The 60948-nt window shown below is 36.6% G+C and overlaps 3 protein-coding genes across 3 annotated transcripts; all 3 read left to right on the top strand.

Moving 5' to 3' along the window:
* The first annotated feature begins 21859 nt into the window (after positions 1-21859).
* Positions 21860-23752, top strand: LOC142630604 (peroxidase 47-like). Its single transcript, XM_075804624.1, has 4 exons — positions 21860-22209; positions 22336-22524; positions 22902-23064; positions 23268-23752. The coding sequence occupies exons 1-4, from the start codon at positions 21997-21999 to the stop codon at positions 23645-23647; spliced, it is 945 nt and encodes a 314-aa protein (XP_075660739.1). The 5' UTR covers positions 21860-21996; the 3' UTR covers positions 23648-23752.
* Positions 23753-33937: 10185 nt separating this feature from the next.
* Positions 33938-43284, top strand: LOC142630348 (peroxidase 47-like). Its single transcript, XM_075804335.1, has 5 exons — positions 33938-34177; positions 34297-34482; positions 34587-34746; positions 35003-35266; positions 43154-43284. Exons 1-5 carry the CDS (start codon positions 33938-33940, stop codon positions 43282-43284), a joined length of 981 nt encoding a protein of 326 aa, XP_075660450.1.
* Positions 43285-53432: 10148 nt separating this feature from the next.
* Positions 53433-54999, top strand: LOC142630379 (peroxidase 47-like). Its single transcript, XM_075804366.1, has 4 exons — positions 53433-53717; positions 53843-54031; positions 54137-54299; positions 54617-54999. Exons 1-4 carry the CDS (start codon positions 53451-53453, stop codon positions 54997-54999), a joined length of 1002 nt encoding a protein of 333 aa, XP_075660481.1. The 5' UTR covers positions 53433-53450.
* The last annotated feature ends 5949 nt before the right edge of the window (positions 55000-60948 follow it).

Genomic DNA, 60948 nt, shown 5'->3' with positions numbered 1-60948 from the left:
GACCGGAAGGGTTTTCCAAGACCAGAAGGGTTGTCCAAAACCAGAAAGGTCATCTAAGACCGCAAGGGTCTTCTGAGACCAGAAAGGTCGTCTGAGACCAGGAAGGTCGTCCAAGACCGCAAGGGTCGTCCAAGACCTGAAGGGTTGTTCAAAACTAGAAAGGTCGTCCAAGACCAAGAAGGGTTGTCCAAGACCCGAAAGGTCGTCCAGGACTGATAAGGGTCGTCTAAGACCGGAAGGGTCGTCCAAGACCAGAAGGGTCGTCTAAGACCGGAAGGGACATCCAAGACTAGAGAGGTTATCCAAGACCAGAAGGGTCATCCTTGAGAGTCGTCCAAAGCAGAAAGGTCATCCTAACATAAGAAGGCCATCTATATTAAGATGGTCGTCCATGGACATGAAGGTTGTCCATACGGCAAAGCGCCTGGGCAACCCCCCAACACTTGGGAACTTGTAATTTAGACCACATGTTACCGAATCCTTGTTCAACGCTATTAAGCACTCACCTTCCAATGGCAGTTGTAAAGGATAAGATTGAACATTCTAACTTTCATAGCAGTTATGAAAGTTAAGTCTGAAACTTCTAACTTCCACAAATATTGGGGAAGTTACTAGACAAGTAACCGTTCCAAGAATTCACTATATAAGGACTCATCCACATCAAATAAAGGTAAGTTTTTACTGCTCCTAAAAAGTCGGTACTCTAGTATTTAAGAGAAAAAACTAACTTAAGCATCAGAGGGTTCTTGGCCGGTTCACCCTGGTCACCTTTGATCTTGTGTTTCTTTCTTTTCAGGCCTTCCAAGCAATCACTAGCCTATTGAAGCCCGGAGCATTCAGCCTACTGATTTCTGTGCATCATCAATTGGCATCGTCTATGGGGAAGATTAAATTTGCGTTTTGCAAATCATCTTTCTTTGACAAAAGGTTGCATGGTTTGGACAAGATCAATGGCTACTAGTCTAGGCCACCAGTAAAGTGGGAATGCTTCTAGTCATCCCAACTGTGATTGCTAGTCAGCACCTGTCATGCAACCGCCTTCCATCCAACAAATGCAGTCCATGGTAGTCGCCATGGTCGAGTTAGCCCGTCAGAACCAAGAGTTGACTAGGGAGATTAATCTAAGGAGGCAACGTCTTGAAGGATGTGTGGAAGGACAATCCCAGAATCAAGAAGATAGAGGAGACAAAACTAAGAGCGAGAATCACTCAAGGGGAACCGTTTCACGTGGGTTACCACGCTTAGAGAAGGAGATGGATCGAATGGGGAAAGCCATGGACGAGATGAGGGAGAACATGAGAAGGATGAGTCATGTAGATGATTTAGTTCATCGAACTAATTTCCCTTTCATAGCTTCCATTAATAGTCATCCCCTGCCTTCTAGGTTCAAGATGCCTTTCTTGGACTCATATGATGGAACGTGCGACCCGTGTGATCACATAGTAACTTTCAAGACCACAATGCACCTTCAAGGAGTTCTAGATGAGATAATGTGTAGGGCCTTTCCAACCACCCTTATGGGGCCAACATGAGTGTGGTTCAATAAAATACCTCTGAATATTGTTGGTTTTTTTGAGGAGTTGAGTAAGTTGTTCGTCAACAACTTTATTGGAGGACAAAGGCATAAATGCTCCTCATCTAGCTTGTTGACTATAGAACAAGGAGAAAATGATAGCTTATGGTCCTTCATTACTCGCTTTAACAGGGAATTTCTAACGGTAGACGAGATGGATGACAAGTTGCTATTGGCACCCATCCACAATGGAGTTAGTTCGAATTTATTCATCCATAAGCTTTATGATCAAGAATCATAAACCATGGCTAAACTCATCCATTTAGCCCAAAGTTTCATGAATGTAGAGGATGAGATCATTACCAAGAAAAGGAAAAGAGCAGAGCGAATGGAAGCTGATCTCCCACGCCATCCTGACTAACGCCCTTGCCCAAAGAAGGCCTGGACAGGAGAGAAGAAAAACAACAGGAAGACAAGTTCGTCTTCAAGAAGGAGTCAACATTACATGCCCTTGAATGTTTCACTTAATGAAGTGCTTATACAAATCAAGGATGACCCATCCTTGAAGTGGCTAGAGAAGATGAAGGGAGATCCTAATAAGCGCAATAAGAATAAGTATTGCCATTTCCACAGGGACCACGGGCATGACAAGGATGAGTGCTATGAACTTAAAGAATTTTAGCAGATAGAGAATCTTATCAAGTAGGGAAAGTTGAGGAATTTTCTTGGACGAGATCATAAAGACGAGAAGTTGAAAGGAAAGGTTGAAAAGCCATCACGGCCCCTACTTGGAGAAATAAGAGTTATTGTAAGAAAAACTTCACCAGGGCAATCTTCCAAGTCAAGAAAAACATACCTGAAGGTGGTGCAGAACGTCCAACTCTCTGGGCAACCACCTAGGACGAAAGGGGCAGACAAGGAGAATGAAGAGCAACTTCGTCTTAACCTCGATCTAATAGATGAGGTAAGGATGGATGCAAAGCAGAGGACAGTAAGATATAAAAATCTTATGGTTAGACAATATGATGCAATGGTGAAACCTAGGCGTTTCCACATTGGGGGCCTCGTCCTAAAAAGGTTCTCTTTGGCAACTAGAAACCCGGCTCATGGAAAATTGGGGCCTAATTGGGAAGGACCCTACAGGGTTATCAATTGCAAAAAACAAAGATCATACAACTTGGAAGCCCTGGATGGACGGAAGCTAGAGCACCCCTGGAATGTTGAACATCTAAGAAGATACTATTAGTGAAGTATCAACCTGGACGAGCATTATCATGGATGAAGTTGGAGCTATGTGTTACTTCCCTCATATTTATTGCTAGTACAACATGTTTTTAATATTTTAATTTCATAAAAAGTGCATTAGTTTCCAAATTTTGCGCTGTCTATGGACGAATTTGTGATGAACGAAGTCGTGGACTTGGTCTGTTTGTACATAAGTATTTTTAATTCCCTAAAGACACTAGCTTCTAAGCATGTGCCATGCTTGTGGACAATGTTTATGTTGTGTATATACAGTTTGGATTCCCAATGTATATAATGTTGTATGAATTCCTAATTTTCATGTTGTTTTCATTCAAACTAATCCACAAGAAGGCTAAAAGCCCAAGACGAGTAAAATCTTTAGACGCAAGGATGTAACGTATATAAGCTTTCCTTAAAATAAGGATAAAGCAAAGAAAAATAAACCTAAGGTATATTCGTCTAATCAATGGATGAGGTAAAACCTAAGGTATATTCGTCTAACCAATAGACGAGGAAAAATGTGCACATAAAAATATTCAAAATCCATGGATGAATTTGACCAGCCAAACAGTCCAATCTTTGGATGAGTAAATGCTAGCAATGTCTTGCCCAAAGACGAGTAAAGGACCGTCTAGCTATGGACGAGGGTAATGCAAGCTATAAGTCAAATCTATGGACGAATAAAGCTAGCAAAAGAAATACCATTCATAGACGAGTAATACTTGTAAAGTTTAAAGAATGGTAAAACTGTTGAACAAAAAAAATTATTCTAACATGAACGAGCTAAATGCCTTCATGAGTGGATGGACCACACTTAAAAACCATAAAGAACAACATGGACGATGTAAACAAAGGAAATTCGTTCATATAGTTAAGACGAGATCAAATGTCTTATAAGTGGATAGACCACACTTAAAAACCATAAAAAACAACATGGACGTGCGAGAGACCGCGCCCCTGGCCCGTTTTTTATAGAGTGTCGGGCCAAACCCACGTGAATGGGTGGAGTCGTGTTATTGCCTCTCAAAATGGAGATTCGACTAATTATATTTTCCCCTTTAGATTAAGAGTTTTACAATGAAGTCGCCACTTATTTAATTTTTGGAAAAATAAGAAAACCAAAATTCAAAAATTCCTCATTTTATTAATTTTCAATTGAATTTACATTGATCATAGGAAAATTATATGGCTTTGGTTCTAGATACAATCTAAGATAAAGTACATGGCTTTGTTTCCTAGTTACAATCTAAAAATTGAAAATTACATGTATAAACATTTGATCTACTAACCCTTGATCTAAGTTCGGGGGCTATGTTACAAGGTGGGAAGGTGTTAGGCACCCACCTTGCTCGGTGAAACCGGTCTTCTAGACTATGGTGGCCAACATTCATATCACATCATCCAATATGTTATCAATCAATTTGCATGTTGAATTTAAAATGTGTGCATGTGATAAACTCTAATTCAATTTATTAAGCATTTCGTTTGGATTGAAAAATAAAGTCTAGTGAATGTGCGTGGATGGTGATATCCTAGATTCAAGAATTTAAAAGAATTATGAAACAAACATGTTTTTCATATTTTTGATGTGTATTTAAGATCAAAACTAGTGTTTATGCATGAACATGTGATGAACAACCAAGAACATATGAAGAATGCATAAAAACATTTAAGAAAATTTAAACATATTCAAGAGAATTTAAATAATTACTATCATGCTTTAATCCTAAATTCTCATCATGGCAATACAAAAAACAAGTTAGGGAAATGGATTATACCTTCATGCAATATCCATATAATGGATGAGGAGACTCTTGAGGGAGGTCCTAAGGGTGGAGGAAAAGAAGAGTTAGGAGAGGAAAAGTCAGACTCACTCAATACCTTGAGTCTCAAGAAGACCAAGGTATGACAAGACTACTCAACTTCCTAGAACTCAAGAGAGGGGAAGAGAGAGGGTTTTTTGTGTTTCTTGGAATGAAGGAGGGGGGGTTTATATAGTAGTGGTGGAGGAAATATGAATGGAAGGCCATTAATGAGGGTTGACAAAGAATCATGAACTTAGACCTCATTTTAGCCTTGGGGGAAATTTGGAGCATTAAATGTAGAAATTGGTGGGAATGAGGAGCAAGCCAAAATTTGGTTTTCCCCGTAGCTGCTGTAACAGCCTGTAGAGCCAACTTCAAAAAGTCATATCTGACTCAATTCTAATCAGAGTTATCTCGTTCTTGTGCTCAAATTGAAGGCCTAGATGTCTAGTTTCTGGGAAAATTAACCTCGTTCACAGATTCAAAATATTCTGAGAGATATCAATGAAATGGTGAGCAGAGGTCATTTGTTAAAAAATGGTTTCAGCACAATTAACTTTAATAGGTCCCAACTTAGCTTCCAATTAACATTAAATGGCTCCAATCACTCTCATTTCAGACTTAATTGATTCCAAATTTACTCTAATTAAAAGATAATTGCACAAATTACTCATTGAATAATTAATGTTTAATTATCTAGTTAATTAGGTGTGTGCAACCCTACCATAAAATGTAGTCCTAACCAATCAAATTGTGACACATCATTGATCTCAAATTGATTATACATATAACCAATTGAAATCAATTGTTCATAATCACATATGGTCGAACTCAATTTGTGATAGTGCATCTTAGTCATTAAAACTTGATTTGATGATAACTTTCAATCTGGTGGTCTGATTAGGGCTTATGACTAGTCGATTTAATTGTTACAACATCAAACTCATTTTGGTGAAATGAGATTAAGGATCTAATGATTATAATCAAGATGTATATTTCCAAGGCAAAATTACCCTTTTACCCTCCAGGTGAGGTTAAATACGGATTGCAAAATAAAGTGTCAACAGAATGCCCCTCATTGACAGAGCTTGAAGAGCGAATGTAAATGTATGAAAAAGACACCTAACTTTGCAATCAATATTTAACTGTGGTGAATGCAGATAAGAATGCGGACCGGCATGTAGGAGATCAAAATGTGGACTGAATCTCCTGGGAGATTGCCTACATACCTCTTGGTGAGAGGATCAGGTCCTAATGTAGTTCATACATGCAGCCTTTTTTTTGTTTTTTTTTTTCTTGAAAAAAAAATGAGTACAAGAGATGCTTACTAATGGTCATGACAAAATGAGGATTTCAGTCGTGACCTTGAATTTTGGACATGCTTCCCAGAGGTCCGATGGAATTGAGGTTTTGGACGTGCTTCCTAGAGGTCCGATAGAATTGAATTTTAGACATGCTTCCCAGTGGTTCGATGGATTGAAGTTTGGACGTGCTTTCCAGAGGTCCGATGGAATTGAAATTTTGGACATGCTTCCCAGAGGTCCGATGGATTGAAGTTTGGAAGTGCTTCCCAGAGGTTCGATGGAATTGAATTTGGACGTGCTTCCTAGAGGTCCGATGGAATTGAATTTTGGACGTGCTTCCCAAAGGTCCGACGGATTGAAGTTTGGACGTGCTTCCCAGAGGTCCGATGAAATTGAATTTTGGACGTGCTTCCTAGAGGTCCGATGGATTGAATGGAATTGAATTTTGGACGTGCTTCCCAAAGGTCCAATGGATTGAATTTGGACGTGCTTCCCAGAGGTCCGATGGAATTGAATATTGGACATACTTCCCAGTGGTCCGATGGATTGAATTTGGACGTGATTCCCAGAGGTCCATTGAAATTGAATTTTGGGTTTCGGGAGAACTATGGTCAATCCCTTAAAGGTAGAAGAGCTATTGTCGATCCCACATTGTGTAGGAGAACTCAGGTCAATCCTATGGGTTTCGGGAGAACTAAGGTCGATCCCTTGAATGTAGGAGAGCTACTGTGGATCCTACAGGTTTTGGGAGAACTAAAGTCGATCCCTTAGAGGTAGGAAAGCTACTGTTGATCCTACAGTGTATAGGAGAGCTAAAGTTGATCCTATGGGTTTCAGGAGAACTAAGGTCGATCCCTTGAATGTAGGAGAGCTATTGTCGATCCTACAGTGTATAGGAGAGTTAAGATCGATCCTATGGGTTTTGGGAGAACTAAGGTCGATCCCTTGAATGTAGGAGAGCTACTGTCGATCCTACAATGCATAGGAGAACTAAGGTCGATCCTATGGGTTTTGGGAGAACTAAGGTCGATCCTTTAAATGTAGGAGAGCTACTGTCGATTCTATGGGTTTTGAGAGAACTAAGGTCAATCCCTTGAATGTAGGAGAGCTACTGTCGATCCTACAGTGCATAGGAGAACTAAGGTTGATCCTATAGGTTTTGGGAGAACTAAGGTCGATCCCTTAAATGTAGGAGAGCTACTATCGATCCTACAGTGCATAGGAGAACTAAGGTCGATCCTATGGATTTTGGGAGAACTAAGGTCGATCCCTTGAACGTAGGAGAGCTACTGTCGATCCTACAGTGCATAGGAGAACTAAGGTCGATCCTATGGGTTTTGGGAGAACTAAGGTCGATCCCTTGAACGTAGGAGAGCTACTGTCGACCCTATAGTGCATAGGAGAACTAAGGTCGATCCTATGGGTTTTGGGAGAACTAAGGTCGATCCCTTAAATGTAAGAGAGCTATTGTCGATCCTACAGTGCATAGGAGAACTAAGGTCGATCCTATGGGTTTTGGGAGAACTAAGGTCGATCCCTTGAAAGTAGGAGAGCTAGTGTCGATCCTATATTGTATAGGAGAACTAAGGTCGATCCTATGGGTTTCGGGAGAACTAAGGTCGATCCTTTAAAGGTAGGAGAGCTACTGTTGATTCTACAGTGTATAGGAGAACTACGGTCGATCCTATGGGTTTCGGGAGAACTAAGGTCGATCCCTTGAAGGTAGGAGAGCTATTGTCGATCCTACATGGTATAGGTCATGCTATTATCTGGCTATATGAGGGTGTGTATCTGAGATAACTTGTGTTGAATAAGATAAAGGATCCTTCACTTTGATTCTTGCAAAAAAGCAAGTTTCAATCAGTTGTGTTGGAAGCACTAAGTCAATGCCCCTAGTTTGGGGCATATTTCATGCTTGGATGAATGTTGAGGGCGGACAGTTGACTTGATGTTGCACCACTGAAGAACATGGAAGAGGATCATAGCTTTCTATTCCTGAAGAAGAATTTAATGTAGATTTTTTTTTGGGACTTTTGAATTTTTTTGAAGGAATTGAAAATCTTGATTGATGAATTTTTTATTTTATTTTAAAAGCAACCTAAGAAGTACGAGCCCAATGCCCCTAGTCCCATGGCTTTTTTTTTTTTTGAAAATTCCTTTTTTTTTTTGTTCTTTTTTTTTTTTGAAAGATTTAGAAATAATTGAATTCTTTTTTTTTTTTGAAAGATTTAGAAATAATTGAATTCTTTTTTTTTTTTTGGTTGAGAATTTTGTCTTTTTTTTTTTGAAATTCATTATCAAAAAGTGAAGAAGATGAAGATGAAGATGGCGTAAAAGTGATGAAGATTTGTTCATGATTTTTTTTTTTTTGAAAAACCTATCCTTTGAATGAGAATAACTTTGGCTGGAAGTTGATGCGGATTGCTGGATAAGTCCTTACTTAATTCCTGCAAAAAGATAATTCCAATTAGCTATTGATTTATTCATTGAAATGAATTGGAAGTACTTACCCAATGCCCCTAGTTTGAGGCATATTCCATGCTTAGATTGAAGCTGAATTCATTTGATGTTGTGACCATTGGGAAACATGAAAGAAGATCATGGTTCGCCATCCTTGGTTCCTACAAAAAGGCTTTCTTTCTCTAGCTTGTTAGAAACCAATTATCGTGAAAATATTTTCGGCCAATGCCCCTAGTGTGAACATGCTTGCAAAAAAAATGGATTGATGCCTCAAATGAAAACATGATTTCATGCAAAAAGGACATATCTGCACACAATATAAATAGACCAATGCCCCAAGTTTGAGCATGCTTGATGCAAAACAAATGAGCTTAGCCTAACATGCACCCAAACAATTTTGTCACATTGATTTGAATTTCTTCCCCAAGATTTTTGGGTGATTGGGATCGAGCCTTTGAAAGGCTGCCTACGTACCTCTCTTGTAGAGGATCAGGTTAAGACATAGTTCAAGAGAACTGGATTTTGAAAAAGATTGATTTTTTTTTTTTTTGTGTGGAAATGAGATTTCTCCTTCTTTCTTCTTCTCTTTTTTATTTATTTATGAACAAGAGGTGATCCTTTGAACAACCATTTTGGCAAATTAAAGTGTTTAAGAATCAAACAAATCTCTTTGATTAGGAAGGATCAAGATCATTGAACTCATGTAATCAAATTTGCTTCATCCTTTTGAACATCGTCAGATTAAGTCTCCAAAGGCAATCAAGAAATGAAATGTTATAATATTTATGAATCACATTGTTGGGTGCAAACAAGGAGAGTGCTCCAAGTTTGGAAGTTCTTTTGAGTCATTTTGAGGATTTGAGAAATTTTTTCCTCGGACATATCATCCTGTGGGGTTTGACAATTTTAAGCATTTTTTCTTTTTAATTACAGAAAAAATATTATTAGAGTTTAAGATGCGCCTACAATTAGCAAGACTTCAAGGAGGTCTTTACTCATGGGTTGTAATGTAGGCCGGGTTGAAGTTATGAAATGAAAGATATAAAAGGCTCAAAATTCCCTATGATGTTTCCCCCAAGTATGCATTACTCAAAAATCAAGTATTGGAGGAATTTTCTCATTTCTTCGTTGCCATCTTCTCACTATACTTCATTGGTCACTTGTATCAACATTTGTTTTTATGTTCATTCATCTTGAATCATACCTCTAGACTTTCATCTTGTAAAATTCTTCTCTTTTTAGGTTGCATCCTCAAGTTTCCAACTTGGTAGGATTTTCCAATTTTTCTTTTCTTCTTCTTCTTCTTCTTTTCTTTGGCCCTAACTTTTGCCTAGACCGCCCTTTTGGGTTTTCAGCCTAGTGGGCTTTTTCTTCTTCTTTTTTTTTTTTTTTTTTTTTTTTTGCTGTCTTTGATCTATTGATTGAATGAACTTTTTCTTTTGGATGAACCTTCTACTCTTCTTGGCATGATGAATTTTAGGTTCTTCAAACTTGACGCACATTTTGTTTTCTCTCACATTGATAGAATTTCATTTCTCTTTCCTTGATTGAGTGAAAGCTCATTTTTCTTTGATGATCTCTTATCTTTAGTTTACTGAATTCCCTACTTGTCTTCTAGGAGAGCTTTATCAATTAGTTTCAAATTTACAAGGTCAACTCCTCCTCAACATGAGATTTAAGTATGCATATCTTGATTTTTCCCACCCCAGGTTTAGATTTTAGTGGGTTCATGCAAAGAAAAGGCTAAATGTTCGAAGGCTCAAAGGGGCTAGCAATGGATAATGAACATTCTAGGTAATATGGAATAATCTTGTTTAACCAAAGATGGCCTCCTATCCCTACTAATGCTTGCTTGTAGGCACAGTTTAAGCTCTTTTAATAAATTCATCTTAAAAGAAAAAGTATGAATGCTCTAATGTTGTGAAACAAAAGATCTTTGAAAATTGGATCGAGTGCATGGATTCTTGGGATTTTCTGATGGATGGATTCTTTTTGATTGCCTTTTAAGGCCATTTCTTTTTATATTCTAAGCCAAGTAGCAAAAGTCTTTACTTGGATCAAATGAAATTAATCATTCCTTAGTACAAGTTAAATGCTCAAGCCTTTAAACATTAAGATTTAGAAAATGTTTTGTCCAAAGGATCCTCATGCACCATTTTGAAAAGGAGACTTCTTCTTCATTTTTTTTTAAATCTTGAAAGAGAAAAAATTGGGTCTTTTTGAAAAAGTCACTAGGAAGTTCAATTCCCCTAGATCAAATTTTATTTTATTTTTTTGAAAATGACTTAAGGGCCCAATGCCCCTAATCTGAAGACATTTGAAATTTTCTTTCTTTTTATTGGAAAGATTTGGAAATTTTTTTTTTTGGGTATATTCATTCAATAACAAAATGCAACAAGCATAGCATGGACTTTATTAATTAGGAAAACAACAAACAAACTCTAAATAAGCAACCACATTAAAAACAAAACTATGACTATCAAAGACTTATGGAGTTGAATTTAGACATATTCATGTGGATCCACTAATGAAGGTGGGATAACGACTTGTCGGTCGATAAGATCTTGAATGTCATGCCTTAGGTGAAAAAACTTATCTGTCATGTGGCCTACCCCTTGATGATATTTGCAGTGAGCATTGGGATTATAGCTTCTAGGCATAGGATGTGGTATGGGCTTAGGATCCAATGGTTTCAACAACCCCTTAGCTTGTAGCTTCTCCAAGGCCTCACTCAAGGTCATGTTTAATTCATCAAACTTCCTTCAAGGCTTAGGATTGATAGTTGAAGATGCTTGGAAATTCACAACATTAACCGCTTCCCCATTTGTGGTGTGGGTCACTGCTTTCTTGGAAGTGTAGCTTTCCTCATTCTTTAATATGCCATTATTGATAACATCTTCCACTTGAGTACCAGCTACGATCAAGGCTTTGAAGTTGGGAAAGTATTGTGCAAAGAGATGCTTATGGTATATGGGCAACAAATTCTTCATAACCATTTGGATTTGCTCTTCTTCATTGGGCCTATTTGTCATTTGGGCTACCTGTGACCTCCATCTTGTGATAAAGGTTGAGAAAGATTCCTTGGGCTGTTGTTTGGTGGTCTCCAAATCACGCCTAGTAATGTCTACTTCTATATTGTATTTGTATTGCTTGTAGAACTCATTGGCAATGTCCTCCCAAGTAAGGATTCAAGAGTCTTCAAGATTCAAAAACCAACGAAGAGCAGCCCCAGTAAGTGTGTTTTGGAACATTTGGGCCAAAAGTTCTTCAGTAGCTCCCAAGGGTTAGAGGGCCCTTGTGTACATCTTCAAATGGGCTTTGGGGCAGCCTGTTCTATCAAACTTGTCCAAGCTTGGCATCTTGAATTTGGGTGGAGCTCTTACTTGTAGGAAGAGGGAAAGAGAATGGAAGTTCATGGAATCTTCCTTCCACCGAAACTTTTGAAATAGTTGTTCCATTTGATCCAAACGCTCCTTCAAGTTTTTCTCACTTTCAGTCAATTGTGGGCCTTGAACTTCATCATTTTGGAAAGTGGTAGTATCTTTAGAAGTGTTGAACTCTTCACGAAGTTTGGCTTGGCTTGCCACCAAAGTATTGAACAATTCATGGAAGTTGTTCATGAGCTCATTCGATGTATTCTCTTCAACTATGGCTACAAGAAATGAGTTTGGGTTGGCAAATGAATTTGACGATGAGCTTGGTTGACTTGAGCTGGAACTTTAAAGGCATGCACCTTCAATTGATTGGGATTGCACTTGGAAAACTGCATACACACATGTTATATTATCTTTAGAAAAACAAATTAGGCCTCCATGGCGAGTAGGCTTCAATCACAAGCATTTGGGCTTAGGTTCATTCATAGCATATATGGTTCAAATGATTATGATAGGCTCAAGCGTTGGACTTGGACTCATCATGGTTCAAACAATAGCCAAACACATGCATAATGCAATGCAATTTACATGGACCGACCTAAAGGTAGGTTCTATGGGTCATTACAACATGGGTAGAAGGTAGGTTAAAGGTCCCCACAAGCTAGGACGTCGTACCTCCCAACTTGTGACACCAGGAGCGTCGCGTTGGTTCGAACGCTATAGTTTGTCCCTATGAACCACCATGGCATAACCATGATGATCCTTGCGCGGTGGGTGGTAGGTTCACTGCTGGGTATGTGAGTCTTAGGAAGACCATAATCCATGGCTAATACTACCGGGCTTCCGGGCTAGCACACAAATAAAATAAATTTCATTCAAGCAAATGATGCATGACATGCAACATAATAACATATTAGACATATTATATACAAAAAACAATAAACAAACAATGACATGGTTGGCCACCATAACCTAATTGAAGCCTAGCCCTCAATATCCCCAGTGGAGTCGCCACTGTGAGAGATCGCGCCCCCCGCCCATTTTTTATGGAGTGTCGGGCCAAACTCACGTGAATGGGTGGAGTTGTGTTATTGCCTCTCAAAATGGAGATTCGACTAGTTATATTTTCCCCTTTAGATTAAGGGTTTTACAATGGAGTCGCCACTTATTTAATTATTGGAAAAATAAGAAAACCAAAATTGAAAAATTCCTCATTTTATTAATTTTCAATTGAATTTACATTGATCATAGGAAAATTATATGGCTTTGGTCCTAGATACAATCTAAGATAAAGTACATGGCTGTGTTTCCTAGTTACAATCTAAAAATTAAAAATTACATGGATAAGCATTTGATCTACTAACCCTTGATCTAAGTTCGGAGGCTATGTTACAAGGTGGGAAGGTGTTAGGCAACCACCTTGCCCAATGAAACCGGTCTTATAGACTATGGTGGCCAACATTCATATCACATCGTCCAATATGTTATCAATCAATTTGCATGTTGAATTTAAAATGTGTGCATGTGATAAACCCTAATTCAATTTATTAAGCATTTCGTTTGGATTGAAAAATAAAGTCTAGTGAATGTGTGTGGATGGTGATATCCTAGATTCAAGAATTTAAAAGAATTATGAAACAAACATGTTTTTCATATTTTTGATGTGTATTTAAGATCAAAACTAGTGTTTATGCATGAACATGTGATGAACAACCAAGAACATATGAAGAATGCATAAAAACATTTAAGAACATTCAAACATATTCAAGAGAATTTAAATAATTACTATCATGCTTTAATTCTAAATTCTCATCATGGCAATACAAAAAAACAAGTTAGGGAAATGGATTATACCTTCATGCAATATCCATATAGTGGATGAGGAGACTCTTAAGGAGGTCCTAAGGGTGGAGGAAAAGAAGAGTTATGAGAGGAAAAGTGAGTCTCACTCAATACCTTGAGTCTCAAGAAGACCAAGATATGACAAGACTACTCAACTTCTGAGAACTCAAGAGAAGGGAAGAGAGGGGTTTTTTTGTGTTTCTTGGAATGAAGGAGGGGGGGTTTATATAGTAGTGGTGGAGGAAATATGAATGGAAGGCCATTAATGAGGGTTGACAAAGAATCATGAACCTAGACCTCATTTTAGTCTTGGGGAAAATTTGGAGCATTAAATGTAGAAATTGGTTGGAGTGAGGAGCAAGCCAAAATTCGGTTTTCCCCGTAGCTGCTGTAACAGCCTGTAGAGCCAACTTCAAAAAATCATATCTGACTCAATTCTACTCAGAATTGTCTCGTTCTTATGCTCAAATTGAAGGACTAGATGTCTAGTTTCTGAGAAAATTAACCTCCTTCACAGATTCAAAATATTCTGAGAGATATCAATGAAATGGTGAGCAGAGGTCATTTGTTAAAAAATGGTTTCAGCACAATTAACTTTAATAGGTCCCAACTTAGCTTCCAATTAACATTAAATGGCTCCAATCACTCCCATTTCAGACTTAATTGATTCCAAATTTACTCTAATTAAAAGATAATTGCACAAATTACTCATTGAATAATTAATGTTTAATTATCTAGTTAATTAGGTGTGTGCAACCCTACCATAAAATGTAGTCCTAACCAATCAAATTATGACACATCACTAATCCCAAATTGATTATACATATAACCAATTGAAATCAATTGTTCATAATCACATATGGTCGGACTCAATTTGTGATAGTGCATCTCAGTCATTAAAACTTGATTTGATGATAACTTTCAATCTGGTGGTCCGATTAAGGCTTATGACCAGTCAATTTAATTGTTACAGCATCAAGATCATTTTGGTGAAATGAGATTAAGGATCTAATGACTAGAATCAAGATGCATATTTCCAAGGCAAAATTACCCTTTTACCCTCCAAGTGAGGTTAAATACGGGCTGCAAAATGAAGTGTCAACAGGATGATGTAAACAAAGGAAATTCGTTCATATAGTTAAGATGAGATAAAATGTCTTATAAGTGGATGGACCACACTTAAAAACCATAATAAACAACATGGACGATGTAAACAAAGGAAATTTGTTAATATAGTTAAGACGAGATAAAATGTCTTATAAGTGGATGGACCACACTAAAAACCATAAAAAACAGCATGGATGATGTAAACAAAGGAAATTCGTTCATATAGTTAAGATGAGATAAAATGTCTTATAAGTGGACGGACCACACTTAAAACCATAGAAATAACATGGACGATGTAAACAAGGGAAAATTTGTTCATTCATAAAGCATATAACATGTTCAACACCAAATGAAGAATGAAAATGGAAGTAAATATTCATTCATAAAACATAAAAAAGGGTAGACGACCATTGTCCAAAAACCCTTAAATTGTGCATGCCAATAAAGGCAGTTGAATCTGTTATCATACCTCCATACATTTAGACAAGAAGATTCTACTTAGATAAAACTTAAAATAAAGCCCCAAAAAAAGGGACCATGAACAATATATAAAAACAAAATTAAATTGAAGATTACTTTGATAAACCACTGGGGGCATCCCCAAACTTTGGATCATCCTTGGAAGGCTTAGTAGAGGCATCATCCACGATATTTACATCCTCAGAGATCGTTTGAAGCAAAGAACTCTCAGCGGCAGTTGGAACCTTGAAAACATTAAAGTCCATCTCAGGATAGGCTTCCTTAGCATCGAAGTGAAAGTCCTCGTAGCCAGCAGCATATTGCTCGTCCAGACTCCTAGTGAACTCATCAGGCATTTTGAAGGCTTCGATTGCTTCGTCCATTGTTTTCTCTAAGGACGAGGATAACTCTTGGCATTTTCCTTCAAGACGAAGCTCGTCCTCTAGCTCCTTATTCTTTTTGGCCAGTACCTTAACATCGTCACACAACTCCCTGGCTTGCTAGGATGCAGCATAAAACTTTGCCATTGCCTAACATAGGGATGGACGAGGAAGAGTTAGAAATTTTCTCTTAAAAAAAATCAACAAAAAAATGCATGGCCTTCGTCTAACACCAAGGTAAGAGGAGCCTCAACAGCAGTTGATTAGTCTTGCGAGAAGGTCTACCAACAAAAGGATGAAGAGCTTCAGTCTAGACGGCTAAAGGAGGAACTTTAGAAGCGACCAATATCATAGCTAGATCGTCCAAGTATGTTGTCGCATCTTTGGATTTGGGGGCCTTGGACGAAGGGGTCTTAGAAGGGGTCTTGTCAGTTCTGGCTTTCAAATGTCGATGACTAGGAAGGCTTTCAAGGTCCACATCTCTAGAGATACCCTTCCTCTTCCCAGCATGAGGTTGAATAGTGGGGCTCTGGACGACCAAAGGAACTAGTTTGTCCTAGAGGACTTGTACTTTCTCCTCCTCCTTCTCAGTCCCACTAGCAACGTTCTTACCCTTGTTCTCCTTCATGGTGGCTAGCCCTATAATGGAGAAAGCATGAAGAATTAGACGACTAAAAAAAATTGAAAGACGACTCTTACTTCAACAAGTAGTCTCCTCGTGAATAAGATTCTCCACTGTGGGCTCAAGACGACATAGCGTTGCCAAATTATGGAAGGACCTATCAAGATAACTACAAGCTCTTTCTATAGTCGTCTAAGTGTGGATGACTAACAACTACACGGATGAGAAGAATTGTTAGACGAGGGAAAGAGCAAATGAAAAGACGAAGTAAACTTCAAAGAAAACATACCCTCAGGACGAAGACAACCTAGAGCATTGGTAAAAGGAGGGAATGGAGTTCTATTTACATCAATTGGGTCCCTAGCCTAATTTCCAAAGACAAAGAAAAATTTTGTCTTCCATAACCTATCAGAAGAACTACGACCCCTAATAAACTATAGATGACATTTTCCTCCTTGTCTTGAGAAGGAGTCTTGGACAATTCAGCCCTCTTGGACGAGCTAGCTCTAGAACTGGAAGTTGCCTTCCACCTTATCTCTTCCTGGAAGACCTCCAAAGGAACTCTAGGAACCCTAGAAAAATAATGCTCGTCTTGGGAACTAAAGCTACTACTACCATTGGACTCGTCCTGATACTCGTCTCTCTCTCTCATAGTACTACCACTAGACAAAGACATGATAGGAAAAAAATAGAATTTTGTAAGGCAAACCTAAGGATGAAGAAAAAGAAGTACCTGAAGAAAGCCTAAGGACAAGGATGACTAGACAAGGCTTCTGGATGAGATGGTAGAGGAAAATATCAAAAAAATGAGAGGGCAATAGAGAAATTGTACCTATTTATAGGCTCTAAGGAGGGTCAACGGGTTGACATGGACCAACCAAAAGCTAACACGTGGCAATCTCCTCGGTAAACGAATCAACATAATAGGTTGGTCAATGAGATCATGACATGTAGCACAATCTGAGGCGTCGAAAACCAACCACAACAGTGACACCACGTGGCATGCCAATTGACCAATGAAACATTGACACGTGTCAAAAATGAATAGTGAACAAGAATTTTGCTATAGTGACCAAGACGACTCTTGAACAAAGGGGGCAACTGATGGTGAACTAAAAATCAGACTATCTCCAGTTCGTCCATAGAGTCGTCTAGGATCGAGAAGGGTCATCGAAGACCTTTCGTCCAGGACTGGAAGGGTCGTCCAAGGCCGAAAAGGTCGTCCAAGACCACAAGGGTCGTCCAAGACCAGAACGGTTGTCCAAGACCGGAAGGGTCGTCTAAGACCAGAAAGGTCATCTAAGACCAGACTTGTTATCCAAGACCAGAAGGGTCGTCCTTCAGAGTCGTCGAGAGCAGAAAGGTCATCCTAACATAAGAAGGCCATCTATATTAAGAGGGTCATCCATGGACATGAGGGTCATCCATGCGGAAAAGCGCTGGGGTGAACCCCAACACTTGGGAACTTGTAATTGGACCACATGTTACCGAATCCTTGTTCATCACTATTAAGCACTCAACTTCCAATGGCAGTTGTAAAGAATAAGATTGAACATTCTAACTTCCATAGCAGTTATGAAAGTTTAGTTTGAACCTTCTAACTTCCACAAATATTGGGGAAGTTACTAGATAAGTAACCACTCCAAGAATTCACTATATAAGGACTCATCCACATTAAATAAAGGTAAGTTTTCACTACTCCTAAAAATTTGGAACTCTAGAATTTAAGAGAAAAAACTAACTTAAGCATTGGAGGGCTCTTGGCTGGTTCACCCCGGTCACCTTTGATCTTATGTTTCTTTCTTTTTAGGCCTTCCAAGCAATCACTAGCCCATTGAAGCCCGGATTCAGCCTACTGATTTTCTATGAATCATCATAAACTTTAGTAACTCTTTACTAAAGTGACCGGCCCTGAATAACCAGTTCCCATTAAACTTAACTCAAGAGGATATTTCGTATCTCTATAGAATGAGATTATGGATTCTATCTTGAGAATATGTGTTCCCTCAACACTACGTGTGGTTACCCAACATACTGAGGTTTTGACCGCGAAACTAGATCTCACTCTTGATATATCAATGTAACCTACATTTCATGATCAGGTTTACCGTCCTCTCAAGATTGAGAGTCTACGAAATTAGAAGTTATGAGATTAATTATTCATGTGACAGTTGTTAATTGAATAATTAATCTCACAGCGATCTAGTTCAATATGTCTTATGATGCGAACCTTAATCGACACGCTTTGAGACCCAACAAAAATATTGGAATATTTAACCCAGGAAAGCTAAAAATCAGATTTATGATAGAAACCCTAACCCAACGTTTATAATCGAAACGCGAACCAAAGGTATAAGTTGACCTTGACCCAATGATTATAAAGAATCACGAACCAAAGGTATAAAGTTTGAACGCCACAAGGAAGAATCCTTGATAAGTTCACAGTTCTTGAAGAACCAAAAGAGAGCAAAGCCTCACCTTTTCAGAATTTTTATTCAATAATTTTCTAAAAAACGTTTACAGACTTCAGGGCCTATTTAAGGACTCCACAAAACTTGACAGACAAGAAAATATATTCTAAAATAACTCCTAATTGATACCTTACCATATCAGGAATCAAGTTTGACCTAAAAAGCATTAAATGCACCTAAAAACAAGGAAAATACCTAAAAAACGTACTAAATAATAAAACCCTAAATAAAAGTTGATTTGGTCTGAAATTAGCAGATCCAAAATAGGAAAAAATCTGCCTTAACTGATATAGAGCTGGAAAGTCAATCAGCCATTAATTCATGCCATAAATCACTCCCAATTAAGCCAGATCAGCCCTAAATAGCTTGAATTAAATTTATTACGCTTTCATCTTCCTTTGGGTCAAGCTTGGAATGTCCTGCGTTAGAATCAACCCAAATCTCTTGAATCAGCCCTAAATAGCTTGAATTAAATTTACTACACTTTCATCTTCCTTTGGGCCAAGCTTGGAATATCCTGCGTTAGAATCAGCCCAAATCTCTTGAATCAGCCTATTAAGTGCTTCTTGGATCTTCTTGGATCTTGCTCTTGTAATAGGCCCAACTGGAACATGCAATGGATCCTTGAATGCTTGTTGATTCTCATCATCTTACACACTTAAGACATATTAACTAGAAGTCTCCACTTCCATGATCAAGACAAACCATCTTAGTTGATGCGTTATAGTCTTCGCAGATAAAACGCCCAATTTCATCACCGACTACGAACTATATTTTAAGTTTACAAGGAATTTGTGATTTATATCTTCTGTAACTAATTTACATAAATCACATACAATGCATCTCAAGGACTATGATAATGTCCCATTAGTTCATTAAAAAATAGTCTCATATAATTAACTTATCTATAACATGCCAATAAATTGGATTTTAGGGCACAACAATATGGGGGGAAAGGGTTGGGGTTCAAGTCTCTAGGAAGGAACTTCACACACATATACACTTAGATTAGGTTAGAGTAAAATTTCTATCTTGTATAAAAAAAAAAAAAAATTAGATTGACCGTTTGGTGGAGAACATTGTTGATGCCCACTTTTGACAGAGGGCCCAATAGAAAAAGAAGCCCAACAATATAGAAAATGTGGGAAAGAGAAAATAGTAAGGGAATAAGGAAGCAAGCCCAATAGGTTGAAATGACAGGATTGATGGCCAATAGGCCCACAAGGATAAAAAGAGGTAAAGAGGGAGTAAATGGGCCGAGGAAGCCTAAGGAACGAAGTAGTGAATCCATGGGAATAACAAGAGGTAAAGAGGAAGTAAATGAGTCGGAGAAGCCCGAGAAATGAATTAGTAAACTCATTAGGTTGTCTTAAAGGCCAATAAGTCTAAATAGTAATAAGAGACAAGGATGTGGTAATTAAGCTGAGGAAGCTCAACTGATCTAGCCAAAAGCTCATGGGAGTAAAAGAGGTAAAGAGTAAGTAAGTGGGCCGAGGAAGCCCGATGAATGAAATAATGAAATGGGCTGGCACAGCAAGAATGATGGCCAATAAAGCCCCAAAGAGGTAAAGATGTGGAAAGTAGGCCAAGGAAGCCCTGAGCAAAAGATTGATAAAGAAGTGGGCTGGCATGACAGGAGCATCAACCCGTAAGCTCACAGGGTAACAAGAAACAAAAAGAGAGGTAAAGCTATCGTAGGCATGATGAAATGATATGGTAGTATCAATAGCCAAGAGGCCCATAGACACAAGAAAGAAAAAACAGGGGCTCAGCAGGAAGATTAGGGCCTTTGCCCAAGTAGCGCCTAATCCAAGGAAAGGATGAAAGGCATGGAAGATGAGCCCAAAAGCCCACACATTCTTCACACCACAAGAGATAAACACTAACCAAAATGTACAGCAGAATCAAATATACGCGAAGGCAGCAGAAATGGTGTGAAAGTCAGAAAGGAACAAATTTAGACGAAGTGGAACATGCACAAAGGGTCAAGGCACCACCTACTTATACCCAACCAATACATGAAAGGTGGGTCATAGGTCAAGGTATTCAGAGGGTGTGGTTTGGCAGTGAGGAGATAGAGGGGGTCTATTTTGGGGTTCCCGTTCAAACTTCTTTGGGGGGAGATGTCCTGCTGGGATAGCATCTCATCCAAAAGAAGTAAATGTGAGTTGGAATCACTTGATGCATGCTATTGAGGTAGGTAATGGAGAGGCTTAATCCTTATCCAGATGAGAGTAGTGAAAAATAGAGAGAGGTAAGAAACATGACAATCAATTTTGTTTGGGAATGAGTGGTACGACCAACACATTTAGAGTAATGGTAGTGGTTGAGCAGTCGGCAGGCTAGTTGGTAGTCTTGGAAGGACACCCATAAAGAGCTAAAAGCAGTTAAAGGGTAAAAATGGTAAATCCTACCATGACAGATAGTATAAAAAGCAGTAGTTGTGAACAGTAAAGAGGGGACAAAGGGAATGAAAGAAGAAAAGGTCGAACAAGAAAGAAAATGAGAGAAAAGAAAAGAAAATACAAAAATTTAGAGAAGCATGAGTGGTAGGAATAGAGGCATGCTTTGATAGACCACCAATTTCTCTCCCTCTTGACAGACCCACTCTCTGAGGGATTGAGAATTGAAGCTTAAACCATTTAGGTCCTTTTTTCAAAGTGTGTAACTTTTATGGCAAAAGCCTTCTTTGAGGTTACTCACATTGGGGACCGGTTCCCTTCTTGGATTTCCATTTGTTGAAAAGCTAAGCTTACTTTTCTAGGAGACAAGTTTTTTTATTATGCTTGTTGGGTGATTAGTTTACTGTTCTGTTATTAAATTGTCTGCTATAGTGTTCTTTTCACGGTTGTATTATTTTGTTATAACCTCATTATGCCATTTTCCTTTATTTAGGCATTAATGTTATTTGTTTAGTATTATAGTTATTCTGCCATACTGTGTTCTTACTATAACATTTGTGACAGTTGTTCCTGCTATGGGCACACCGTACACTCAATACCTTTTCCAGGACACATCTATATTGGGATGGCTCGACTTGTGCACAAACTGGCCTAAAGTATATTTCATTTAGGCTAGCCCCAACTCTCTTACCTTAGACTCACGGGCCGCAGTTTAGCAAGAGAGATCAAAGCCCAACAACACAAAAATGCCCACCACAAACATGATACACATAGGAAGCCACTAACTTCAACTTTTTCATTTCCATAATGCTTTTTTTAGGCAACTCATTCCAATCATTTGCATTTATATATAGATTGCTTGCTCTCCACCCTTCATATACTACAAACTCCATTCCTCCCCACTATATCATGATTTTTCCTTTTCTCAGCCTCATATTCCTCAGTTCTTTTGTTTTAGCTACCTTTTTTACGTTTTAAACATAATCTAAAAAGATCTCTAAGTTTTGTTAAGATGGTTATCCGCAAATTCTTTGGTGTAATTTTAGTAATAGAGTTGATGGTAAATTTTTTTAGAGTAGCAGATGGTTTGAGCATGCAATATTATTTGATGAGTTGCCCATTTGCTGAACAAATTGTGAGGAATACAGTTACCAGAGCCTTGCAAGCTGATCCTACCCTAGCTGCTGGCCTTGTTAGAATGCATTTCCATGATTGTTTTATAGAGGTACTCTCTCTCTCTCTCTCTCTCTCATATGATTGTTTTCTTAGGCTTGGTTATTTTCAACTCGGATGGAAAGATTAGGTTATGGTTTCTTGATCTTAATATTTCTTATTTTGTTGGATTAAGTAGGGATGTGATGGGTCGGTTCTCATTGATTCAACAAAGCAAAACACAGCAGAAAAAGACTCCCCTGCAAATTTGAGCTTGCGAGGATATGAAGTTATTGATAAAGCAAAAGAGGAGCTTGAAAAACAGTGCCCGGGAGTAGTCTCATGTGCTGATATTCTATCAATGGCTGCTAGAGATGCAGTATTCTGGGTAACCAAATATTAACAGTTCTTCTGTATATGACTACACACTTTTGTTACAACTTTTGCCCACAATCTTTGCTACAACTTTTACCACAATTTGTTAAAGTGGTTAACTGTGAATGGTGAATCAAAAAAGAAGATATGCTTTATCAGATTGGAATCTATAACTTAAGCCTATGATTTTTAGGGGGTGAGCGATATGTTAAGTTGAGGAAGAACACTTTCACATGAAACAGCTATTTTTTTTTTTCCACTACTCATAGTTGACTTCATAAAAGTTCTGCTAAAATGATGATTTTTTTTTGTCACTTTTTTATCATTTTAATCTTTTCATCTTCATTTAATGATTGAGATCTAATTGTTATGGGGTTACTGATTTTAAAGGCCGGGGGTCCAGTTTATGACATACCTAAGGGAAGAAAGGATGGTAAGAGGTCTAAAATAGAAGACACATTCAACCTTCCTGCACCCTTCTTCAACGCCTCTCAGCTCATTAACATGTTTGGGCAGCATGGTTTTAGTGCCCAAGAAATGGTGGCCCTTTCGGGTAAACGTGTTACTAACTACATACTTTTGAAAATGATTAATTCTATGTGATTATGTTACATATATCTTGTCCCTCACGCCAAGATTATTGTAATTATTATTAGGAACATGTTACAAGTTTCTTGTTCCTATATACAAATTATTGTGCACACTCACTTGAAAGCTGCTTGCTATCTAATTTTATTTTGTGGTCTTGGTTTGCAGGGGCACATACACTAGGAGTGGCAAGGTGCTCATCATTTAAGAGCCGATTGAGTAGCGTGGATCCAAATTTAGATTCAGATTTTGCAAAGACATTGTCCAAAACATGCAGTGCTGGTGATAATGCAGAGCAACCCTTTGATGCCACAAGAAATAATTTCGATAACCTTTACTTTAATGCATTGCAAGGAAAAAACGGAGTGCTTACTTCAGATCAAACATTGTATGCATCCCCACAAACTAACAGAATTGTGAATGGCTATGCATTCAACCAAGCCATGTTCTTCTTTGATTTCCAACAGGCAATGCTGAAAATGAGTTTGCTTGATGTTAAAGAAGGTTCAAAAGGCGAAGTACGACAAAATTGTCATAAAATTAATTGATAATAAAGTTTCTATAAAGTAAATTAAACCTTTGTCTTTATAGTGTAATTGTAATATGTTAGCAAATTAATAAAATGGTCCGTACCTTAGTGTGCTTTGTGTTCCCTTTTTTTATTGTTGGATGAAAGCTTTGTGTTCCTTTTAGATTGTAACAATTGCTCATCCTTCGCAGCTCATGTTTTAGTTTACTGGAATTTACTAAGCAAAGATGAAAGACAATGAAACTCGGTACCACTATCAGTGGCACTTGTGGCATTGGAATGAAGAATGATCTTCTCAGTCCCATGGATATTGACATGGGTACGGATATGATTTGAATACGAGTATGGGTTACAATACTTCTTGATAAACTAGGGTATCACATGTCTAGGTTATAAAAATTAATTAATTAATTAATGTTTTTAGGTATATTATAAATATTTTGGACATAATATATTTATTTTAGGTTTTAAAATTATATTTTAAATATTTTTGGCCATAATATATTGATTTTAGGTTTTAAAATTATGGAACAACAATAAAATTCTTTTTTTTTTAATTTTTTTTTATTATTAATTTTTTTTATACAAGGTAGAATTCTACTTTAACCTAATCTAAATCTATATGTGTGTGACGTTCCTTCTCGGAGACTTGAACCTCGACCCTTACCCCCCACACCCTACAAGTACTTATACTTGTGGAGTGACCATCGCACTAAGAGTATGCAGTGGTACCAACAATAAAATTCTTGAAAACACGTTTAAAATTAATTACCAAACAATAATAAATGAAAAAGAAATAAATGGACACCCATAAAATGTTGTCTAAAGTACAAATTAAGAGTTCAAATAAACTGAACACCTTAAGTTGCACGGGTAAGACATGGGTATGGGTACTTGGCCATTTTAACTGTGTTCAAGCAACGTGGATGATCTTCCTCCACAGACATGCAAATGATACCACCACCACCAGCAGATATGTGCAATAACATCTTTAGTTGGAAAACAAATTTTCCCCACTTGACAAGAAAAGAATATGGATCTTCCTCTCGAAATGGACTAGCTAGCTGCAAGCACTTCGTATTCCCACCACCCCCACTTCCGTGTGCTTTTAACCAATTCGTATTTGTCTTATGTCTATATGGATAACCTGAGGTACTCACACATTATTAGTCAAAGGGAAGAAAATTGAACAAAATAAAGTTTTTTATTTTTATTTTTGTGGATAATTCAGTAGATACAACAGGGGATGAGGGATTTAAATCTTAATTGTCTCTATTGTAAACACCAAAATATGCTAACTAATTGAGATATAAGACTCTTGACAAACAAATTAAACTTCAACTACTAATAATTATTATTTAAATATTATGTAGTCTTCCACTACCTTCTAGCAATAGCGAGTATGTTAACCCTAAGTCCTAATTAATTAAAAAGTATAAGCAGAGTTAGCGCTCCAAGTTGAGTATGGGAGACAAAGTTGTTTCCGATAAGAAACACAGAACAATGAGATTATATATATATATATATGAGATGGGTTCAAGTAGATCCAACGGTTAAAAAAAGACTATAATTATTACAAATATTCTGATTAGAATCTAATTAATTACCCTTATTTATTACCTTCTAAACCTATCTTTAAACCCAAAAAAAGTTTGACTTTTGACTCTCTCTCTCTCTCTCTCTCTCTGTTTCTGTCTCTTTCTCCTCCACAATTGCTTCAACAAGTTCCAACTTCCAAATCCGAATCCATCCTTCTTCTTTTTTAATTTATTAGGGAAAAAGGGGTGATCATTCAGTCAACAAAAAAACTACCTTCTAGCAATAGTGAGTATGTTAACCCTAAGTCCTAATTAATTAAAAAGTATAAGCAGAGTTAGCACTTCAAGTTGAGTATGGGAGACAAAGCTGTTTCCGATAAGAAACACAGAACAATGAGATTATATATATATATATATATATATATGAGATGGGTTCAAGTAGATCCAACGGTTAAAAAAAGACTATAATTATTACAAATATTCTGATTAGAATCTAATTAATTACCCTCATTTATTACCTTCTAAACCTATCTTTAAACCCAAAAAAAGTTTGACTTTTGACTCTCTCTCTCTCTCTCTCTCTCTTTCTCCTCCACAATTGCTTCAACAAGTTCCAACTTCCAAATCCGAATCCATCCTTCTTCTTTTTTAATTTATTAGGGAAAAAGGGGTGCTCATTCAGTCAACAAAAAACAAAAAATTCAGTATGAATGTTTCCTAGAGAAACAAAATAATCACTCAAACCACAAACTTGACATGGAATCAACTTAAAAAAACAAAAAATAAAAATTGTACAAATAAAATCCATAAGAAATCATTGATACTCCTATACTTTCTAATCCCTACCCTTTGAAGCCAACAACACACGTCTCAACCTTTTAAAATTGAGATATACTTGGGAACTTCCTAAATATCAAGAAACCAAGAGGATAACATAATAATAAAAGTGAATATTAGTCCATAGAAATAACAAATCCTGCATCAGTAAGCATCATGTGATAATGGTAGCAATAGCGGTGATATTTGTAGCATTTGGAAGTTTGTGATTGGAAGTGGATATGGCCATGATAATGTTGCTAAGATATTTGATCGGACCAGAAGAAATTCTATTCATAGAATTTGGAATTACCATCGCTAAGAATTTGCTGGCAACCTGTGGAGAGTGAGTGAGAGAGAGAGAGAGAGAGAGAGAGAGAGAGAGAAACGAAAATGAGAGAGTCAAAAGTCAAACCTTTTTTGGGTTTAAAGATAAGTTTAGAAGGTAATAAATAAGAGTAATTAATTAGATTTTAATCAGAATATTTGTAATAATTATAGTCTTTTTTTAAACGTAGGATCTACTTAAATCTAATGGTTTAAAAAAATGTGTAACTTAAACTCATATCTCTCTATATATATGTGTGTGTATGTATGTATGTATGTAAATCCAAAGAAGCTAGATCTGTCTTTTTGTTTGAACATGACTTAGTTCTATTAGAATTCCCATAAGATTCAAACATACAATGGTACTGAATTTCATTCTCTTTTGAAAAATTATATATATATATATATATATGTATAGACACACACATCAGTAGTTAATGCAACTGTGTATTTAAGTTATGCAATGCACAAGTACATTATAATTTCATATTGATATATTTTGTAAAAAAATATTTTTATAGTTCATGCATAAGTATGGTATAGATTTGAGAAACAATTATTAACATATAAGAACTTATTGTTTGAATGAAATTACAAATATTTAATTATTTTAACTAACTCCACTGTATAATTATATTTCATATATTTTTTAATATTGGAAGTATTATTACCTATTACAAATCAAAAATTTTGTTAAAAAAATAGAAATATTAGAAAAATATCTATATAAATTACCAAGATCCTTGTCTAAGTGATATTGCCTGGGAAAAGACAAATTTAAATCATCCCTCCTAACTTATTGTAAGCAAAAAAGAAAAAATAGGAAAAGAACTATGTAAATTCCTTTATTATATTAATAATTAGTGCACCACCCATTACAACAAACTTGGACTATAGTGATGAAATCTAGAGAGGAATAACAATTGCATTTCTAAATAATAACATTCAACGAAATCAATATTTCATCTTTAAAGATATTCATATTCGTGACGAAATATGTTTTTCATCACCATATGTTTTAAGCGACGAAATAAGGAAATTTTGTGATGAAAAGTTTCATCACTATAGGTCTTGTTTATTATAGGTACCTGTGGGTGAACTGGGCTTGATGGACTAGGCCGACCGCATAGGCAAAGCCCGATATGAAGCCTAGGGCCCATTGAATGTAGTGAGTCTGGGATACAATAGAAAAACTGCCCCGAGCTTCCTCATATTTAACTCGACCACTAGCCGAGCATTGAAAGTTTAGCACGACCCTACTCGAGGGGTCCTTTTGGAATGGGGGATCTGAAACAGTCATGAAGGAATTTTATACACAGTCCAAAGGAGGCCGGTAACCGAGAGCCAATGATTATGAAAAGAATCCACTACCGAACCTTAACCGGCGTCTAGAATAAGTTCCAAGGGAATCCTCTGAATTCATGAGGATCCCTTGGGATTTTGAGAGATGTGGGAATACGTGAATGAGTGGGAATAAAAATGATGGCCACCCCACTCACAAAGGGGTATAAAAGGAGGTCTAGGCCATAGTTCAGGGGGTTGGAAAAAGGGGGGAAGGAAAGTGATAAGAGAGAAACTGGGAAAAAGAGGGAAGAGGTAAGAAAAAGGGTGAGAGTTTAGAGTTTGAGGGAGGATAACTAGGTCTAAGTTGGAGCACTGTACCTATTAAAAATTGATACTTAGAAATGATGTACACCCCATTAACCACCTTACAATAAATTAATATTATGTCACTAAAGAAATCTTATTATTATTATTTTTTTACTAAATAGAAAAGAATACTAAAAATAATTCAACAAATGATTAATAGTCTTGTATTTAGTGGAAGGTTAAATGAACAATACCTGTTTCTCTTGAAAAGAAAAGCGACACATGGCACTATTGAAAGATGAGTGGAATGCTAAATAAAAGAATTCTTACAAATGTGATACATGACATTATTAAAATATGATGTAGAAGGCTAAATGAAAGAAATCTAAAAAAAATTGTCATATGGTATAACCGCATAATCTTGCACATAAAGTTTATACTTATATTTAGTTATATACATACATATTAGAGAGTAAGAACTATACTCAAGTTTCGGTAAAAAGGAAAAAAAAAAAAAAAAACTATATTTAAGTTCTATCATTTTTGTCTCAAAGCTGGTTGAAGTAATTGAAGACAAGATACATAAAAGTTTTAAAAATCACTACTCTATTATTAATTGCAAAAGACAAAGAACATAACGTGTGATGGCTAAGGGCGTCCACAGGTTTGTCCAGGTTGGGTTTGTGCCCAACCCGCAATTGACTAGACCAAGTCAGGTGGACATTTTCCAGACCCACCGTTGACCGGTGAAGAAGTCGGGTTGGATTGGTCAAGTCTTCGCCAAATGGGGATTGGTCTTTGTTGGTTCAGGGAGGAGGAGATCTAGCCAAAACTTGCTAGATCTGGCGAAATCTGGACGACGAATTCCTTAAACGGGGGAGAAGGACGACCTTTTGGTGGTGGAATCAATCAGGTCGGTTGAAATCGGGTTTCATTGCAACGACCTACCAACCAACCCGCCGGAATTAGGTTTTGAACTTTGAAAATTGCCTCCAACCCCCATAGGAGTAGGATCTGGTAGTTTACGGATCAGGTCTGTCGGTTTGGGCAGGTGGGTTAGGTCCATAAGTGATTCGGACAGCCGTAGTGATGGCATATAGAATGAAGTAGGGGAGAGAGAGAGAGAGAGATTTATTAAATCTAAGCCTACTTTTCAGAAAGCTTTGATTGAAATCTTTTTAAAAAATTTCTCAGAAAAGTCGATACAACAAAATTTAAAGACACTTTCAAAATAATCATATTTTGAGTTGTGATGGGTTTGAATGAAATCTTATTTTATTTTTTAGCTTATGATGTATTGACAGCTCAGTTTATCATGAAAATATTTTGAAAATTTGTTATAACTGTAGAAATACTCCATTTTTTTAGCAAGCTAACTAAGCATTGACTTATACGAATACAAATTCTTTGTCCTAATTTTTAGGTTCCAATCTATATATATAATAATAGGTGAGGCTGAGAGAAACTCAAATTAGAGTTCCAATTTTACGTCATATGTCCTAAATTATTTATTCTTAAAGAGTTTTATTTCTTAATTTTAGAATCAAATGTGGGACTACATCAGAAATATTCATCCAAATGAGTTATTAAGTACAAAAACTAAAGAGTTTAGAATAAATGAATCATAAAAAAAAAAGTGTTTCACAATAATAAATAAATAAATATGGACAATTGACGTTTTATACCTAATAATATCACAAAATTTTTTAAAGAGTTGACAAAATATAAAAATAACTATTGATGATGCCGGAAATCGTCAGTGAGCTATACGGTCCCTCAGTACTCTTAGACGAGACCTGCACAATAAAAAAGAAGAAGTCCCTACAGAGAGTACCGATGTGGTACCGGCCAAATACCCTTCGAAGGCCAAGTTAGAGAACTTTCACAACTCTAGAGTGCCAGAGTTGGGTAAATTATGCGTACCTTGATTTCTGAGAGTTTTGGGTTTTTGTAGTAGTGTAGGACCGGCTTTGGTTTCTTGGTCAAGAAGATGTTTCCTTGTAGGGAAGATCCTCATAAATACACGTATTTTACGGGATCTTTTCCATATAGAAATTTTGTTGACTATAGTTAATCGTGGGGCATAAGATATTTCCATTTGAAATTTCTTGAAGAACACTTAAGCCATGTGGATGCCACGTGACTTTGCTACCCGTCCACTTTGCATCCGTCTACTTTCTCATCCGTCCATCAAGGAGAGTCTGTCCTCCTTGGATACGATCTGTCGTAGTCTTCTTTCACTTTGATCATCCACTATCCTAGTACTGTCGCCCATGGCAGGTTCTGTTGAACGAGTCCGTCTACCTTAATTTTATCCTTTTCAACTATCAATAGTATTTAAATCATATATATAAGAATTATATTACATATCTTATTGTACATCTGTAAGTGTATCCATGCATATGCATGGGGTTACAAGCTAGTCTTTTACTAATTATAATCCCTAGCTTTTACTAATTATAATCCCTTATTGTCGGCAAACTTTTTTGCTTGAGATGTAAAATGTAATCATGACGATGAACACTCTTAAAATTCTCCCAATGATATTCTTAAACTCCGTTAGTCTTATTTTTCGATAAACAAACTCTTAATGTTGCATACTTGCATTCATGAATTTGAATAAATGATTTGGCTCACACAGGTTTAATAATCACTATATTAATTTGTTATGCATCCTTCTCAAAAATAAAATAAAATAAAAATTGTTATGTGTCAACCTACATGCGATAACATAATTAGATTGACCATTTGGAGAAGAACATAAAGAGAATGCAATACTATCTTTAACCTTTTCTTTTTCCATACACGATTTGGGGGCAACTCCTTCCAATTCTTTACATTTATATATACACATTGCTTGCTATCCACCCTTCATATACTACAAACTCCAACACCTATGAAGCATAGGTGCGGATTCGGGTGCAGGTGCAAGTAAGGTTACGGTGCGATGACTCGGCAATTTTTGAAAAAGTAGGGTATAGATGTGGATGGATACATTTTTTTAAAAATTATTAAAAATATTTTTATATATATTTTCTATATATTGCTAAGCATACTTTTTCATATAATTGTAAACATATACCAATTTAAGAGCAATAGTAGATAATAATTAAAACATGATGTTCAGAAATTAGAATACAACCTACAAATTTGAAACTAAAACAAAATAAAAGACAAGTGTTCAAGACAATCAAATACAACCCCCATCCTCATTGTCAAGATCAATAGCTTCACTTTGAACTTCACTTTCACTAGTAGTAACATTAGTGCTAGCATTCGCAATAACCATGGCCTCCAACTCTGGCTCATCAAGTGTAAGGGTAGGATTCTCAAGAATTCCAGCTCCTCCATGTATGTCACTTTCATTCCAAGAGTCTCTTGCAATATCCCACATCTTTGTTACTGTATTTATATACTCCTTATGGCACCTTGACAAGAGTCGAAGATTAGAATGCACATATACCAAATCCTCAGCACGTGTAGGAGCCATTTTGTTTCTTTTTAAGGAATGAATGAATTTGTATGTGCTCCAATTCCTCTCAACACATGAGGATGAACAAGGTTATCCAAGAAGTTTAAAGGCAAGGGTTTGAAGCATTGGTAATGAAGAGCCATGGTATTGCCACCAAACCAAAGGTTGTAAGACTCACCTATCTGTCAAGGCATCTAGTGAAGGAAACCTCCCTCTTGAAAATGTAGCAAACTCAACTTTCATCATCCTTAATTCATTTCATCTGCAAAGTATCGCTCCAAACTTTTGCTCCTTTCTATAGAAATTTCATGATCCTGATATGGAGGGATGCGTTTTGGATTCTCCGAAAGCCATTCAATGGAGTAATACCTAGTTAAAATATAATAATAATAATATATATATATATATATGATGAAGCATGTGTTTTACTAGAAGGGTGAACTAAGGAAAATAGAAAATGAAAGTACTTGCTTAGGATTTAAGGAATGAGCCAAGCAATGTGGTGTACAATTTTTAGTCCATCAATCAACAAGTATATCATACACCACATTAAAAAATGAGCTATAATCATTTGCTTCCAAGCCTTCATGTCGATATATTATTGCTTTCACCTGTTCTATCATTGAATCCCACATTTCAAACACAAGATGGAGACAAGGTCTATATGTATCAATTTCTCATGGCATATCATAAATAGTTGTAGTGAATTCAATGATAAAATCAACAACATCCATCAATGATCACTTAGAATAAAATCTTTCACTTTTTAAGCTTTTCCAACATCATCCTCCCTATAAGAAGCCCATTGGTCACTAATAGCCTTGGCTTGAAGGCATTTTTTTTTTATCAACTTCAACCTTTTCAACATAACAATAACCAAAGCAAATCTAGTTTCATCAACTTGGAGCAGTTTAATGGACAAAATTCATCAAACATTGTCAACCACATTGAATGGTTCATGATAAAAATACATATGAAGGATGCATCATCAGCAATACGTGTAATCCAATTACATTCCTTATATGAAACTTCATTCTTTTTAGTATTTTTTGCTACACAAATATTCTTCAAAGCTAGATTGAGAGTGTAGACAACACATGGTGTCCAAAATATTTTGGGAAACTCACCTTCTATAAGAGCTCCAGCAGCCTTCATCACATTAGCATTATCAATGATGACTTGGACAACTTTTTCATGTCCAATCTCTTTTACAGCATCTTTTAACACCCTACAATAAAATGTTTGTCTTTGAACTCCGAAATGTTATGGGTAGCAACATATGCATAGAATTACGATAATTTGGGTTCCTTGCAAAGTGAAATGGAAGCCCACCAGTATAAAACATCCTAGTAATTCTACTGTTCAATTTAGCTCTAGCATTATTTTGGAATGCTCCCTCCAAAGGAGAATTCGCAATCACCTTCCTCCTCTTACCATCAACCGCTACATCTATACTACCACTCCCTTCCTGTCTCTGGAATGAGAGAATCGGCCCATGGAGAGGTAGGGGTAAAGGAATTTGACTTTTGCATTCCGCTCCAACTTATTATTCTCAACCTGATCATGCACTCTTTGCATTTCCAATCTATGGCCCGGCGTCACATTCTTACATGCTCTAATACCTTTACCACTAATTAGTGATAAATGATCCTTAACCCTAGAATAGGATCCCACAAAAATTCCATCACAATAGTTGCACTTAAAATGTGTGTTTCCACCTGATTTAGAAGTAGAACTAGGAGGTTTTTCCAATTTAGTTACATATTGCCAAAGAGGACCATCTGATGAAGGTTCTGTGCTAATAGCTTCATCCAGTGAAAATTTAATAATTTCAATTTAAGTTGTTTAACCTACAAATAAATTGATAGATATATAATAACTAAATAAGAAATCAAGTGATCAACCCAAGTCTTAACATACCTGAGTGAGCTTGGGACTTAGGTTAGTGTCAGTGACCTTGAGATCGAGATGGAGATAGAGAGATGGAGAAATTGAGACCGACAGATGGAGAGATTGAGACCGAGAGTGCTTGGGCAGTGACGCAAAGGAGAGATTTTGAGTGAGTGGTCGCAGGTTAGGGTGTGAGAGAGGGGAGACGGAGAGTGAGAAAACAAGAGAGGCACAGAGGAATTGAGAGGGATTAGGGTTTTTTTTTTTTGTTTAAAGTTGATTCAAAGTTCAAAATGGCGAGTTATACTTTTGTATAATTTTTTAAATTATTTTTACTAGAATTTTGGCCTGAGTCAAAGCCAGTTTGGGCCTGATGCGGCCGGTTTCGACCTATTTCGACCCATTCTGGCCGATACGGTCCGATTCGGCGCGAATCAGCACCAAGTCAGCACGAGTCGGCGTGAACCCACAAACGAAAAAAAAAAAACCCAACGCAACACGAACACGCGGTCAGCAGTGTCGACCACTGTGCGCTGCGTCATGCGCGTCAGGTGCGGGTGCGGCGGCCTGGAGCTGCACCCGTGCTTCATAGTCCAACACTCCTCAATATATTTAGATTTCCTTTTCTCAACCTCGTATTAGCTACCTAATTAATTTAGGCTTGAAACACATTCTAATGACATCTCTGAGTTTAGATAAGGTGGTTATTGGAAAATTTCTTGGTGTAATTTTTCTAATGAAGACGGTTGTTAATGGTTTTAGTTTTGGAGTAGATGGTTTGAGCATGGAATATTATCTGCTCAGGTGCCCATCGGCTGAACTAATTGTGAAGACGGCAGTTATCCAAGCTTTGGAAGCTGATCCTAAGCTAGCAGCCACCCTTGTTTGGCTGCATTTCCATGATTGTTTCATAGAGGTACTCTCTCTCTTTCTCTCGTATGATTGTCTTTTAAGGCTTGGTTATTTTCTTTGTTGATGAAAAGATTTGGTTATACTTTCTTGGTCTTAGAATTTCCTGTTTTGTTGGTTAGATAGGGATGTGACAGGTCGGTTCTCATTGATTCAACAAAGCAAAATATAGCAGAGAAAGACTCCCTTGGAAGTTTGAGTTTGCGGGGATTTGAAGTTATTGATAAAGCGAAAGAGCAGCTTCAAAATGTATGCCCAGGCGTAGTCTCATGTGCTGATATTCTTGCAATGGCTGCCAGAACAGTATTTTGGGTAACAAAATATTAATTTAAAGTGAATTATTTTTCACTTTTTTTTGGGGTCATTTTCATTATAATGATTGAGATCAATTTGTAATGGTCTTATTGATTTTAAAGGCCGGGGGTCCTCTTAATGACATACCTAATGGAAGAATGGATGGTAAGAGGAAAATAGAAGACATAATCAACCTTCCTGCACCCTTCTTCAACGCCTCTCAGCTCATTAACATGTTTGGGCAGCGTGGTTTTAGTGCCCAAGAAATGGTGGCTCTCTCGGGTAAATATGTTACAAGTTTTCAAAATGATTGATTCTATATGATTATGTTACAAATTTCGTGTCACTCACACCAAGATTAGTGTCACTAATATTTGGAACATGTTACAACTTACAAGTTTCTTGTTCCTCCAGGAAAAAAAAAAAAAATATATATATATATATATATATATATATATATATATATATATATATATATATTGTGCAAACTCATTTGAAATGTGCATGCTATCAAAATTTTTGTGATCTTTGTATGCAGGGGCACATACACTAGGAATGGCAAGGTGCGCATCATATAAGAAACACTTGATGCATGGCACTGATCCAGATTTAGATTCAGGCTTTGCAAAGACGTTGTTTAAAACATGCAGTGCTGGCGATACTGCAGAGCAACCCTTTGACGCAACAAGAACTACTTTCGATAATCTTTACCATAATGCATTGCAAAGGAAAGCCGGGGTGCTTTCTACAGATCAAATACTGTATGCATCTGCAGAAACTAAAAGATACGTGAATGGCTATTGTAAAGTTGTTATTTACAACTATTTTGTGTTGGCTTTAATTCCATGCCAAATTTAATTGTAATTTTATTCAATTATGTTTAACTTGTATTTTATGTGGGATTTCATTATATGGGTTGTGTAAGAAAGAGAGAGTGTGAAGACTCAAGTTTGCATTAAAGAAGCAGTGGTTTTCGCGGGTATCTTGCGAGTAAATTTTCTGCGAAGTAAGTCACGTGAAGAGCACATGACTGAAATGCGAAGAGCCATGACAATCTGATTTCAAGACTATCTCACGGGTAAGGCCTTCCCGCGAAACATTTTGTTTTGCTATTTTGGCTTATCTGCTCCACCATATCTTCACCCACACTATATATACCCACATTACCCACATATTATATGGAGTGCTTTTCAGAGAGAAAACCCTAGCATACACACTTGAGAGTTAGAGATTGTTATACCCACAATCCTTTGTAGTATTCCTCATACTCCTACCTCCCCATATCCATATCCTTGAAAGATTGATAGCCCAAACACTTACCACACCCAATCAGAGTGTCAAGTGAGGTTTTGGTGCTGTTGGGAAGTATTGGAAGAAGACAAGTTTTGGCAGATGCAATCAGGCATATTGCGAGATCTAGAAAGTTAGACAAGACACGGTTCCAAGAAGCCTTGTTGGAGTAGAAGCTTGGAGGGCTTAGGTGCATTAGGTAGATTAGGCTTTGAGGGTCTCTTGCTATTCGTGTATCCCAACTTATTGTCTAGTGGATCGATTTACCGCTTGGAGGGCAGCGGAGAGGTTTTTCACCAAGTTCTTCGATTTTCTCTTCGATAACACATCGGCATGTTATCTTGTGTTTGCATTTCTCTTCCCTACTCTTCTAGCTTTCATATTACTTCTATTATATGATAAATATGACTTAGAGTAGTTTTATTGTTTGTTCACTCACATTTACTCTATTATACACTTAGTTTAAGTTATAGTAAAATCAATCAAGTCGTAATCTTTTAAATTGGGATCTAAACAGCTCTTGTATTTTTACACAAATCTAAGCTTTTAATTAGTATCATAGCGGGTGCACTTGTTGTGGTTTCATTACCTAAGTGTGATCCGAGACCCCCTTGTGATGGATTGATCACAATCGCTCAATGCTCCACCATTCTTTGATGGGAGCAACTATGCGTTTTGAAAAGTCCGTATAAGGGCATTCCTTTGTGCTATAGATTAGTCTGTATAGGATTCCGTTGAGAATGGGTATGTTAGACCCACGATAGCCAAGTCTGAATGGGACAAGGCAACTCTTGCTTTGGCAAATGCCAATAGTAAGAAAATTAATGTTATCTTTTGTGATGTGTCTACTAATGAATTTCACAGGATATCGCATATGAAGACCACCAAGGAAGCTTGGACGATTCTTGAGACTACCTATGAAGGTACCAAAAAAGTCAAGGACACAAAGCTCCAAATGTTTACCACCTGATTTGAAGAGCTCAAGATGAGTGACGATGAGTCATTTGATTCATTCTATAGGAAGCTCAATGAAATCATGATTGCCAAGCTCATTCTCAGAGAGAAGATTAAGGATGCTAAGGTGGTGAGAAAGTTTTGAGGTCCTTACCGGAGAGCTTTCGTGCAAAGGTCACAGCTATAGAAAAGAGCAAAGATTTGGATGAGATCAAGATTCAAGAGCTTATTGGATCTCTCCAAACATATGAGCTTGGACTACCTTCCCACAAGCCAAGCAAATCACTTGTTCTCAAAACCATCAACGAGAAAATGGATGAATCCTCCGAAGAAGATGATGTGGAGAAGGAGGTGGCATTCCTTGCAAAGAATGTTTTGGAAATTTCTGAAGATGAAAAACAGTGGGAAGTCTTTCAGCAAAGAAAATCCTCCAAAGGTGATAGGAAGGAGTTCAAGAGGAAAGATGGGAAGGACTCTCAATCCCCTCAAGGAATAGTATGCTACGAATGTAATGATCATGGACATCTCAAGAAGGAATGTCCTAACTATTTGAGAGGGAAGGGTAAAGTGTTTGTCACTACTCTTAGCGACTCCGAAAGCTTAAATTCAGACACGGAAGGAGAGTGTGACAGTGACGGAAATTATAGGGCCTTCATGGCAATTACCTCCGTTGATTCTAAGGATGATTTAAGGTATTTGGTTGATGAACTTAGTGAGCATTCCGAGGGTGAGGAAGTTAAAGACTCAGAAGATGAAGAGGTATGCCAAAATGAAGGTGAGAACAACCTTCACAAAGCATATGATGCTTTGCTAGAAGATTGTGGAAAATACGCCAAGGTTGCGAACCATGCTGTGAGAAAGATGAAGAAGATTAAAGAAGAGCATAGGTGTACACTTGTGCAACTTAAGGAAGCAAAGTGTGAAGTAGATGGACTCAAGGGAGAATTGGTTGAAGCTTATTCTAAGATCAAGTTTCTTGAACTTGAAATTATCCAAACTAATGTCAAGGTTAAGCGTATCTCCACCAAGAAATTTGACAACGTGCTATCCTCACAACCAATTTAGGCTATACCGGAGAAGGAAGCTCCAGCAGTGAACCCAAGAAGGAAGTGAGGTTCATATCAGCCAAGAATGTAGAGAAACTCAAAGAAGTGAAGCTTGAGATTGAGACCCCTACTGTTGTAAAGAGAACCATTGGTGTAAAACCAAGGGATAAAAAGAAGTCATTATCCAAAAATCAAAAGGAGCCTTAAGTGAAACATGTGTGTCATCATTGTGGTGTTCAAGGGCACACAAGGCCGAATTTCAAGCTTCATGCACTCAAGAAGGCTGACTCTATGCATGGCCAAGAAGGTTCAAAGAAAAGACCAAAGGGAGCACAAGCTAAGGGAGAAAGTGAAGGACATCTCATTGGAGACATTATGGAAATGTTGAAGAACATCTCACTATGCCTTGCTAGCTTCACTCCGAGGTTGGAAAGTTATATTGGTCGTACCTCTCCATCTAATGAGCTCACCCAAAACACTCGTAAAGTGTGGATGAAGAAGGGTACTCATGCATGATCACTCTCTCTGCCCATGCATTAATACTTTCAATGTTTAGGTTCATAGGTTCATACATCATGACATACATAATCTTCTTGTGTCATTGCTTCCGGTTTATAGCATGTTTCTTTTACAAGTTTTGTTTTGTGCTTCTTGTTTCTGTTGATCTTACTTTACATGTTCTGTTTTTAAGTATGTTGAAAAATTCAAAAACCCATAAAAATTGAAAATTCTCAAAAAAGTTTGATCTCCTATGTTGTGTCTATCACATGTGAGTTTGGCCTAGCACCTTCGTACTAATGGTGTAGTGCATTTACGAGCATAGCTTGTTTTGTATGCACATCTATCTTTGTGGGAAAAATCTTGAAATCTATGTGTGATTGTTGTAAATCGATCTCCAAGCTTGTCATAAATTATTAGTCAATAGTCTTGTTGATTTTGATACATGCATAGACTTGTGCCTATATATCTTCCCACACTTTTTATGTTTTTGCTTTATAGTTCAATCAAATGTCAAATCTTGAAAAGTGATAATGAGCTTCAAAATTCGTCGCACATACTAGTATTTGAGTAAGAAAAAGGGAAAGTGACTTGTATTGAAATGTATAGTGCCTAAAAAGCCAAAGGCTTACTCACAAAATTGAAATATCAAAAGTTTCAGGCATCAATCTCAAAATGAGATGTAATATTCTTATGTGATCAAAAGTTATAAGTTGTAAGAAGCTAAAAAGAAAAGGTTCAAAGTTTTGTGATCATTTTCTTGTGGGAGGTCATAAATGTTCATTTCTATAATTGAAATAGACCACTTGACTTAGTACTAGTTATGTATGACTTGGTTGAATTGATCATTGAAACTTCACTCTAGACTAAGGACTATTCCACATTTGATACACACACACAACACACTAATCTATTGTTCAATGAATGCTTATTTCATTTGTGTGATTGTACATGTTCAAATGTGATGTGTAGACTTAATTGCTTGTCGATCAAACCCAAAAAGATTTTTGAGTATTTTATATATTTTTGAAAAGTGTTTTTATTTTTTTGTGTTTTTGAGTTTCTGTTCATACTGCATTTTTATGTTTTCATCAAAAACTCCTTCAGAGGCATTTTCGCAAGTAGCTCGCGAGTAAGCTCTTCCCGCGAAAATGAGATAGGCAAAAAACGAAAACACATGAAATACAGACAAAAACTTTCGCGACTGTCTCACAAGTAAGTCTATCCTGCGAAAATTTCTATGCTTCAATGGTATTTTTCGCGAGTAACTTCGCAAGAAGCTATCTTGCAAAAAACATGTGTTTTCAGTTTTTAAGGGCTGATCTCGACAGTTTTTCAAACATAGCCCTTTTGACTCCCTCGAGCCTCTCTCAGCCCAAAACCAATTTTTCCTCAAAAACCCAACTAAATCTCAAGAGTAATCATCTCCTAATCATCTCTAAGGTATGTTGATTCAATCTTTTCTCTCTATTTCATAAGATAATGCCTTAGATTATATATTTTGCATGAGTTGGGATATTTTTGAAAAAGGGTTGGGAATCTTCTATTTTTTGACAAATTTTTTCAATTTCTTGATTAGGCTCTACCCCATTTGTTTTGTTCATGTTTGTGTTGGCCCCTTGTGGCATTTTAACATGTATCTAGACAAAATTCACACATGTTCATGCATTGCTTATGTGTTAATTATAGTAGTGCATACCAAGTGTTTGATAAATTCCCAAATGGCATTTTGGTGTTGTTTTGGACTCTGATGAGTACCAAACTTTGGAAATTACCATAATTATGAATGTTTATCATGTTTTGATCATTAGTTATGTGTTTTACACACTTTAACCCATATGTGTTTTGTCATGCCTTGATTATGCATCGCATATGCACACCACACACACACTTAATGCACACACTTGTTCACTTGTCATGTTTTGCATATCACTCATGCTAGATAATTGTTATAACATCTTTAGCATACATAAAATGATATTGTGACTTTGTTTATGTTCTTTTTAGGACTTTGTAGTCGTTTTATGGACTAACTTAATACTAATCCAGTTTGTGTTCTTGTGTTTGTATTTTTGCAATTGTTTCTCTGTGTTTTTGTCTCTGTTTTTGCAGATGTCTCCCTTCAAGAAATCAGCTGTGAAAGAGGGTAGTAGCAAAGGGAAGGAACTCGTGATTGATCTTGATAGTCTCACTCCAAAGTCAAAGAAGACTCGTTCATCAACAGGGTTCTATGATACTGAAATGTTCAGATCATACGCTACATTTTAAAGCCTACGCGAGTTATTTCAAAGATGCCCCTTGTTAGTTGAAAGGGCAGTTGAGCAAGCATCTTTTCTTGATACGAGCATTCCAAAATGGTTTGCCACCAAGGATTGAAATTTTCTTCTATCAAGCTTTGATGAACCGTACGAGAATATGGTGAAGGAATTCTATGCTCGTCCGAGGGAGATGAGCTAAAATGTTGAGTTAGAGGAAAGAACTTCACAGTGACACCCATTTATCTTGCTGACATATTGCACATCAACCGGCCCATGTTTCCAAAGCCATCAATGTATGATGACTTGGATCCCGAGCAAGATTTACTTCGGGAAACTCGAGGAGAAAACTTGGAGTTCTCTTCCAATGGAAAATCGGTGAGTGTTGCATCACTATCACCCGAATTGAGGCTTCTCACAACAATCATGTTTCACAACCTCTATCCTCTCTCAAACACCGGGTACATGAATCTTGGCCGGGCCTTCTTTCTTCGTGACCTAGTCAATGATGAAGAGATTGATATTTTCTCTCATATCTTCCACATCTTAAGCAAAACAGCTTAGAGAACTGCCTCAAGGAATTGCCTTCCTTTATGTTGTCTTATCTTAAAAATTTTGAAGCTCAAAGGCGTTTATCCGTTGGAAGATAGAACCCATACCCTCAGCCAAATCTAATCAACATCTACACTCTCAATGCTAGCATTAGTCACACCAGGAAGGGGACCAAGCAAGAGAGTCATGCTCCTCATGCTAGTTCAAGCTCTAGCTCTTATTCCTATGATGAGAAGTTAGACATCATTATGTCGCCTATTCAAGACATCAGCACTAAGTTATCCGGACTTGCATTTATCATGCACTCCCAACACATTCGTTTCAACACAAAGTTCACATCTCTCCAAACTCAATTGGACCAAATTCAGAGGAAGCTAGAGGAAGATGAAGACTAGCTATTCCATAACAAAAAGGGGGAGATGGTCCATGATAAGGGGAGTGTAATGATAGGGGGAGAAAGAGCTAGATTGAAAGGGGAGCATTGGAGATCAAGATCAAAAGCACAATATTTTGTTCTTTGGATATTTACATTGCTTTCTTTTAAAGCTTTAAAGTACTCTAGTTTAAAACTTTAGTTTATATTTAGTACTTTGTTTTATGTATCCTTGCTTTGTAACTTTTTAAAGTACTTTTAGTTTAATGCATACATTTTCTTTAGTACTACACACTTGTGCCCTTGTTGGATCTTGTATCCTTAATGCAAATACTTTGGTGTTTTGCATTGGTTGCGTGTTTAGACATTGCTCTTAATTGCATTGCATGTCCAGATGATCATTTACTAGTTAAATGTTCATTGTAGTTGTTCTTTAATGAATATTCATGTATGATCAAGTTATGCTTCATAGCTTATATCTTGCTTATTACCTTGATTGCATTTTACTTGTTCCTATACGTGCCTTGTATTCAACTTTTCATAAGCTTAATGAAAGTTTTGTTTATGTGCAAGTGTTTTAGGATAATGGTGTATACGTGCAAGTGCTTCACAGCTTCTAGATTAGGTATGAGTGAGTTTTGCCATTGTTCCCAGACTCACATTTAAGTCTAAAGTCTATTTTAGAGGTTTTGTCATGGAATAGCCAAAGGGGGAGATTGTAAAGTTTTTTATTTACAACTATTTTGTGTTGGCTTTAATTATGTGCCAAATTTGATTGTAATTTTTTTCAATCATATTTATCCTGTATTTTATGTGGGATTTCATTGTATGGATTGTGTGTGAGAGAGTGTGAAGACTCAAGCTTGCATTGAAGGAGTGGTTTAACTGGAATGCTAAGAGTCATGACAATCTAGTGACAGCTAGTTTTCGCAACTATCTTACAGGTAAGGCCTTCTCGTGAAATACCTGCAAAACATTCTGTTTTGCTATTTTGGCTTATCTGCTCCACCATATCTTCACCCACACTATATATACACACATTACCCACATATTGTATGAAGTGATTTTTAGAGAGAAAACCCTAGCATACACACTTGAGAGTTAGAGATTGTTACACCCACAATCGTCTACACAATCCTTTGTGGTTTTTCTCATACTCCTACCTCTCCATATCCATATCCTTGAGAGGTTGATAGCCTAAACACTTACCACACTCAATCAGAGTGTCAAGTGAGGTTTTGGTGTTGCTGGGAAGCATTGGAAGAAGCCAAGCTTTGGCAGATGCAATCGGGCGTATTACGGGATCTAAAAAGCTAGACAAGACATGGTTCCGAGAAGCCTTGTTGGAGTAGGAGCTTGGAGGGTTAGGTGCATTAGGCAGATTAGGCTTGGAGGGCCTCTTGCTATTCACATATCCCAACTTATTATCTAGTGGATCGATTTACCGCTTGGAGGGCGGCGGAGAGGTTTTTCACCGAGTTCTTCAGTTTCCTCTTCGATAACACATCAGCATGTTATCTTGTGTTTGAATTTCTCTTTCCTACTCTTTTAGCTTTCATATTACTGCTGTTATATAATGAATATGGCTTAGAGTAGTTTTATTGTTTGTTTGCTTGCATTTACTCTATTCCGCACTTAGTTTAAGTTAGAGTAAAATCAACCGAGCCATAATCTTTTAAATTGGGGTATGGTTTGCCCTTATGTTTTTACACAAATTCGAGCTTTCAGCTATGCATTCAACCAAGCTAGGTTCTTCTTTGATTTCCAACAGGCAATGGTGAAATTGAGTAAGCTTGATGTTAAAGAAGGTTCAAAAGGCGAAGAAAGGCGAAATTGCCATAAAATTAATTGATGTTAAAGCTTTCTATCAATTAATTAGTTAGTCCCATTAAAAAAATCTAAGTTAAGTAGGTGTAGTAAGACTAGAAATTTCTGTTTTTTAACAGATAAATGTGTGATAAAGGTCCTTACCTTAGTTTAATTTGGGTTTCTTTAGATTGTAATTAACTATCAATTAATTGCTCATCCTTGGCACCACATGTTTTAAATTTCTGGAATTTTGACCTATACCCCAACAAAACTAAAGCAAAGATGAAAGAAAAAGAAACTGGTATGTACCACTATCCACTATCACTGGCACTTGTGGAATTGGAAGTATGATCTTCCTCCTAGACATAAATAATACCACCGCCATTTTTATAATTGAAATTACATACACAAATTAATCGTAATTTTGAATTGATTACTTCAATTCCATAATTTCATCTAAAAATCAATTTCTTTATTTATTTCAATCCCATGATTTTATCTAATAATCAATGTCTTCATCAATGGCAATGAACAAGTAGTTTATTAGAAGAACCAAGCTAAATATATCCAAACATTTTAAAGCCAAAGAATACATTTTCTTTTTCTTTATAAACAAACTCAAATTTCATTCATTCATGAATAGAAAGAGAATCCAAATACAGTGCCTCCAATGCTGGAGGAGGTGACTCTTCCAACCATACATTATCCTCATCTACCTGCCTAGCATAACAAGCCAAAGAGTGTGCAAATGAATTTGCATTTCGGGGAACACAACTTATCTCCCCACGTCTGAGTCCCCTTTGTTAGGACATATGTGATTCATATTAGGAACATATGTCAATTTAAAATTGGCTAATCCTTTGACAAAACGCACTTTACTTGTAATTAGGTAGATTTAGGATGTGTTTAATACTTCAAGGAATAAGGTTTCAAGTTCAAGTGTTAAAGCCATGCAAGTCTGTCCAAGAATCAAGTGATGAAGTGCTGGATTTTAAAGCTCGACAACTAGTATCTATCGAGATTTAAAAAGCTGTTTCAGCGCGAAGCTTGATAGCTGCTCGATAGATAAGCTATCTATCGAGATTTATGAAAAATAGATTTTCAGTTCTGATTTTTATCCAATCCGTGAATACATGTTTAGGTTTTCTTTTCTCATAACTCTAAACATATATAAAGATTATTTTAAGGGTCATAAAAGGTGGCATAGTTGCAGAAGTGTGAAGCAAAGTTTTGTTCATGCAAATTGTGACAAAAGACAGAATTTGCCCTAGTTCATCTTTCTCTTGAAGAAGCTACTACGTTTGTACACCATTGGATTTTATGACCAAGGAGCTTCGTGATCTTCATTGTGTTGATGAACTAAAAAACTTTGCAGCCAATATCTTTCTCAAGTTGGTGATTAAGTCGCATATTGGGATCCGCGCACCTATTGGTTAGTCACGTACTGGGAGCCGTGCATTAAAAGGAGAGACTGTCACTATAGAACAAGTCCAATTAGGTATAAGGGTAAGGGTTCAATTGTAGGTTGGTATAAGGTACTGAGATTCCTTTACTTGTAACCGCTTATTGTGATAATAGTGAATTCTCAGGAGTGGTGACCTTAAAATCACCCAGTAGGGTTTTTACCTTGGAGGTTTTCCTTATTCGTAAACAAATCACCATGTCAACTTTAATTTTCGTTGCATATTTATTTAGTTGGTGATTTGTTTATACTGCCATGCATATTATATGTTAATCTGATTAATTAATCAACTTGGCTAATTAATTGATAAATTCATCACAAGGGGTCAATACATTCTTGGCCTATCACCCTTAACAACCACTGAATATCCTTATAGACATTACCTAGGTGAGACATATTACATTGTGGCAAGTGGATGGCCTTCATTACTGTTGTGCTATCACCCTCAATCACTAAGTCAGAGAAACCAACTTCAATTTCGAACTCTAAAGCTTTCATGCACGCCAATACCTCCACCTCCTTGCTGTCTATTATTTGTAGGACCCTTAGATGAAAGCACTACCATGACCTGACCTTTATCATTCCAGATCACCACCCCAACTCCAAAGGCTGCCATATCTGCAAAGATTGCGCCAACAAAGTGGAGCTTGTAAATCAAACCATCAGGGGCCTGCCATGAATTCATCAACCCAGCCATCATTGGTTGTGGAACTGCCAAGTGGGATTGTGTTGCATTAACTTCTTCGATGTAGTCCCTAGCTCTTGCATTAAGCCGTGAAGGTTCCTTTAAATTACTACCATGCAGGAGCCAATTCCGTTGATTCCATATTAGCCACCATTGGACCCAGAAAAATTCAAGATCATACACAGAAAGCTTGTGCATCAAGTCTGCAAATAGTTGCAAAATGTCATGTTGACCACTCAAGCTTTTTTTAATTGGATTGAACACCCAGCCCACACATCCTGAGCTACTCCACTCTCTCACAATGCATGAATAACAGACTTCAAATGCCTCAGACATATAGGACAGCTATCATCCTCGATAATTTGACGCCAAGCCAAATTTGCACGAGTTGGCAATATATTCTGACAAGCTTGCCAGTTGAAGACCTTTATTTTGTTTGGCACCTGTAGCTTCCATATCTTATCCCAGATATGGCCATTTTATACCGAAGCTATGCTCTCACCCTCACAGCCCGCTTCCTTCAACAGTATACTCGCAATATGCTAACCCGACTTCCCAGAGTACCTTCCGTTCTTATTATCCAGCCATAACAACACATCTGAAACATACTTGCGGCTTAGTGGAATTCTCAAAATGGCATCTGCATCAAACCTGTGGAAAACCATGGCTACCAACTCCTTATCCCACTAGTAATTACTCTAATCAATTAAGTCTGAGACCCTCCATTCCCATTCCACTTCATCTGGTGGTATAAGCACCTTATTTGAAGGATGGTTTGGAATCCACTTGTCATGTATCACCCATATGGAAGAACCATTTCCCACTCTCCAGCAACATCCCTTCTTTTTTGAACTACAATTAAGCTTTTCTAGACATACAAGCTGCTTGGGTTGTCAAAGGCTTCCAGAATGCTACATCTTGGGCAGTACTTTGCTTTGAAGCACTTGTAGAGAAGTGATCCTTGGTCCTAAAATAATCTCCACCCTTGTTTAGCCAACATGGCTAGATTGAAACTCCTTATATCCATGAAACCCATCCCTCCTTCCTTCGTGGGTAAAATCAATGAATCCCTGCACTTCTACTGAATCTTCTTTTCGTCTCCACATTGACCCCACCAAAACCTAGTACACATAGCATTAAGCTTATTGCAAAGCTTCATTGGCAATTGGAATACTCCCATTGTGTATGTGGGAATTGATTAAGCCACTACCTTTATCAATACATCCTTCCCAGCTCTAGATAGCAATCTCCCTTTCCACCCCTGTATTTTTTTCCAAACCTTTTCCTTAAGGAAAGAAAAAGCTTGATATTTGGACTTGCCAATCAGTGTGGGAAAACCCAAGTAAGATTCAAATTTCTCCTATTCTTTGACTCCCAAAGCATTTTTTTTAATCCAATCCTATTGTGCACCTGTAGTATTGCCACTAAAGAAAACAGAGGACTTGTCCAGATTGATACATTATCCAAAAGTTGTGGCATACAGCTAGAGAATGTCAATGATGGCCTGTACTTCACTTTCTTTGCTTGGAAAAACAAGAGTGAGTCATCTACAAATAGTAGATTTGATATGCTAGGTGTTGTCCAACAAATAGAAACTCCATGAAGTCATCCCTCCTCTTCTACTTTTGCTAGCAAAGACGTGAACCCCTCTGCACATAATAGAAATAGATAAGGGGATAGAAGGTATCCTTGACAAGGCCCCCTAGATGGCAAAATATTACCATAATACAATCAGTCCACAGTTCAGGAAAACCCAACTTATTCATCATGCCCTTAAGAAAGGTCCACTCTATTCGGTTATAAGCTTTGCTAATATCCAACTTCAATGCCAGAGCACCTTTTTTTACCTTTCTTTCTGCAATGCATAGCATGGGAGCCTCATAAGCACAAGTACATTGTTAGTGATAAGGAGACCTAGAACAAAAGCACTTTGGGTGGGCGAAATCAACTAGGGTAGAATTAACTTCAATCTATTAGCCATAACTTTTGAAACTATTTTATAAATAACATTACTTGTTGATAAGTTTTTTTCTTCATTAGCATATGCTATTATCTCATGCATAACACAAATATTTTTACATAAGGTAATTCGTTACAAAACTCAAATATTTTTTTTTCCATCCAATCAATTTGTAAATTATGATCTTTTAAATCATATCAATCATAATTAAATATTCTATAAAAATTTTAGATCAAGATTTTGTTAAATAATTTAGAGATGATTATGCCAATAATACAGTGTGGGGGACTTTTGTACTGTTGGGCCTCGACCCCTTCTGTTGTACTATGGCCCTTCATTCTGAGGTAAAAGAGATGGAACTGGCCTTGCTAGGACTGCATTTCAGGCTAGCTTGTGCACAAGTTAGGCTCACCCAATGTAGACACGTCCTGACATGAGTGTTGTGAGCTGAACGTAAGATGTGGTCACAGCAGGAATAACTGTTACAAGTGTGTGGGTCCTTTTTTTTACAGTACCCAGGCCTAAGTAGAAAAATGATCCTGGGCCTTATACTTGTTGTTTGGTGGACTGAGCTTAGTTCATTGCGGTTATATTGCGCTGATTATGAACCAAGTTGTGCACAAAATATGGGCCCTACAACACATATATATCCATACATGCAAACATGTATACATATTGTAAAATACATGGTTAAGGAACAGTAAAGAAATAAAGAAAAAGCAAATAAGGACATTAGGGATCCTCAGAAAATAGAATGATATTTCATTATATTAAGTTTTTAGTACATTGGACCTTTCTTTTCACTGGGAGGTGTCACAAGGTTTAAATAAATTCAAAAGTCACAGACTTAGATAGCACTTTGTAGGCTTCTAAGACTTGTGAGGTTTGAATCCCCTTGAATCCATGTGTATCCTCTAATTCCTATCTCAGGATCCCTCACAGTGTTTTTCCCTTTTTCTATTTTTCTGAGATTTAAAGAAGTTTTTCAAATGATCTTTTTGCATCTGATTCCTTATTACTGAATGGTTTTTGCTAATGGCTTCACACCCTTTTATAATTCCTTCCTAGGGTTTTTGGTGTACCCCTAATTCCCTCCATTTGCTGCCTTGGGTACCAAAACCAATGTTTTGTCAACAACATTGGTGGCTGATCTCTTCCTTAATTTCTCACTGTTTTTCCCTTTTGAGGTTTCTCCCCAAAAAGTCCCAGATGACCTTCCTCTTTTGTGGGGTCCTAAGAGCTAACTTTCAATCTTCTCTTCCCAAAACTTCTAGATACCCATTTTCAGACCCACCTTTTTGGCTGTTTCACCTTTTGTTATTTTCTCTAAATTGACAGATTCTTCTCTATCAAGCTAAAAGATCTCCAGCCACCTTCCTTCATGGTCCACCTTCCTGCAGTCCCTGAGGTGCCAAGCTTCTTTTCATGAAGTGTTGATTCCTAAGTCATCAGGCACTTTTCTGAACCATAGGCAACTAATGGGACATGCCCATCTTCGTTCCTTGTGTCCATGAGTATGCTCCCTTGAGCTGTCCCAATCCCAGTTGATCCATTTTCTATATTTCCTAAGCATCCCAAGTTTTTGGGAGTCCCAAGGTATCCTGGTCCAATCCCAATCTGGGATCCCTAGGAAATTTTCCTCTCAAAGGCTGGGTTGAGCTTCCTTTTTCCTTTTCCTTTCTTTCCTAAGGCCCAAAGCTTGCCCATTCGTGGGTTTGGGCCTCATCTTGCTTATTTTAAGTGGGTCTTGGTTCGCGGATTGGACTTTGCCTTTCTTTAAGCCCCCCCTTGGGTTTTAGATTTCACATTTGTGTTGTTTTAGGCCTTAACACAATACTTGTGATATTTTGGACCTCAACAAAGTGTTACAGTAGGAATACACTACAGCAGAATAACTATAATAATAAAGCGTATTAAGTAAAGCTAACACTATGAATAAAATTAACAGAGTTATGACAAAATAACACGAGTGGGAATAATACTACAGGAGAAAAAGGTAAATAACTTAATAATTTCTAGCTAAACAGTGGGTAAATCATCCAATGGACATAACTAATGAAATAGATTATCTACTGGATTATGGGTTGAGCTTTTCAGCAGAAGCGAACCCAAGAAGAGATACAATCTCCAACACAAGTAACCTTAACAAAAGGCTCCTACCATAGAAATTACTCGCTTTGGAAAAAGATCCTAAATGGTTTGAGCTTCAATTTACAATCTTCAAAGAGTGGGTTTGTCAAGAGGGAGAGAAAATGTGGTCTATTGATGCATGTCTCTATTCCTACTGCCTTACTTTCTCTCTGGTTTTCTTTCAATCTTTCTTTCTTTAATTTTGTCTCTCTGTGTTTTCTCTTTTCTCTACTCTTTCTTTTCTACCTCCCTTTCGTTCTCTTTCTTTTCTACCTCCCTCTTTTGTTCTCTTATTTTTACTATTCATGGTTACCCCCTTTTATACCGTTAGCCATTGTAGGATTTATCCCTTTTGTCCTTCAATTGTTTTTGGCTTGTTATGGGCATCTCTCCAGGATTGCCCACTAACTTGCTAGTTGTCCAACCATTATCTCTATCCAGATTGTATTGGTTGCACCACTCTCCATTTCTAGACAAAATTACTTGTATTGTCTCTTACCTCTCTGTGTTTTTGTTTCATCTCAATGGATAAGGATTAAGCTATCTTATCACCTATCTCTATGACATGCATCAAGTGGTCCTAGCCTACACTTACCTCTTTTAGGTGAAATGCCATTCCAGTAAGACATTCCCCCAAAGAAGCTTGGGCGGGAACCCCAGAATAGACCCCCCTTTCTCCCCACTGCCAAACTACACCCTCTAAATACCTTGACCTGTGGCCCACCTCCTATGTATTGGCTAGGTATAAGTAAGTGGTGCCCTGGTACTTTGTGCACACTCCACTCCATCTGTGTTTGTTTCTTTTAGACCTTCACACCATTTATGCTGCTCTTGCGTTATCTGATTCTACTGTACATGCTAGTTTATGTTTATCCTTTGTGGCGCAAAGGATGCGTGGACTTTTGGGCTTATGTTTTCTTTTATCTTTTTTTATTTTTTCTTGGGCTGGGTATTTTCCAGGCAAAAGCCTTTATCTCCATAGCTTGTTGAGCCCATGCTTTTGTCTCTCTCCTTCATGGCCATGGGCCTTTTAGCCATTAATCCTGCTATTCTACATTGTGTTTGCCACAAATTTTGTCTTTCCTTTACTTCTTATTACCTCGTGGGCTTATTAGCTGGTGTTCCTGCTGTATCAGCCCATTTACCCATTAATTCTCTGCTTTGGGCTTCCTTGGCCCATTTACTACATCTTTATCTCTTATCATTCTTATGGACTTATTGGCCATCATTCCTGCCTTGTCAACCCGTTTAGTTTACCACTTTATTCCTTGGGCTTCCTCGGCCCATTTACTTCTTCTTTACCTCTTTTTACTCCCATGGGTTTATTGCTTAATTCTTTGGGCTTCCATGGCCCTTTTACTACATCTTTACCTCTTATTACTATTATGGGCTTATCGGCCATCATTACTGTCATGTTAGCCCATTGAGTTTACCACTTTATTCCTTGGGCTTTCCCAGCCTATTTACTTCTTCTTTACCTCTCCATGAGCCCTCTTCATTCTGTGGACTTCCTCAACCTATTTACCTCTTCTTTACCATTTTGCCCCTCGTTTTCTTCTCATCTTCCTTATTGTTGGGCTTTTTCTGCTATTGGACCCTTTGTCAAAAATGGGCGTCAACATAAAGTATACTAATAGTTTTAAAATTAATAAAACATATTAAAAAAATTAATCAAATTTACACAATTTAAATAATAAACATTGCTTTACAAATATATAGAAATCAATATAAGGAAATATAACAATAATAAAAATTAAATAAAAACCTTATTTTATAGATAACAAATACAATAAGGATCTATAACTCTTTAACCATGAAATCTGCAATTGTTTTTTGTTTTAAAAATAAAAAATTTTGTATGTTCTAATTCTCCAAATAAAAAATAATAATAATAAATATTTTAAAAAATAATGAAGGATTACACTAATGATATTTATTTATATATTTATAGAAACACATATCTTGAACATACTTTGATTTAACAAGCTACATATGATATATAAGAGTATTAGAAAGGAAAAAAAATGCATTAATTATTTATATAAACGTTTTTATATATATATATATATATATATATATATATATATATATATATATATATAAGAGTATTAGAAAGGAAAAAATAATGCATTAATTATTTATATAAACGTTTATATATATATATATATATTTAAAAGTATATAATTTGAATCACTTTAACTGAACACGAGTTACATATGGGATAAAAGTAATAAGTTGGAAAAAAAATGATGTATGTGTTATTTTACCAATTTATTTTATAAATCTAGGGGCCCATTAGTTAAATTTATATTTAAAATTTTATTTATTTTTATAAAAAAATAGGAAGGATGTGGCCTTGCCCCCTCTCCCTCCGACTCTAACCTTGATTTAGTTTTCAATATATAATATGGAAAATATATACTTTCCTACAATTTTTTTATTTCTAATTTTTTTGGTAAAAAATAGATAAATCTTGAAACTCATAAAGTCTCGCAAATAAAGATTTGAACATGAAACCAAGGCTGTCTCAACCACTCAGGCCATGGCCTCAAACTCCAAGTGGGAGAGAGTCCCAAGTATTGGTAAAAAAAAAATTGCAAATATTAATCAATAATTTTTTTATTAAAAAAAAAAAAAAAAAAACCAAGTATTAGCCCGGGGGAGGGGGTGGAGTAGAATGTAGATTATGTAAAGTTCTAACCATAGATAAAAATTAAAATTATAAAAATAAAAATAAAAATAAAAGTAGATGAAAGAAGGCTTGTTGGAGTTTTTTTTTTTAGAAATGATTACTCAAAAAAATAATAATAATAAATTTAGGAGTTTGGCTTACCTCCAGTATTTTTTAATTGGACATCTTCTATTGTTTTAAATATACAATGGTAAGTGATGGTGAGTTTTAATCACCATTTTTTATTTAGTTAGTATGCGTTTGGATTGGTGTCCACGGTGCTACATTTGTGTTTTCCTCTTCTTCTTTTTTATTGATGTGCGCATTTCATATGGGAGTGTATGTCAATGGGTCCCGTGCACTGTGCACGTGACCCATCACCACTTTGACAATCCAAATTTTCACTGGAATGGCATTGTTCAGTGGGTCCCGTGTGTTGTTCACGGGACCCACAAACCTTTTTTTTCAACAACTTTTTCATTAAAAATAGGTCCCACGGCACTATTCACTATTTAAAAATTATTTTGCTACAGTTTTTTTAGTTTTCAGCAAAATAAGTGGTATCCAAATGGACTTTTAGTGAGTGATGTGACGGTTTCTCAATAAAATAAAATAAGATTTCAATTAAAAAAATACTAAAGGTAAGCCAAACTCTAAATTTAGGCAATGCAAGAAAATCTCTATGCTCGTAGGTGCACCTTATTATCTTACTTTTGATCTCTTTTCATGAGATGGTTGAAATTCCTCCTTATTGTTGGAAAACTTTTTGCGTTCAGATAAAATTCTTTATAAAATGTGGTCATAACTCAAAACAGAGAACACCCAAACCTTAAAATCTGACGTAGCCGAAAGTGTTATTTTCTTTAAAATTGCCTAATAATATTCCTCTTGTAAACATTTCCAAATATTTAGTGCTGCAAAAACATGCATGAATTTAATGGATGATTTGGCTCATACGGGATTAATATAATCACTAATCGTGAATTAATTTGTTACGTGTCGAACTACTCATGCAATGCTAGCTATAATTAGATTGACCATTTGGAGGTGAACATGATGAACGAGAAGCCACATATTATCTTCAACCTTTTCTTTTCCGTACAATTTTTTGGGGGAGAACTGCTTCCAATCATTTTTAATTATATATAGAATTTCTTGCTCCCCACCCTTCATATACTACAAACTCCACTATATATTAAGATTTTCCTTTTCTCTCAGCCTCATTTTTCTTACTTCTTTCGTTTTAGATACCTTATTTACGCTTTAAAAGTATTCTAATCAGATCTTTAAGTTTAGTTAAGATGGTTATTGGCAAAATTCTTGGTTTAATTTTACTAATGGAGATGATTGTGCATGGTTTTAGATTTGAAGTAGTAGATGGTTTTAGATTTGATGTAGTAAATGGTTTTAGATTTGGAGTAGTAGATGGTTTGAGCATGGACTATTATCTGCGCAGGTGCCCATTAGCTGAACTAATTGTAAAAATTAAAGTTATCAAAGCTTTGCAAGCTGATCCTACCCTAGCAGCCAGCCTTGTTAGATTGCATTTCCATGATTGTTTCATAGAGGTACTCTCTCTCTCTCTCAAAAGATTGTCTTTTTAGGCTTGGTTATTTTCTTTTTAAATTAATAAAAAGATTAATTTGTTTATACTTTCTTGATTTTTGAATTTTTAATTTGTTCAATTAAGTAGGGATGTGACGGGTCGGTTCTCCTTAATTCAACAAAGCAAAACAAAGCAGAGAGAGACTCCCCAGCAAATTTGAGCTTGCGGGGATTTGAACTTATTGATGAAATAAAAGGGGAACTTGAAAAACAATGCCCTGGCATAGTCTCATGTGCTGATATTCTTGCAATGGCTGCCAGAGATGCAGTATGCAAGGTAACCAAATAACCAAATGTCAATTTAAAAGTGAACATATATTTTGTCATCTTCATTATAATGATTGAGATCAAAATTGTATGGTGTTATTGATTAATTTTAAAGGCCGGGGGTCCTCTTTATGACATACCTAAGGGAAGAATGGATGGTACGAGGTCTAAAATAGAAGACACAATCAACCTTCCTGCACCAACCTTCAATGCCTCTCAGCTCATTAACTTGTTTGGGCAGCATGGTTTTAGTTCCCAAGAAATGGTGGCTCTTTCTGGTAAATATGTTACAAGTTTTGAATATATATACTTGATAAATTCAATGGTTACATTGACAGAAGGTAACTTTAAACCCTAGATATCTTCATATGAAATATTAAGATGTGCCAGTTTAGTTCTAAAACTTATGACTTGAATGAATGATTAATTTTTATGATTATGTTACATAGTTCTTCTCCCTCACGTCAAGATTAGTGTAATTATTATTAGAAACATGTTATAACTTACAAGCTTCTTGTTCCTGCAGACAAAATTATTGTGCACATCCATTTGGAAGCTGCTTGTAATCTAATTTTTTTGTGATCTTGGCTTGCAGGCGCACATACACTAGGAGTGGCAAGGTGCTCATCATTTAAAAACCGATTAGTCGGCGGCTTGGATGCAAATTTAAATGCAGACTTTGCAGTGACATTATTCACAACATGCAGCGCTAGTGATACTGCAGAGCAACCCTTTGATGAAACAAGAAATACTTTCGATAATCTTTACTATCGCGCATTGCAATGTAAATCCGGAGTGCTCAATTCCGATCAAACCTTATATGCGTTCGCAGAAACTAAAGGAATCGTGGATAGCTATGCATCCAACAAAGTCATGTTCTTCTCTGATTTTAAACGGGCAATGGTGAAAATGAGTATGCTTAATGTTAAACAAGGTTCACAAGGCGAAGTACGACAAAATTGCTATAAAATTAATTGATACTAAAGTTTTCCATCAAGACTTTAGTTTGTTTGGCAAAATAGTTTTCAATTTTTTTTTTTTTTTTTTAAAACTCCAGAACTAGCTTCTTCTTTCTTAAAACGTAAGTTAATTTTTCTGGTTTTGCCTCATATTTTGACAAATAAACTACAAAAAAAATCACTATATACCGAACGGAGAAGCATTTTTCTTTTTCTTTAGGTTGTATGAGTGGAAAGTTCTGTTAATAGATAAATGTGTGATAATGGCCCTTACCTAAGTGTGCTTTGTGTTCCTGTAGATTGAAACAATTGCTCGTCCTTGGTAGCCAGTGTTTTAGTTTACTGGAATTTTGTACCTGTTAATTATTATGTGTAGAAAAAATATGAATATAAATTTATACGTTTTTGGCGTTCCCTCTTTTTGGAATTGAGTGGATAATGTACCTGTCGATTTTTATATGTAGAAAAATAAATGAATATAAATTTGAAGATTTTGTCATTCCCTTTTTTGGAATTGAGTGGATCATTGAGGTTTATATATATATATATATATATATATATATATATATATATATATATATATATATATATAGTTTAAGTTATCTGGTATAATTTTAAACAATATTAAATCTTTTAATAATTATTTATTAAGTGGTGTATAATTATTAAAAATTATATTGGGTGTAATTTGAACTCATTGAATCCCATGATTCATGAAATTTTAGGGCCTGTTTGGTTTACTCTTAACTCAAAACTCAATTCTCATATCTTATTTCTTATCACTCAAACTCAATTTTCATAACTCACATCTCTATCTCTACTTTTTCCTTAACTCTATCTTATTTTTGTTTGGTTTCAAATCTGGGTGAGCTTAACTCAAAATTTTGACAAAGTGGTGGAGCCTATGTACTATGCGGATCAGAACAGTAACATGTCTCTCTCCTCCATCCCTTTTATTTTTTTTCCTCTCCTCTTTCACTAAACCTAAAACATTGAAACCTTTCTCCTCCCATTTTCGGCCTCTACCACCTTCATCAACCCACAAACCCACCAATTGCAATTCTCCAAAACCCAACCCACCACCATTGTTTTGCATCCACCACCATACAAATCACCAAAAATCAAACTCATCAACCATAGCAGATCCACCAACACCTAACATCATAGCAAATTCTTTTACATATATATAATGAAAATAAAAATAAAAATAAATACCAAGAAAAATTACCCCACAAAATCCACAACTCCAAGCCCAAAAAGCACACCTTAACCCAATTAAAACACAAATCACAACTGAAATTGAAGCCCTTTGCCATCATCGCGCACGAAGAAAAAGAAAGAATGAAGAAGAGTAATAAGAAGCTGAGAAAAGAAACCAGAGTGAAGAAGAAAGAAAAGAAAAGAAAAAAAAAAAAAAAAAAAAAAAGAAGATGAAAGAACAAAAAAAAAAAAAAGATAAGGAAAAGAGAAGCAACTGAAAGAACCTAGCTTGAAGAAGAAAAGAAAGAAAGAAAAGAGAAAAGAAGAGAGGGAGAGAAGAAATATCAGTACGGTGGAGAGAAAAAGTGAAGAAGAAAAAGATGTTTGAGCACATGTGTGGCCTTGAGTGTCTGACTGTGAGTCCTATAATCATCAAATATTTACAAAAATACCTAATATCTCAGTTTTCAGAATTTGGAAACTCCTAGAATTTTTTTTCAATTCTCATCACTCTAACTCAAATTTTTTGAGTTTTGAGTTATGAAAACTCAACTAAAAAACTAAACAAAACAAAAAACTTTGAGTGGGTCCCACAATTTTTGAGTTTTGAGTTATGAAAATCAGTTATATAACTTAAAATTCGTCAAACCCAACAGCCTCTTAATATCTCACTTAAAAACCAAGAATTTTCATCTCCCACCACTTGGAAGTTGTGTGAAAGTAAAATATATCTCAATTTTTTTGGTATAAATAGAGCAAAATTATAAGAAGAAAGTAAATATGCTACATTTACATAGAACACTATCATCATTGATCCATCAAGGTCAAGGAAATAGAACACAACAACAAAGTGAGTATTGTCCACGAGAGAGAGCCATGGTCGTGCTATTAAAAGAAGGAAAGGCCCCAAAGCCAAGTTGTAGTGAGGGGACGAACCCAACATAATCTCTAGCATATGGGCAATGGTGGTAGCTCTGTTGCTTTCCCAAGGATCGTAGTAGCTAGGGCAAAGCCCGCTTTCTTTGCAAAGCAAATGAGAGACAAAACTCAGAGGAAAACACGTTCTCTCTTTTTAAGGTCAAAAAGTGGAGAACGCACGAACAGTCCCCCCAACTAGTCGTAGGGGGGATGCTTGCAGTAAGCTGCCTTAGATATGAGAAGTTCGTCTAGTTAGAGTTGTCACTTGCTTGTTCCTTCCGGGACAAGAGGACTGGGGATGAAAGATTAGGTGGGACAATGATTGACCTTTAGTTCATTCAATCAATGACGAGTAAAGGAAGTTTGAGAACATTGTGAGAAGGGGAAAGAGTAGTTGTCCATTCACTTTCAAGAAATGGTAGAAATCAATTCTAGTGTCAGTCGTGAATCCGAAATGACGGCATAGCACAAACCACCATACCTCCAGAGCCTCCGCTTTGCTTGGGGAGGGTATAGAGCTTCCAACGCAAAGCAGCCTTTCATTCCTTTGTTTTGTCATGGCACACCCCCCCTCCCCTACCTCCTCCCCTCACAAGGTGGATTAAGCCTGTTGATGCCCATTTTTACAAATCCGTACCCAAAAGCCCATGAGGAAGAAAGCCCAATAAGAAGCAAGACTCAAAAGCCCATACAGAGGAAAGCCCAATGAAAAGCAAGGCCCAAAGGTCCACCAAGAAGACCAAAGAGCAAGAATAGTCAAAAGAAAGAAATGCAAGAGAAAGCGATCCGCAATAGAATGCAGATTTGTAGCAGAATACAAATCTATAGTAGAATACAAATCTATAGCAGAATACAAATCTGTTGCAAAATACAATTCATCAGCTTCAGTTTCAGTAGATCAAGGCAAATTGGGCCTATGACCTTTTTGATCCAGTCAACATTATTTGGCCCACAAAGACCCAAATCTTTTTGCAAAAAAGAATATGTGTGAAAATGAAGAAACGCAATGAAAAGAAACAAGGAACAGTAGGAATTGCGTGAAGGAAAGAAAATTTTACCAAAGGAAATGACAAACATAGTAGGAAACGCATGAAGAAATAAAACAGAGACATATAGCAGGAAAAAAAAAAAACTAATCTACTACGGCAGAAATGGCATAAGAACGAAATAAGACAAAAACAAAAGATAGTGGAGCAAGCACACAAGAGCCGGAGCACCACCAACCTATACACAGCCAATACAAGGGATATGTGCCCATGGTCAAGGGGATTCAGAGGGTGTGGTTTGGTGGTGGGGGAAAAAGGAGTCTATATTTGGTTTCCAACTTTGACTTCTTTTGGGAATATACCCTGCTAGGATGGTATCTTACCCAAAAGATTTAGTAGATGGCTGGGACCATTCGATGCATGCAATAGAGGTAGGTGGTGAGGTAGCCTAATCCTTATCTATTTGAACCTAGATATAGAGGTATATAGCAAGAACAAATAAAAGAGAATTTTGTCCCGAAATAAGTAATGGTGTAGCAAATGTATACTAAGCAATGGTAGTAGTTGGGCAACCAATAGGTTGGTGGGTAATCCTGAAGGAATTCTCACAACAAACCAAAAACAACCGGTGAAGTCCTAGGGGTAAAAGGGAGAAATCTCATTGAATTAGCTCACTATAAAAATGGGGGGTAACCTTAGATAAGGGGGAGGAACCCATGGTAAAAGAGAGTAGTAAACACCTAAAGGAGGGCAATAAACACCTAAGAGAGACAATTAGAGGGGGGAGGCACCCAAGGAGAGGGGGATCCAAAAGAGAAAAAGACCCAAGGGAGAAAAACAACTCACAGTAAGATAGTAGTCAGAAACTATGAGTAAAAAGAACGGAGAAAAAGAAAGAAAGAAAGAAAGTGATAAAAAGAAGAGAGAAAACACAGCAAAAATAGGAGCATGCATCAATAGACCATCTTTTCCCTCCCTTTTAGCAAAACCCACTCTCTAAAGTCCTACAAAAGTAATAGCTAGTAGTCATTTAGGCTTATTCTCCAAAATGCACAACTCTGATGACAAAAGCTTATGACAAGATTGTTCAAGTTGGGGTTAGGTTCCTTCTTGGTTTACTTATTCTATGGGAAGATTCAATACTTGATTTCGATTACAAATATATTTGATTTCACTCTTTAGAACTTATATCTGATGTATTTTGTCGTTCTGCTGCAGCACATTTTTTATCACGTTCGCTGCATCAGTTGTTTTGCTATGGTATCTTTATTTGCTGTACTAGTCATTCTACTGTAGCACATTTTTATTATATTTACCGTGTCAGCTATTATACTAGCTAAACCTTTTCTACTGAAGCTTTCTTATTTCTTTATTATTACGTATTTTACTATTGACACGAACTAATCATTATCATGCCATAAGTATATATATACACACTATATCTCATGTTCTGTAAAAATATATTTTATATATGTATATGTGAATACGTATAAGTGTATTTACGGATATATGTATGTATATATTTGAGAATATACTAACCCATGTAAACTAACATTTGCTTGATGGGTATTTTCTTTAGGTTTTAGATTTGTTTATGTGCAGGAAGTAGAAAAGTATTTCTACAATAAAAAATGAAGAATAGTCATTCACGTTACAGAAAAGTGTAGAAAGGTTTACTGTACAGTAGAAGGCTTTACTGCACAGCAGAAAGCTTTACTGCACAGCAAAAAAGTGAATCCTATGGTAGAAACTGGAGAAGAGTTCCTTCTACAGCGGAAACAGTGAATAAGCCCACTTTGCAGCATCTTCCCTTGGACTTTGGACTCAACATTTGCGCACAAACAGGCAGGGACAAAATGGTACTTTGAAGCTCATTATGCGGAGCGCTAGGCCCAACTTTCTTCTTAGAAAAAACCTAGACTAAGCATTGTCCAATAACATTTAGACGCTTGTCTAAGGTACAAGAAATGTAAAAAGAACCCTCAACATTTTTGGCGACTCTACTAGGGAGTTGGGATCACGATGGGGAGAATGAGATTTTTCACCTCCACAAACATGTTTCCAAGCCCTTACCAAAGTGGGACACAGATGTTCTTAAACCGTTCAAGCTGTCAAGGAAGTTTCTAACCTTTTAATATATTTTGAAAGACATGGCTAGTTTTGATATTTAGTTCTAAATTGGCGTACCCCAATGATTCATGATATCATGATTTACTAAAATATTATGCTTCAAGAAATATCACCTAAATCCAATATGACTATTTAAGCAGTACCATAATAGAATTTTATAGCGGAATATCATAGCAACATTACAGCAAAATAGTGTTGCAGAATTCTATGGCAGAATACTGCAACAACGTTACAGCAGGATAGTACCGTTGTAGAATTCTGTGGAAGAATGCAACAACATTACAGCTGGACAGTACTATAGTAGAATTCTATGGCAGAACGCAGCAACATTAAAATAAAACAGTATCGTGAGCAAAATGCTATGGTAGAATATTGCAGCAGAATGTTGTGGTAGAATACCACAATACCATAGTAGAGTTCAATGGCATTGCATCAAAACGCGGTAGCAAAATATCACTACAACACCATAAGGTTCTACAACAGAAATATCTTGAGAACTCTACAGTAGAAGACACTTACAATAGTTGTAATATCTCCTATACATAAAGACTAATAAGGTCAAGACACTTAGCCATATCTTTTAAATGACACTTGTTCTCCTTGTCATGCATGTGAGATATGTGGCAAGCCACTTATTCAAACATACAAAACCAAAACTTCCACCACTTTTTGCTCTCATTTCTTTTAAGGAAACACTACTCTCTTCATCTCCACATTCGGGTCCAGCATTTAGA

Source organism: Castanea sativa, chromosome 4 (genome assembly GCF_040712315.1).
Source record: "Castanea sativa cultivar Marrone di Chiusa Pesio chromosome 4, ASM4071231v1".
Classification (NCBI taxonomy): domain Eukaryota; kingdom Viridiplantae; phylum Streptophyta; class Magnoliopsida; order Fagales; family Fagaceae; genus Castanea; species Castanea sativa.
The sequence above is the reverse complement of the archived record's forward strand: the minus strand, read 5'-3'. Positions and strand labels throughout refer to the sequence as shown.

What these genes read in the sequence shown, in the direction of transcription:
- LOC142630604 (XM_075804624.1), top strand. Translation starts at nt 21,997, where the DNA reads ATGGTTATCCGCAAATTCTTTGGTGTAATTTTAGTAATAGAGTTGATG. An exon ending in TCCATGATTGTTTTATAGAG is followed by an intron (nt 22,210 to 22,335) that starts GTACTCTCTCTC and finishes TGGATTAAGTAG; the next exon opens with GGATGTGATGGGTCGGTTCT. An exon ending in CTAGAGATGCAGTATTCTGG is followed by an intron (nt 22,525 to 22,901) that starts GTAACCAAATAT and finishes CTGATTTTAAAG; the next exon opens with GCCGGGGGTCCAGTTTATGA.
- LOC142630348 (XM_075804335.1), top strand. Translation starts at nt 33,938, where the DNA reads ATGACATCTCTGAGTTTAGATAAGGTGGTTATTGGAAAATTTCTTGGT. An exon ending in TCCATGATTGTTTCATAGAG is followed by an intron (nt 34,178 to 34,296) that starts GTACTCTCTCTC and finishes TTGGTTAGATAG; the next exon opens with GGATGTGACAGGTCGGTTCT. An exon ending in AAGATACGTGAATGGCTATT is followed by an intron (nt 35,267 to 43,153) that starts GTAAAGTTGTTA and finishes CACAAATTCGAG; the next exon opens with CTTTCAGCTATGCATTCAAC.
- LOC142630379 (XM_075804366.1), top strand. Translation starts at nt 53,451, where the DNA reads ATGGTTATTGGCAAAATTCTTGGTTTAATTTTACTAATGGAGATGATT. An exon ending in CCAGAGATGCAGTATGCAAG is followed by an intron (nt 54,032 to 54,136) that starts GTAACCAAATAA and finishes TTAATTTTAAAG; the next exon opens with GCCGGGGGTCCTCTTTATGA. An exon ending in AGAAATGGTGGCTCTTTCTG is followed by an intron (nt 54,300 to 54,616) that starts GTAAATATGTTA and finishes CTTGGCTTGCAG; the next exon opens with GCGCACATACACTAGGAGTG.